Source organism: Schistocerca cancellata, chromosome 2, assembly GCF_023864275.1.
Source record: "Schistocerca cancellata isolate TAMUIC-IGC-003103 chromosome 2, iqSchCanc2.1, whole genome shotgun sequence".
Lineage (NCBI taxonomy): Eukaryota > Metazoa > Arthropoda > Insecta > Orthoptera > Acrididae > Schistocerca > Schistocerca cancellata.
Genome location: NC_064627.1, coordinates 125906309 through 125978397, shown reverse-complemented (window position 1 = coordinate 125978397; position 72089 = coordinate 125906309). Strand labels below are relative to the sequence as shown.

The window sequence follows — 72089 nt, the reverse complement described above, 5'->3', positions numbered from 1 at the left end:
TGCTCGAGCAAAAAGCACCAGATTTTGCTGTACCTATGATTTGGAGGGAAGCAAGAGATCATACTACAGACTGTTATTTCTGCGTGACAGATGTACAGGGTAAGTTATGGCATTAATTCTGATGAACTGAATGTGTCTCTTGATTAATGCTTCATAAATTATTTAGACTAAGCATCTCAGTCGAATTAATTAATGAATGTATTAGCCTTTACGTGAAACAAGTGATATGAAAAAAAAGAGACCGTAAAATGTCCAGATGTGCCATCTGCCGTAACACTAGCGCGTCATGGATCAGAAATTACGATTTCAGCATTTCCTGAGAAGCGGAGTGTCTTTTCTGACCCAGATGATGAAATGCGTTAAGGCGATATTGGAGAGATGGTACATCAAGTCCACTCAGATTCATGCCAGCCAAAACCCCTAACCCAAGCTGAACTGAATGATTTGACACGAGATTTGTGTTTCTCCAAAGAATTTGCCCAGTTAATAGGACCCTATCTTCGTGAAAATAGATTGTTAGCTCCTGGAACAACCTTCTATTGGTACCGTCGTCACGGAGAAGGCTTTTGACAGTACTTCAGAAAGGATGAAGAAGCTTCTCTGGTTTCTGTCATGGCACTGGCGGTCTCGTTGAACCGTTCAGTATAACGTATATCTCTACTGAATGGCGGCTTTTCATAGATTAATCAAGTTGGAGTTTGTACTACTACACATTCGTAACGTGATTGCTCCTGTTCCAGTGGGTCATTCAGTACAAGTGAGTGAGAGCTACACCAGTATAGAAGGATTGTTAACTGCCTTGAAATATCAACATCACAACTGGAAGATATGTAGAGGTATGTTTTTCAGCTTAACACACTGTATATTTAATGTGTCAATTTTGTAATACACAGATTCACATTAACACTATTTGTTAGAGATTGTGGCCATACTAATGGGTCTAAAAGGTGGCTACATCAAATATCCATGCTTCCTATGCCAAAAAGAGAGTCAGGCAAATAAGAAACATTACGTACAACGCATCTGGAAAGCGAGACCAGTCCTGACACCGTGTTCGCTCAACATTTCGTCACAGGCTGTCGTCGTTCCTCAGAAAATTCTACTTATAATACTGCACATGAAACTTGGCTTCATTTGTTCCTTTATAAAGGCAGTGAACAAAGAAAGAACGGCTTTTACTTCATTAAAACAGCAATGATGGTCCTCAAATCAGGCACCTTATGAAAGATCCACAATGTGATGACAGTATGCCTGGTTAGCATTGAAATCAATAATAAGAAACTTTTCTTGGCAACTATAGGAGCCCACAACATGAAAATGCTGCCGTGCAACTTCTGCAAAACCTCAAGGTTTTTGGTGTTCGTTTGCCAATGGGGCTGCACTTTCTCGGCAAGTTAGAGTATTTCCCTGACAACTGGGGAGTTTATAGCGAAGAGCAGGTTGAGCAATTTTGGTGGAGATATTGGAGAGACGGACGAGAGGTACCAGCGTTGGTAGGATGTGAACACGCTTGCGGACTGGCCTTCGTGCCTAAAGAGAGCTATTCCAGATGTAGAACACGTACTAACCCTTCAAAAGAGCCTCTCTTCCATAAAAGGATGTTCATGTGTGAGCTTATAGATATAATTTAGACGTCCTCCAAGTGCAAGACTGTTTCGAAACCATAATCAGCATATATATTCTATTAAAGAAGGGCTACATAACACGGAACCAAATAATTTTAATACTAGATCGTCTGTACAAAAAGTATCAGCATTCATCAGTTCAGTTTATTAAAATTTCCCTCCGTGTGGGCATGAAACCACGTGGGTTTGGTTATTCACGACCAGTACTGTCTTTCTCACGAATCTTTGTCTCATTTAACGACTATTTTGTCACTAGTAATGTACAAGCATTGTACCGTGGTACACTATATCTTACGTTACGTCATATTTTCAGCACTACGCTAATTACTCATGTTACAGCTTGAGACTGAATGGAGTTATTAAAAATATTAGTAGTCTGTATCGTACGGGATTAACCGTATTAGTTTTCCATCCACGTATCGTTAATGTTTTATACCACTTGGTGATTTAAGCCGTAATTCATTTCATGTACGGCACCTACCCCTCTTTCACACTTCGCCGGCCGGCCGCGGTGGTCGTGCGGTTCTAGGCGCTCCAGTCCGGAGCCGTGCTGTTGCTACGGTCGCAGGTTCGAATCCTGCCTCGGGCATGGGTGTATGTGATGTCCTTAGGTTAGTTAGGTTTAAGTAGTTCTATGTTCTAGGGGACTGATGACCACAGCACTTGAATCCCATAGTGCTCAGAGCCATTTGCACCATTTGAACACTTCGCCGTTCGGTGCACTTGACCAATTTTCTCTAGTGCCATCTCGCTGGGTTTTAGGATACCACTGCCAATGCAGTTTTCTTCGTGGCTGCTTGCAGAGGGCACTAGCTAGTTCAAAGTTCCTTACGGCCGATCCCGCATCGGTTGCAGCTGATATGGTATGTTACCATTGGTGCTTATACATAAGTTTGCAAGCTTTAATGGACTTACCATACACTCTCTGTGTGGTGTCACCGCCAGACACCACACTTGCTAGGTGGTAGCCTTTAAATCGGCCGCGGTCCATTAGTATACGTCGGACCCGCGTGTCGCCACTGTCAGTGATTGCAGACCGAGCGCCGCCACACGGCAGGTCTAGAGAGACGTCCTAGCACTCGCCCCAGTTGTACAGCCGACTTTGCTAGCGATGCTACACTGACAAATATGCTCTCATTTGCCGAGACGATAGTTAGCATAGCCTTCAGCTACGTCATTTGCTACGACCTAGCAAGGCGCCATTACCCGTTTATATTTATATTGTAATTACTGTATCATCAAGAGCGATGTTCTCCAATTATGGATTAAACTTAAGTATTCCAGCAACTACGTTCTTTTCTTACTAGACTCAACTACTTTACCTTGTTCCAGACCTCACGCCAGTCTGCGTGAGCTTAAATGCGTGCATTTCGGCCTCCTTTAGCAACACGGTGTTGGCTCTTCTGCCAACACATCACTCTGCACCAAACACTCGTTTTATTTAGTTTTATAGACAACCCGGTTTTTCTACTTGACAAACGCTTCTAGCAGGTTTTAACTATATAATTGACGTGAAGGACGGGGAAAGGCTTACAGAAAGCGTTAAATAAAGTTGTAAACACAGTTATGTAAGTACCTGCTCCATGTAACAGTAGTCATTAAGCCTGTGTAAAATGAAAAATTATAAAATACTTCCTTTGTAATCCGTGTTTAGATCTTCTGAGGATGGGATTGTGAATCCGGTCTTGCTTTTCATAAATTTTGTATAGCCAGAGTGGTGTTTGTCTCGTAAATGTAGGTGCCAGTAATGGGCGTGTGTAGCGTAATTTTCGTATCGTATGATGATCATGATGATGAGAGAAGACGGTGAAATCTGGTGCCAGCACGTAGCGTATTCCTCTGGAATAGCACCAAAGGGACGCTGAGCTTAGCGACCCCATCCGATGGGTAGATCACCAATAACTGTGTCACACGCCCTCAACTTCATGAGATGCTGTGGAGAGGTTTCGAATTTAATCCACGACATTGTTGAAATGTCTGGTGAGCAAGAACTCTAGGTCGCAACTCTTACTTCCCTTTTTCCGTGAGGCAAAGAGAAAGCAACCAACAGCACCTGGCGTATCCAGTCGGCTACCAGTCCAAGTAGTGCCCACGCCCGACGTTGCTTAATTTCGGTGACCCGAGGAGAACCTAAATATTCACCGAAGTAAACCCCTTGGCATCTCGAGTCAAAAGTGTTACCATAGGGTTATACCATGACCATGAATCGGTTTAAAAGTTGTTTCAGAATTTCTGTTGGGCATTTAAGTAAAGCTACAAGACAACGGTTAGCTTCCGTACTGATCCGTCTGTCAAGTGGAGATGTTATACTTGTTACATACCGGGGACAATTTGAGAGGTGCACCAGCATCGGATTTAACGCTATGCGATCATTAACGTCGTGGTCATCATCATCAAGAAGTACTACTACTGCCGCTACTTTTACCATACGGCACTACACAAGAGCTGACCCTCGTCGCCAATGTGATGGACATGCGCGACAGACACTTGCGAACGCGGCAGGATTACGGTACGACAGACCACCGTCTCTAGCAGCTCGCTGCGGATAGCGGTGTGAGATTCCTGCAGCATCGCGAACGCTCAACAGACCGAGAATCCATGTTGGTTGGACTACTGAAACAGTATTGGACATACGGTACTATTACATCCAGTCTTATGAAATCAAGAATAATCATCCACATACATGTTCAGTATTTCGTGACACGGTATATTGTTGAGAAATAGGGGATCGTCACTGCAGACCAGCATAAAAGTACATACTTTCTGCAGAATATAGCACTTCGTTCGGAAGTGATTTAAATGTTAATATCATTGAAGCTCCTATATATGTTGTACGCAGAACGGTATTAATCATATGACTCTTAGTGCTTAGAACAGCTCACTCCCTTTTACAGCTTTCGTTTGTTTATATACCGACTAATGAAGTCAGAGACAACTAGCAACAGATCACTACATTGTCTGCCGGGGCAGTGCCTTCACCCTTGTGTTGAAACTGCATGTCGCAGTTTGACATCCAACTCAAGTGTACGCAAGTTTTCCATCATTACTCTGCTCTTCTACGTGAAACTTGTCTGTACCAATGTAGATAATATTTTCTGGGATATACACAGTTCCTGAACCATTGTCAAATCTATTACTAACTTGTTACTTGCGTCCTGAATATTGAAGAGCCAAAGAAACTGATACACCTGCCCAATAACGTGTAGGGCACCCCACGAGCACGCAGAAGTGCAGCAACACGACGTGGCATGGACTCGACTAATGTCTGAAGTAGTGCTGGAGGGATCTGGCACCATGAATCCTGCAGAGCTGTTCATAATCCGTAAGACTACGTGGGGGTGGAGATCTCTTCTGGACAGCACATTGCAAGGCATCACAGATACGCTCCACAAAGTTTATGTCGGGGGAGATTGCTGGCCAGCGGAAGTGTTTAAACTCGGGAGTGTGCTCCTGGAGCTACTCTGTAGCAATTCTGGACTTGTGGGGTGCCGCATTGTTCTGCTGGAATTGCTAAGTCCGTCGGAATGCACAATGGACATGAATGGATGCAGGTGATCAGACAGAGTGCTTACGTACGTGTCACCTGCCAGAGTCGTATCTAGACGTATCTGGGGTCCCACATCACTGCAACTCCACACGTCCCACACCATTAAGAGCCTGAACAGTTCCGTGCTGACATGTAGGGTCCATGGATTCATGAAGTTATATCGATACCCGTACACGTCTCTCCGAGACTTGTTCGACCAGGCAACATGTTTCCAGTCAATAACAGTCCATTGTCAGGATTCACGTTCCTAGGCGAGGCGTAAAGCTATGTGTTGTGCAATCATCAAGGGTACACCAATGTGCCTTCTGTACCGAAAGCCCATATCGATGATGTCTGGTCACCTGCATCCATTCATGTCCATTGTGCATTCCGACGGACTTGGGCAATTGCAGCAGGACATGCGACACTCCACACGTCCAGAATTATTACAGAGTGGCACCAGGAACACTCTTCTGAGTTTAAACTCTTCCAGTGGCCACCAAACACCCCAGACGTGAACATTATTGACCACGTTTGGCATGCCTTGCAGCGTGCTTTAGTATAGATCATTACCCCTCGTACTCTTTCGGATTTATGGACAGCCCTGCGGGATTCATGGTGTCAGTTCCCTTCAGCACCTCTTCAGACATTAGTGCCACGTCATGTTGCGGCATTTTGGCGTGCTCCCGGGTGCCTTGCACTATATTAGGCAGGTGTACCAGCTTCTTTGGCTCTTCAGTGTATAATAGTGTGACAAAGAGTGATATGACGTGATAATTGACGGGAGAACATGAAATATTATTTTGGCAACATATGACTCGTGCCTTTTCTCAGATGTGGACACATTTGTGGCTGGAAAGTATTTCCAGTTAAATAAAGGGGTTTGTGGCAGTGGCAGACGTTTGTTTCTCAGCCCTTGCAGGACTATACTAAAGATTCGAATCTCCTTAATGGAAGAACCTAAAACAGGACGTCAAGATAGAGTGCGTTTAAAACGTAAATATTGATTTCCGATGTCAAACAGACAACTCGTTAAGTTGCTCTTGTGATAAAAGGGGCAAGGCTGTGAGTTGCAAATGGTCCCTGTTATTGCGGATATCTTCCACAGTGTCAGAATATAATGATAGAATACTATTAATTGTAGTACTTTGAAATCATCGTACATGTAAAATCCTGAGAGGACATATGTGAATATCAACATAAAACAAAACTTTGGGAATGGTTATATAGTTTGTTGCAAAATACTAAATTAAACACAAACACAAAACAAATACCTATAAAATGTCTTTCTCCTTTACTTTTAAATACTGAAATATTTTTCAAACTACTTTGTTGTAGAGAACAATTCATACATGCATTGTTAGGTGACGCAGTTATTCTCACATAAAATAAAACAGACACAAATGGTAGGCCAGTAAGAAGAAAATACCACCTACAAGGCAGTTCAGGTTGACTACTCAGTGTATGAAAATTTATGAAGAACTCTAATGTTGCCGGATTTAAGGATGGACTCATCTCTCAGCAGGACAGTCTTACAACCAATAAGATACGTTTTATTACAATGCTGAAAAGATAACGTTTTCCATTTAAGACAATATCAGAAATTTAACAAGGCAGTCGTTTACAGCTGTATAATATTTGAAGAAATGCATCAGCTGTATAAATACACCTTTATTCTCTACTGTTATCAGTTCATTAATAATACGGAAACAGGAGAAACATAATTATGTGTTACGCATAGTCAAGCACATGTGTGAAGAACAATTAGGAAGTACTTACAAGGCAGTACGATGATGAGTCACGAATACATTATCTTGAAATCAGCTTCAATCATATGCCCATATATATTTCTCCATAAACTCTGATGAACTAAATTTTATTTTGTCATATACAAACACAATACTGCATAAAACATAACCATCAGCAGTTTCAACTGTTTATTTCAGTCTCAAAGAGGTATATATTACACGGTGAATGTCAGATACAGAATTGTCAAAGGTCACGGAAAACTACAATAATCTACAGTTCAAAAAGTACAGATTTTATTTTCCAGTCAAGGTTGGAAGACATCAGTATCTTTATCAACAGAGATAGTGCCCAAAACATCGATGTATTTTTGGAAGCCGGTAGTGACATTACATCTAAGCCCAAATATCTGATGAAAACAAGATTACTAGATGTGTTTGCACATACATTACGTGAATAATCTCTACGAAGCATATATTAACCTTTAGAGCTGCGATATGGTTAATACCTGCTTCATAGATAATATTCCCGTAATGTACGTCTAAACACATGCAGTAATGTTATTTTCGTGTGATATTTATGATCAGATGTAATGCCACTATGGGCTTGAAAAAATACGTTGATGTTTTGGGCACCATCTATGTTCACAAATATACTGAAGTCTGCCAATCTTGACTAGAACATACGACATGAACTCCTTGAATTGCAGGTGATTGCTGGTTTCCATAACCTTTGACAATTGTGAATTTCACACTCAGCTTGTAATATATACCTCTTTGAGTCTGAAATAATCAGTTCTAACAGCATATAGCTACATTTCATGAGGTATTGTATTTGTCTGAGACAAAACAATTTTAGTTCATCTGAGTTTATGGAACAGTTATAAGGACATATGACTGGAGTTGATTTGAAGGTAATGTATTTGTCACTCATCACTGTACACATTTATAGCAACAGGTACTATCTAATTGACTGTTCTTCACACATGTGCTTCTTTTGTCCATGTATACTACATAATTATGTTTCTTCTGATTCCATATTTTATAATTAACGGAAACCGGTCGAGAATAAAGGTGTATTTGTAAAGCTTATGGCTCAGAAATGCATTTCCTTAACTCAGTATTATATGGAAGACCTACAGTACGATAGCTGATGTTGCCATATCATTAGTATGGGAACAAAAGCTATCCATAAATCTCCACGAACTGTAAAAGGAGTTTTATTTCTGCTAGGGTTCCGTTTCAGTAAGAACTGTTTTAATACGAATTAACTCATAGTAGATCATAGGTAACATCTAGTTACGAAATAACTTACGCAGAGTGATTATACAACTTCTACTAGCGCAATTCATATTCATTGGTGTATTACGTGTCTACGCTACTCGCCATATGGAGATACGTTCAGAACTGTCGAAAGTGACCGTTCTGTTGGTCCAGATATTATATCTTACTGACATCCAAATCTTTGAACATGGTCAGTGTTATTGCAACACTGTACTCTTTCTCCATGTACACTTGACAGCAAAAAAAGTGGCTCACGCCTGAAGTCCAACATATAGGCTGCACCTGAATGTATGCAACCAACATAGCATATCTGTGTTGCACATCGTCGCAACCCTCCACAGTACAGTCGCAGTAAGATACATAATGGATACCGCTAGAGACTACTAGAGAACACTGGTGTTTATGACAGTCCATCCAGATGTAAAGCAACACCATGATAGTACAGAAGAGATCAGACAGCCCTTAACGATTGTAAACTAAACTTATTTACAATAAGTAACATTTCAAATGTTATGGGACAACTAATTTGTCACATAAATCATTCAGTAATCCTTAGGCACAATTAAATATTTGAGACAGTATATGGATTTATAAAGTTGTTTGGCAATTAGAAACAAGTTCTTTGCTGTCTAAAAGGTATACCCAACACATGGTGAACGTCGTTCAACCTTCAACGGGTAGTGGTTTCGCATCAGCTTTATGTAATACTAAGCAGTTAAAAGAAAACGTGATTAACGGCGGCAAGCATTCTACGGAAATCCCAAAATTAACAGCGAATCACAAGTAATATCATTGTTCACATTACTCATCAATAGTTACTTGTACACAAAGTTGTACTCTAAATGACATGACCAACGTCTTCGTTCTGGATCCGGATGCAAACCGAGAACGTAAAGCCATTGTAGACCAAGCAAAGTTTTGTGCCTTATCGATACTCGATCACTAGGCAGAAAGAGACGTCAAATATTGATGCTTGCACCAGTATCAGTTATCAATTCTCAACTTGAACGTAAATGACGATAATGTTTGTACGAAACCAGGAACCCTAACATGACAATTACCTTCTTGATAATTAACCCCGAAAGACGTTGTATATTGTTGCATTGTCAAGGAACAAAGGATGCACATGTTTCAAATTGAAATGCCATCATATAATTCTGGTGACAAGGATGCGAACTCAGCACCTAATCGGATTGTTGAATGAGTACGTAAAATCAGAATGTAGATATCACAGTTTGTCACCAGTAGTGAGGTTGGAACCTTAAATGACGACTGAAGTTGTATTGCCTGACCGGGATTCGAACCCGTCGCCTACCGCAGTCGTTGTCTACCCAGGAACAGGCGAGAAATGTCCAATGTTGGTCCACCGTTAGCAAGATGTTCGCACGTTTAACTAGAAATTAGGCGACGAAAACGTCTATGCTGACCGTGAGTCGAACGCCGTACACATGGCTATGAAGACACGTTAATAATCAGATTCTTATTCAATAGTAGCTAGGAGTAGCATGTTTAGTTACAAACCTTAAGGCCTTTCTCATCCCTAGTAACGTATTGCCTAATATCTGCGATATCATGGTGTTAATTTACAAATGGATTGACTGCCGTAAAGAGCAATGTTCTCTAGTAGTCGTGTACCATTGAGATATAAATGAAGTGACTCAGCAAAAAGTAATTCCCGTCGTGCAGTACGTATTGTTTCAGAGACACTGAGTACATGTTATAAGTGAACAAAATTTGTATTGTATACTACATGAATACTATTATTTGGAGAATCTGCCGCCAAACCTGTTTACTCTTACATTCCGCATAGTTGTGGTTGAATACACGTTTTCTTAAGGCTACATCTAATGCAGAGCGCTTACAAGAAAGAATAGTTTCCTGCGTCATGCTATCGCTAGTTAGGTGAAATATTTTGTGGTAGCTATGTTCAAAATGAATGTATTTTTGAACGTATTGTTCGTCAAATATTTGAATGAATCGTCAACTGTAGGTGCGCCTGCACATGTTATAGCATAACAGCTGTAGCTGCGTTAGTTTATACTACAGACTTGGCTAGGTTAGGTGTAACTTTTGATCCTTCAAGGGGTGATCGTGGCCTTGCGGCCCGGGTCTGCACTAGCCGCGGCTCGCGAGCTACGGGCCAGCCACGATGGCCGAGGCGAGACGGAAGTGAGCGAGCTGGCGGTGGCGCTGGTGGGCCAACAGCCCAGGACAAGCCAGCACGGCTGCGCCGCATGCCTCTGTCGCTCCGTTTGACGTAAATATGTTTACCTCCTTTCCTGGCATCAGTATAAGAGCGGCAAGCAGAAATACACATCAGGTTGTCTGCCATAATGGTCTATTCGAGACAGAGTCGTCGCTCTCATTGAAGAAGGAGGATGTTCCGTCAGAGAACCCGGAAGACGGTATGGCGTACCATATACAACTGCAAAGAGATGGTGGAGGATCTGCCTTGAAAGAGGCACCACTAACAGGGCTCCTGGCTCAGGCAGGAAGAGTGTGAGCTCACAGCAGGAAGACAGGGACCTAGTGTCTAGGAGCAGAGAAAATCCCTTTCTGAACGCGAAGCAGTTGCGGCGGGAGCCCAACTTCCCCGGCTCCAGTGACACGATTCGCCGAAGGCTGAGGGATGCTGGACTGCATGTACGACGATACGCCGTGAAACAAGAGCGCAGCGAAGACAACGTTTTATACCGGCTACCATTTGCGGAGCTCCATCTGAGGGCGTCGTGGGGCAATGTCATTTTCACTGATGAGAAGGTGTTTTCCACCACTAACGACAGTCCACGAATCGTTTACAGGCCGCAAGGTACTCGTCATCGACGCGAATACGTAACCACGACGAGAAGAAGTGGCCGGCTATCTGTTACCTGCTGGGGTTGCATTTCTGCGAGAGGGGCGGGAATTCTTCACAGGACAGAAGGAACTCTGGACAGCGTGCAGTATGCCCACATATTGGAAAATGTGATGCTTCCGTCAGTGCGAAAGCTGTACGCAGAAGGAGACGTCACATTGCAAGAGAACCATTCTCCCATTCACAAGTCTGCATTTGTTCAGCAGCGGTTCCCCACGATTGGCGTCAACGTCATGGACTGGCCGCCACGGGCGGCTGATATGAACCCCATGGAAAACATGTGGGCTGAGGTCACCAGAACACTAACCGAGAACTGGTCACGAAACCAAACAACTACTGAGGACGCTTATTGGGACTGTGTCATGGAAGCCTGGGAGGAAGTTGCTTCTTCAGGCTGTTACGTCCGACGGGATATACATTCTATGCCAAGACGCATGATAGAAGTACAAAGTAATGAAGGATTCTGGATAAATTATTAGAGCCCTTAAAATCTTTTGTTATGTCTTCTTTTTCGTCATTTTTTCTCATTGGGTGCTAGTGGCAGATCTCGTGGCAACAGAAAAGATACGATATGGGTTAGTTTTCCTTTGAGTTACCTTTTTAATTCAAGTGGGTTTCTTTTGAATGTACAGTTTGTTAAATATTCTATTGTGATTTAATTTATACCCTGTCTAGATACTTACAAATTAATCAGCGTAGATGGACTCTGTCACAGTAGTTTCTGTTATTTCAAATACATCTCTCTCTTCCCCTCCATCCATGAATAGACCCTCCGTCCTCCATACATATTATGTTAACTCGTTGTTAATATCTCCTCTATTCTCTCTCACGCACTCTCTCTCTCTCTCTCTCTCTGACACTATTGCCGCAAGTGCCCTTCTATTCCATTCCCCCGAAACTTTATAAACAAATCTAGCGGTTTCCATTGACGCTACATTTTCTCTTTTAATTGCTGCTGTCTTAACTCTCTATCATTCCTCTCAACACCTATGAAACCGTATTCTTTGTGCTCCCCTTCTTTGTTCTGAAAGCAGTCCTTCCTTATCTCTCGGTCCTAAGATAAAACGAACTGTGGCACACATCTAAGTAAGCAATACTTTGCCAGCATTTCACGCTTATATTTTGCACTTCTGCAATTCTATCCATTCCCAGATACCGCCCTCCTTCCTCTTACCGGTCCCTTGACATCTGCATCTACATCTAAATGAATACTCTGCAGTTCATAATTATATGCTTGGCAGCGGGTGCTGTGGTGTGGTGGATTAATCTTGTATTGATGTGTAAAACGTGTAGGTTCACATCTCACGTCAGGCGTAGATTTTTAACACAAACAAGTAACTCTCCTTCACCCCTAGTAACGCCAAGTGCAGAACGCCAGTAAGCTCCGTAGTTCAATATCCACAGTAAAGGTAACATCCCTTCGCTGCGACTGGGGCAGAGCGGCATTAGTTTGAGCTGTGACAGATGAAGAAACACCTGAAGGCAGACACTCTGTCACCAGCAAGCCATCGTAAACTAGAAAACGTATTTCATTTAATGAACCAATGGCCATGCAATTTCACAAGGCTCTTACTTTATTTGAAACTGAGACGTTGAAAATTGTGGTGCTGGCCTGGGATTCGAATTCGATTTCACTGTGTTCCCCAAGATTTCTCTCTTCTAAGTCTCCTCGAAAGGCACCTATCTGGTTTAGAATCCTGATCAGCACAAAATATTCATTATTTGATTTCAAGCGCTAACATGTGCACTCCGAACTACTAGCGAAATATGGTTGCATTTTCAACGTCTCTTCGTGCGTTGTCAGCTGTAACGTGTTTGTTTCAACTCACAGCCACATGATGAGCTTTTTATCACAACTTTACAAGATCAAACGTTTCCTTACATCTTTTCGAGTTCAAACATTCCTCTCCATCCTACTGGCGAAAGCGGATTTGGGTTTGACGTTGTGTTCGTTGTGATCACCAACGACGATATGTTGTGGATTCAACTTCTAGCCAGCAGAGTATTTTCCATCACATCATTGAAAGTACAAACATACCACTCCTAGCTATTATTGGAAAAGAATTTGACAGTTAAAGTGTCTTCATGACCACGTGTGCAGGGTTTGATTTCCATTCAGCACAGAACTTTTCGTCGCCTGATGTCTAGCTAAACATGCGCACATCTCGCTACTGGTGAACCAACAATTGCTATTTATCGTCTGTTCCTGGCTAGAAAACGACGGCGCTAGATGCTGCGTCATTTACGGTTCCAACATCTTCCTATTGGTGAAAACAATTGATATTTAACTTCTGATTTTACGTACTTCGTTAAAAATCCGATAATGATAATGTCGTTTGACTAGGGCCTCCCGTCGGGTAGACCGTTCCCCGGGTGCAAGTCTTTCGATTTGACGCCACTTCGACGACTTGCTCGTCGATGGGGATGAAATGAGGGTGATTAGGAAAATACAACACCCAGTCCCTGAGCGGAGAAAATCTCCGACCCAGCCAGGAGTCGAACCTGGGCCCTTGGGATTGATATTCCGTCGCGCTGACCACTCAGCTACCGGGGGCGGACAACAATCCGATTAGGTGCTGGGTTCGCATCCCCATCACAAGCTTTACGTGATAGCATTTCAATTTTAAACGTGAGCGTACCTTGTTCCTTGTGAATAACATCATATTAAACGCCGTTGGGAGTCCAGGGAGTCATCATAAGTCGCAGTGATTTCAGTGTAATTACTGTCCTTGAATAAAAGTGCTATTTCTGTTCGTCTCATTGCGTATTTTTTTGAGATAGCCTCTGTACTGTATTGCAGCAATTCTTTCTACCTACGCTCAAGGTTTGATCGAGCTACAGGGTATGTTACTTTCCAGTGATATGCCATACGACAGATACTTTTCCAAGTTTTACTCTCCAGCGTAGTTGTCAGCCAACATGATAAGGGCAAAATCTGGGAATCAATTACCGGTTTGTTCATGGAATCTTGCTGACGTATGGATACGACCTACCGTGAACAGCTCAAGAAATAGTTTTCCTACTGTTATATAGTGTTAAACGAATTCTGAATTTTATGCTACAATAAAGTGCTTAGTCTTTGCTAAAAAAAATTGAGAGCCAAGAAATTAACGTATTCAACAGAAGAGAATGTGTTCTGTAGATCCTCACTAGAATGTACCATTAGGTTGTTAGATCAACGTTGTATTGTTTATTTGCACTTATATAGATTCTTTCCAATGGCTCTAAGCACTACGGGACTTAACATCTGAGGTCATCAGTCCCCTAGACTTAGAACTACTTAAACCTAACTAACGTAAAGACATCACACACTTCCATGCCCGAAGCAGTATTCGAACCTGCGACCGTAGCAGCAACGCGGTTCTGACTGAAGCGCCTAGAACCGCTCGGTCACCGCGGCCAGCTAAACAAGTAAACCGTAATGTGATTTGGTTTTTTGACGACAGTGTTTTGTGAATGAAGCGTTGATTATGGCGAGAGAGTATGACTTGGTGGAACGGGTAAAATGCGATAATGGCAAGTAGTCCGCTCCTCTCTAAGGATGACAAGCAGATGGCGAGTTTCATAATCCGAGGACGATTGTTTCACCAAAAAAAAATTCAAGAGGCTATCTTTAGGCTGAGTGCCCTCTTATCATCGCTAAACAGAGATGTAGATCACAAAGTCAGGCACATCGGATTGGTTGACCCAAGGCTGAAGCAAAGCAATCAAATGTTACTAAACATATTTGTTAGTGAGGCTGTGATAAGAGATAATATCTGTTAGAGGTAATTGTAACTTCAAGGCCTGCCCTATCGTGTTTTCAGACTGCCTAATGGCAATGTACCAATAGCTCTTGCTGCTTCGGTATTGCGATTAATGTAACATAAGGCAATAAAATAATACTTTCGTAATATGGTTGTATGGGGAGATTCTACTAGTCTCTCAACAGCCTGCGTGTAAGGATACAGTTTACACTCAAAACAGAAAAGCGCGGCATGTTGCCATTTCCCACCATAGAAGTGTATTGATCGTTAGATGCTACAAGTATCGACAGATATCTTCAAGGTACGTTCCACCACCACCAAGAATAACAACAACAGAATTCGGCTTTATACAGGGTGGTCCATTGATCGTTACCGGGCCAAATATCTCACGGAATAAGCGTCAAACGAAGAAACTACAAAGAACGAAACTTGTCTAGCTTGAAGGGGGAAACCAGATGGCGCTATGCTTGGCCCGCTAGATGGCACTGCCATAGGTCAAACGGATATCAACTGCGTTTCTTTAAATAGGAACCCCCATTACTTATTACATATTCGTGTAGTACGAAAAGAAATATTAATGTTTTGGTCGGACCACTTTTTTCGCATTCCTCTCAACAGCGAGTAGTTCACCTTCCGTAATGTTTGTGTTGTGACTTGGCAAGACAGCCAAGCCACTATGACCGGTAGCCGAAAGGCACGCGTTTAAGCTCAAGCAGGCTGGCGTGAGGTCTGGAACAGGACAATGTAATTAATATAGCCAATAAGGTACGTTGCTGCTGGAATACTTAACTTTAATCCATAATTGGTGTACATCTGTCTGACGATACAGGCATAACAAGATAAATAGCAAATGATAATGGCCGCTTGCTAGGTCGTAGCAAATGACGTAGCTGAAGGCTATGCTAACTATCGTCTCGGCAAATGAGAGCGTAATTTGTCAGTGAACCATTGCTAGCAACGTCGGCTGTACAACTCGGGCGAGTGCTAGGACGTCTGTCTAGACCTGCCGTGTGGCGGCGCTCGGTCTGCAATCACTGATAGTGGCGACACGCGGGTCCGTCGTATACTAGCGGACCGCGGCCGATTTAAAGGCTACCACCTAGCACCTGGCGGTGACACCACAGTTCGCACTTGCATTGACAATGAGCTGGCGCATATTGTCAGGCGTTGTCGGTGGATCACGTAAGCAAATATCCTTCAACTTTCTCCACAAAAAGAAATCCGGGGACGTCAGATCCGGTGTACGTGCGGGTCATGGTATGGTGCTTCAGCGATCAATCAAATGGTTCAAATGGCTCTGAGCATTATGGGACTTAACATCTATGGTCATCAGTCCCCTAGAACTTAGAACTACTTAAACCTAACTAACCTAAGGACAGCACACAACACCCAGCCATCACGAGGCAGAGAAAATCCCTGACCCCGCCGGGAATCGAACCCGGGAACCCGGGCGTGGGAAGCGAGAACGCTACCCCACGACCACGAGAACGGCGACCAATCCACCTGTCATGAAATATGCTATTCAATACCGCTTCAACTGCATGCGAGCTATGTGCCGGATATCCATAACGTTGGAAGTACATCACCATTCTGTCATGCAGTGAAACATCTTTTAGTAACATCGGTAGAAGATTACTTAGGAAATCAGCAAACATTGCACCATTTAGATTGCCCTCGATAAAATGGGGGCCAATTATCTTTCCTGCCATAATGCTGCATCATACATTAAACCGCCAAGGTCTCTGATGTTCCACCTGTCGCAGCCATCTTGGATTTTCCGTTGCCCAATAGTGCATATGATGCCGGTTTACGTTACCGCTGTTGGTGAATGACGCTTCGTCGCTAAATACAGCGCGTGCAAAAAATCTGTCATTATCCCGTAATTTCTCTTTTGTTCCCAGTGGCAGAACTGTACACGACGTTCAAAGTCGTCGCCATGCAATTCCTGGTGCATAGAAATATGGTGCGGGTACAGTCGATGTTGATGTAGCATTCCCAACACCGACGTTTTTGAGATTCCTGATTCTCGCACAATTTGTCTGCTACTGATGTGCAGATTAGCCGCGACAGCAGCTAAAACACCTACTTGGCCATCATCATTTGTTGCAGGTCGTGTTTGACGTTTCACATGTAGCTGAACACTTCCTGTTTCCTTAAATAACGAAACTCTCCGGCGAACGGTCCGGACACTTCGATGATGTCGTCCAAGATACCGAGCACCATACATGGCACACGCCCGTTGGGCATTTTGATCACAATAGCAATGCATCAACACGATATCGACCTTTTCCGCAATTGGTAAAGGTCCATCTTAACACGGGTAATGTATCACGAAGCACATACTGGTCGCACTGGCGGAATGTTACGTGATACCACGTACTTATACGTTTGTAACTATTACAGCGCCATCTATCACAAAGCGAAGGAAGTGGTCCAACTAAAACATTCATATTTCATTACGTACTACACCAATATGTAATAAAAATGGGGGTTCCTGTTTTTAAAAAATCGCATTTGATATCCGTGTGACCTATGGCAGCGCCATCTATCGGGCCTACCATAGCGCCATCTGGTTTCCCCCTTCAAGCTAGAAGAGTTGCGTCCTTTGTATTTTTTCGTTTGATGCTTATTTCATGATATTTGCCCCGGTCACTATCAATGGACCACCCTGTATACACTGACCAAGAGGGCCCACTGAATTTATGATGCAGACAACATACTTTCCTGTCAGATAGGCCGACAGTAACTGACGGGAAGTGATCTAGTAAAACAGAAGTGAAATCTGGAGTCCCCCAAGGATGTGTTACGAGACCCTGTGCTGTACTTAATCTACATACCCTTTATAAATAAGTCATGCGACAGGAAACTTTACTTTTGAAAATCATAAACAACTTACAGAAAAGTTTAATACAACACTGAATACAGTACATGTTTAAATTTTATTTCCGCCTAACATTATTAGTTTCCGTCGATCGCGCTTGGTGGTATGCGTGAATGAGTTATTCCAACAGTCATCATAGACTCGTATAACGGCGCAGGGCGTGTACAGTGTTTTTATGGTTTCATGAATCCAAATCCGCTACTGCTGTTCGGAGAAAATTCAAGATTAAATATCGTAAGCCACTACCTCAAAACCAAGCTATTATTAATTATGTAAGTAGCCTGTTTGTATGTTGGCAGCGCTACAGACTGTTTTAATATCACTGACAGCGCTCTGCGCCTTCGGCAAGAGATTCTGTGGTTGGACGGACTAGAAGTTAGCGAGTGGATGGGGAAGTGCATGGACATGATATTCCTAGGTGAGACTCTGTGTTGGTGGGACATACATTGTAAAGTGAGATGAAATTATATGTTTATAATAAAATACTCAAGGAAATGTATGATGGCGCATGTTTGATTGGTAATGTTTGGGCAGTGGAATTATTGGCAAATGGTTCAAACCTGACTAAGGACATCACACATATCCATGACCGAGGCAGGATTCGAACCTGAGACCGTAGCGGTCGTGCGGTTCCAGACTGAAGCTCCTAGAACCGCTCGGCCACTGCGGCCGGCTAATCATTGACAACTTCATAATTTTTTGGAACTCAATGTCACATGAATAAGGTAAATTTTTCTAAATACACTGTTTGCTCTTCAACAAAATCTTTCTTTTTGCTAACCATATGCCTCGTAGTAGTTCGAGTCTATCGTAGTTAGAATCTTTTTATTTAACTGGCCGTTGTTGCTACTTGCTGTAATTGCTGTAGTTCGTGTTATGAAGATTTTGTGTTAGGTAAGTGACTTATGAAAAAACAGTGGAGCTTCCACTATCGGAATTCATGACTGAAATGAGTTTAGGAGATTAAAAGAGTTGGAGGTAGTTTTATATTTCCTTAAATTTAAAATTTTTTTGGATTTGTATCAGTGTTAGGATTTCTTGAAATTCAGGGCCATTTTTTGTGTTAATTATTGGAAGTCATGTTGTCAATGAGTAGCAGTTATATTGCGTTGGGCTTGTATATTGTAGGCAATAAATGAATAGGTTGAATTGTCTTTCTCAGGGAAAATTCCGTAAGTCAGTGTTTAATATAAAAAAATAATGAAAGAGGTAGATTTAGTTGGTACAACCGTGTCACCGAAACTGGCTTCGCATCCTTAGGACGCCGGCTCAGGGTCGACCGGCATTCTCTAACATAGCAAATGAACAAGTTCGGCAGTCTGCATTTGTAGTCTGGGTAAATCAACGAGACGTGCCAGCTTGGAATTGAATACACTTCGTGTCACGGTGTGGAAGGTATTACGCAAACACCTGTCATAGTAATCCTACAAACTGCAACTGCTACAAGCTTTATGAGAAAGTCACAAAGAAAAACGAGCTGAATTTTATGCATAAATGTTTATGAAACTGCAGATGATTTTGATGTAAAACTGCGCGCAGTGATGAAGCCACCTTTCATATCTGCGGTAATGTGAATTGTCATTATGTTCGCATATGGGGTGAGCAAAAATCTCGTCACGCAATCTAACATCTACAGGATTCGCCTAAGGTGAATGTTTATTGCACTGTTAGCTGTAACAAGATTTACGGTCCTTTCAGTTTTGCCGAGTTAACTGTAATCGGCCTATCGTACCTGGACATGTTTGAACATTACGTAATGCCTCAATTACCACAGGATATGGGCACAAAATTTATTTTCCAGCAAAGACTGCGCGATACATTGTAATTGCGAAATTTTCGCATATCTCCTTCGGAATGTGCCGACTTGGAATGGACGTCTAAGAATAATATCCTGGCCACCACTATCACCACACTAACCTCAGTGGACTTTTGTGTACGGGGTTCCGTTAAAGACAGAGTTTTCTGGGAAACGTTGACGAGCTGCGACGAAGGATAATAGGAGCAGCTGCCACCATACATCAAGACTTGCTTCATAGGATTCGGCAGGAAACTGATTACATTCAGGACATCTGTCTTGGCACAAAAGGTAGCCTCACTGTGCATTTGGAAATGAAACTTCAATGTAAACTGCATTCAGTTCCGGATCAAACGGATCTGTGGGTTATTTACCTTTTTCACAATTAGAAGGTACATTCGGATAACTAGTTTACAAACATCCTGTAGAGAAATGATTTAGGAGACATTTGGAACATCAGAAGATCAATACGAATTACAAAGGACTTGGACAAGGTATCTGTATGGTGCGAAAGCGCCAATTTACACTAAATAATAACAAGTGTGAGCACCTCCCTCCCCCCCGACCCCACACTCACACAGACACACGTAAGTATTAAAACAATCCGTGAAATTTCGGTTACACGATAAATCACACGTTTTAAAGATGGTCGATTCAATAAAACGTCTAGGGATTACAGTTACGATTTACTTAAATTGGTACTATGGCATAGAAAATGTAGGCAGAGAGCGTAAAAGTCGCAAGATCTACTAATAATACCATCCCCTATCCTCTGATCTACAATATTTCCGAACCGGGCTAAAACTTTTATAGTGAGACCGTCCCCTCCCACTCGAGAGTTGAGATAGGACGTAAAAAGTTAAAAAACGATTTTTCAAAAATATGCTCATTTTGATTGCAGATCTTTATGAAGAGTTTCATATATAAAACATATATGTTCCATATATGTAAGACATGTTATTTGGGTTTAAGCGTGCCAAAGTGCAGTGCAACGTCTCTTCTCAGAGCATTCTTCTATCGCACGTCAATGTATTTCGCTTTGTGGATTTTAAACGTGTATATTTTGTAATGGAAGCCATCAAACCTGTATTCAGAACAGTGGAAATTAAAATGTCATGTAGTGCCTCTCCTGCTCCCAGTCGGCCAGTCTGACATTCTACCCCCTTTACAAAAAAAAAAACAAAAAAAAAAAAAAAAAAAAAAAAAAAAAAAAAAAAAAAAACTCACAATTAAAACTGGGTGGGACTATTTGTGACCAGGAGAATAAGAACTCTTCAGAAAGTTTGCATTCTTTATTGTATATTAACTAATAACTTTCTCTCTAGCGTGACATGAAATTAAATAAAGGAAACATCAGACAAGTAAGACAAGAGGCAAGCAAGACAGTACACATTTCTTCAATCCTTAGGTCGCAGCATTTTTTTTTCTCTCTAATCTTGCCACAGCTTTACACGGCGTGCTTTCATTTATGCGAAAGAATCTATTAGCTGTGGATGTACCTCAGCCTGAATGTGGCTTATTTCTGACAGAAACTGGTACAAGAAATTTCGAAATTTGTAAAAAAATAAATTTGTGTCATGTTAGTAGGCAAAAACGAAAGAAAATTTATTTTTCCCCTTTTATCAATTAGTGTCGCCAGCAGTCTGATGTATCATATGTAATACATGGCTTGCAACAATGTGTAAGAAGACAAAAAAGTTGTGAGCTTATTGCCTGTCACTGTAGACATATCTTTCTAATAGTATTTGTTATGTTAAAATTGTTATTTATTAGGTTACTGGGATGTAAAAATGGTACTGTAGGTGTGTGAAATACTTGTCTGACGTAACATAGGGCCAGATGGCTCTTACCATACCTGGCTGAATAAGAAATAAATAAAAATGAAATAAATAAATTAAAAATCATAAAATTATGGCCTAATACAGAAAATAAAATTTCATAAATTCTGAAATCAGTGCAAGGCCGAGTACACGTTTTCCGGAAGATGAGGTGAAAAATTTATATTTTCCTCCCAACACAAACCCAAACAATTACACGACCGGCTTCTGCGATAGAAATTTCTCCTAATGTGAGAGTAACTTGTATCTCTAGAGACAATGTAATTTCCAGCAGTTGAAGCAAGGGGAGCTACTGCTGGTTGTGTACCATTTTGTCATTGACCACTCCTCGAGTTGTCTAAGCCGATTACGGGAGTGCTGTCTGCTTATGCAAAGACTCCATCTATATCAGCCCCGCCTCCTTGATAGCTAGCAGTGGTGTGGCTATAATATCCGAAAAGATTAGATCACAGATGTAACCTGGCCTTTCGTAATGCATATGACTATGCATAAGTACGCAGTTCGTCCGCTACATTAGTCCGACAAGCTATTGTACACGTATTTTGATGTTTGGAGATCTCTTAATAGGGAGTACATTGTAGGCCACCAGTGACTGTAAATACGTCTGTGAGACACACCGTTAAAGTCGCTATGAACCTTGCAAACCCTTGTATTCTGTCCGCCACACTTGATTGATATTATCGCCAATAGATTTTTAATTGTGAATCCAAACAGACTACGGTGGAGACCTTGTAGACTCTTGTGTGCATCCAGGTGACCATCCACAAGTCTATCCTAGACGTGGTCAGTCTGGGATGCTTTTGGCTCTATAGATATTTGAAACTGAAGCATTTTGGTCTCATCTATTTTTAGTGTATAAGGCTGTTACTGTTTTCCAGATTTCGAGAATGATCCATAGTATGAGTAATTCGCTAAGAGATATCATCTACAGACCTATGTGTCGGCAGACCTCTGAATAAACGTTGACAGGACTTGTGTCTTTCTTCATTTTAGAGATGAATTCGGCAAACTGTTCCTCCAGAAAAGAAATATAATCGCACTTTTATCATATTCAATATGTGACAATTCTGGAAGACAAGTTTAACCGTCAATAGTTGGAAACTGTTCGGAGAAAGGATTCCCCTGGCACCCTACAACCTCTAGTCGTTCCCTAGTTGTCTGTTCATAAAGCTGATATAACTGAAAGAGTTTCTCTTTCCTCACACGCCCTTTAGTATAGCTGCTTCTTGATATTGAACGATAAAGCACTACGCTGGTAGAACCCGTTTGAGGTTAATAATTCTTTCTTTGATATCCGACTTCAACCAATAGTTATTCTCTAAGCTTAGCTGACGTTATTATCGTCTCAATGATGGTTAGCTAACTCCCGCATGCTACATACGGTTCCTCTAAAATTGAACACTTTTTCATTCCATAAACGTTATGATATGTTTGATGAATACATGATAGGTATGTTTTTCGGGTATTATACAATTTCTGTTGTAGAGACTGTGATCATTACATTGCAATGGAAATGGCTACATTACTCGATCTACAAGGTACCGTCCTGTACCTTACAAGTCTACAGCGGCTGCAGCGGAAGTCTGTTCAGTCCGGTCACACTTTCTAAGTATAGTTGTTTACGTTGATTAACCAATATTCTGTGAATTTGCGGTATTCTAATCAGCAAAGTTTAATCTTGAGATTCGTTAAGCGATGACATCCTGAGCACGATAAAGCAGCAACATTGCATCACTGAGACGATCTTGATACCAGCGTGGACGTAGCGCGCAGTACATAAAAGTCCCAGAATACACCACGCACACATCCGCGGCCAGAAGATGCTACGACACACGCTGCTAGTTCTTGCCCTTGTCGGTTGCGTGCTGGGTGAGTGTGTATCGTGTACTGTTCGTAGTTTGCCGTAGTTGTTCCTATGTTACTTAACGACTGATGGAACACACATATGTACATCCATTATACCTTACATGCTGCATCGGCACAAAAAAAATGAGCGTTAATAAGGAACTGCGTGTCGTGACGCGTTGGTGAACGATAATTTTTGGAATGTGCCCCTAGGATACGATAAATTTAATCAAAGTGCATCAAGACAGGTGACCAATTTACTTCAGACATTATCTCGCGCACATCCGGAATTCAAAAACGGCGTTTCTCCAAGAAAACTAAAAGAAAAAAGTCCGAAAAACATTATCAGGTATTAACAGAAGTACCACATAAAGGATGCCAGTTAGTCAAAAAGCCATGCTTCAAAAATAGAATGACTTTATTTCTCGTAACGCAACGTAGCCATCTTCACCTAAGTCCAAAATGCGTCACATTACGAGAAATATAGTCATCTACTTTTGAAGCATGACTTTTTCACTAGCGACGAGCAACAGATCTACGCATTATGCAATACTACTGTTAATTATCAACATAGTCACCTGCCTCATACCCGACTTTACGTTGTAACTGTTTATAAACAGGAATATTGGGACAGCGTTCGAAAACGTGTCAACTCAAACCACCTTCAAGTTTACACATAACAATTCATGGTAGGTATACAAGGTTGCTCCGAGAGTCCTCTTTTGTCTTCGTCGTCTTACATGCACGACGTTTTCCGGTCGGTACAAAAATACGTCTGCAGTAAACAACATGTAAAATACCGCGGAGTTGGTCGATTTTGATTGAAGTTGTGTAGGTTAAGAGGTTACATAAAGGCTGAAGTCCACTTGTTCAGCGATAAATAACGATAAATAGATGCACAGTAACGCGAACAAATTTGCTTTCTTCGTACAGTGACAACGTTTCTAAACTAAATTAATTTCTCAAAAACTTCATTATTAAAGTACTTTTGGAGAAGTGTTTATCGACCATTTCACTTGCTTACATTGGCATCCATTTTACACACACACACACACAAACACACACTCACATGAGTCACCTAACGTTACCGCTGGATATATTTCGTAAACAACATCAAATACTGACGAACCGATTCCACAGACCGAACGTGAGGAGAGGGGCTAGTGTAATTGTTTAATACAAACCATACAAAAATGCGCGCAAGTATGTTTTTAACACAAACCTACGTTTTTTTAAGTGGAACTACGTTAGTTTTGTTAGCACATCTGAACATGTAAGCAAATACGTAATCAGTGCCGTTTGTTGCATTGTAAAATGGTAATTACATCCGGAGATATTGTAACCCTAAGTTGACGCTTGAAACTTCCGACGTTCAGTTGTGTGTTGTAACAAACATGGGCCACGGTCGGTGAGCAGCATCTGCAGGGACATATTTACGATGACGACCGTGTTTACGAGTGTGGCTGTAGTGCACTGTTGTGGTTTGGTCTAGCTGTCGCAGTGTCCGCATGTAGCGCTTGCTGCTATTGTTATTCTGCATTCGTCTCCGCACGCAGACCAACTGTAGTACACCGTGTTACCAGACGTCTGTGATAGTGTAGTGTTGTAGGAACTGTGACCATGGTGTATTCGAACTCTGAAAAGGCGAAGATGATACTCATCTATGGCGAGTGTCGACGAAATGCAGCTGAAGCCTGCAGGGTGTATGCAGAACGGTACCCGGACAGAGAGCATCCAACGTGCCGCACAATGCAAAACATCTACCGCCAACTGTATGCAACAGGTATGGTCGTCGCACGCAAATGGGTCCGTAACAGCCCCGTCACAGGAGAAGCGAGTGCAGTTGGTGTGTTAGCTGCTGTTGCCATGAACCCACACATGAGTACACGGGACATTGCGAGGTCCGGTGGACTGAGTGAAAGTAGTGTCATGCACATACTGCATCGTCACCGATTTCACCCGTTTCATGTGTCGCTACATCAGCAATTACATGGTGATGACTTTAATCATCGAGTGCAATTCTGTCAATGGGCATTAACAGAGAATGCGTTGCAGTTCTACCTGTTTACCGATGAAGCGGCTTTCACAAACCACGGGGCAGTGAATCTACGGAACATGCATTACTGGTCCGTGGACAATCCTCGCTGGCTCAGACAGGTAGAGTGACAGCGACCGTGGACTGTAAATGTATGATGCGGAATCATTGGCGACCACCTCATTGGTCCTCACTTCATTGCAGGGGCCCAAACAGCTGCAACATACATCGCGTTTCTACAGAATGATCTGCCAACGTTGCTTGAAAATGTCCCACTGGAAACGCATCGACGTATGTGGTATCAGCATGATGGTGCATCTGCACATTCCGCAATTAACACTAGGCTGACCCTTGACAGGATGTTCGACGGGCGTTTCATAGGACGTGGAGGACGCATGAATTGGCCAGCCCGTTCTCCTGATCTTACACCTCTGGACTTCTTTCTGTGGGGTACGTTAAAGGAGAATGTGTACCGTGATGTGCCTACAACCCCAGAGGATATGAAACAACGTATTGTGGCAGCCTGCGGCGAAATTACACCAGATGTACTGCGGCGTGTACGACATTCATTACGCCAGAGATTGCAATTGTCCGCCGCTCGTGGTCTCGCGGTAGCGTTCTCGCTTCCCGAGCACGGGGTCCCGGGTTCGATTCCCGGCGGGGTCAGGGATTTTCACCTGCCTCGAGATGACTGGGTGTTTGTGTTGTCCTCATCATTTCATCATCATCCAGGAAAGTGGCGAAATTGGACTGAGCAAAGATTGGATAATTGTACGGGCGCTGATAACCACGCAGTTGAGCGCCCCACAAACCAAAACATCATCATCACAGATTGCAATTGTGTGCAGCAAATGATGGCCACCACATTGAACATCTATTGGCCTGACATGTCAGGACACACTCTATTCCACCCCGTAATTGAAAACGGAAACCACGTGTGTACGTGTACCTCACCCCTCACGGTAATGTACATGTGTGTCAGTGAAAAAGACCAACAAAAAGGTGTTAGCATGTGGACGTAATGTGCTGTTCCAGTCTCTTCTGTACCTAAGGTCCATCACCGTTCCCTTTGGATCCCTACGTAATTCGGTGCTCTCCGATACACACGATCGAACAGCGGAGGAGTGGTACTCATACGTCAACTTTAGGTTACAATATCTCCGGATGTAATTAACATTTTACAATGCAACAAACGGCACTGATTACGTATTTGTTTATATGTTCAGATGTGCTAACAAAACTAACGGGGTTCCATTTAAAAAAACACAGGTTTGTGTTAAAAAACATACTTCCGCGCATTTTTTTATGGTTTGTATTAACCAATTACACTAGCCCCTCTCCTCACGTTCGGTCTGTGGAATCGATTCGATTCGTCAGTATTTGATGTGGTTTACGAAATATATCCAGCGGTAATGTTAGGTGACTCACCCTATATATATATATATATATATATATATATATATATATATATATATATATATATATATATATATATATGAAAGTCTTATTTCAATAGTGGTACAAGTCCATTTTTGTTCATATTCAGATGTTGTTGTTGTTGTGGTCTTCGGTCCTGAGACTGGTTTGATGCAGCTCTCCATGCTACCCTATCCTGTGCAAGCTTCTTCATCTCCCAGTACTTACTGCAACCTACATCCATCTAAATCTGCTTAGTGTATTCATCTCTTGGCCTCCCTCTACGATTTTTACCCTCCACACTGCCCTCCAATGCTAAATTGTTGATCCCTTGATGCCTCAGAACATGCCCTACTAACCGGTCCCTTCTTTTTGTCAAGTTGTGTCACAAACGCCTGTTCTCCCCAATTCTATTCAATACTTCAACATTAGTTATATGATCTACCCATCTAATCTTCAGCAGTCTTCTGTAGCACCACATTTCGAAAGCTTCTATTCTCTTCTTGTCCAAGCTATTTATCGTCAACGTTTCACTTCCATACATGGCCACACTCCATACAAATACTTTCAGAAACGACTTCCTGATACTTAAATCTATACTCGACGTTAACAAATTTCTCTTCTTTACAAACGCTTTCCTTGTCATTGCAAGTCTACATTTTATATCTTCTCTACTTCGACCATCATCAGTTATTTTGATCCCCAAACAGCAAAACTCCTTTACTACTTTAAGTGTCTCATTTCCTAATCTAATTCCCTCAGCATCACCCGACTTAATTCGACTACATTCCATTATCCTCGTTTTGCTTTTGTTGATGTACATCTTATATCCTCCTTTCAAGATACTGTCCATTCCGTTCAACTGCTCTTCCAAGTCCTTTGCTGTCTCTGATAGAATTACAGTGCTTAATTCATAAATATTATAGTATAAATAGTATAAATATTATAGTATTTGAGAGTTTAGAACCTGAATAGTGTAAAATCGCGTAGTCTCCTTCTGCCGCCGAGCAGTGTGTCAGCAGTGCGCAAGTAGCAGCATTACTGCATTTGCTAGGCAACCTTGTATTTTAATAACTGTTTAAATTTTGTGTCGAATTGTTTGTGCTCTGTAGATTAGTTCAGACGTTCTTTGCACAACAGTTTTTAGCATTGATAGGGACTGTGACTGCTGTGTTCGGATGCGGGCTGAGTTGGTATCCCTTCGCTCCCAGCTTCAGGCAGTGTTGGCTTCGGTCACGCAGCTTGAAGCTGTTGCCAATGGGCATCACTGTGGGGATCCGGATGGGGGTTTGTCGGGGAAGGCCAGCTCGTCCCACGCATCCCCCGATCGGACTACGTCTGTGGTTGCCCGGGATACTGCCCACATTGAGGCTGATCCCTCACCTGTGGTAGAGTGGGAGGTCGTCTCGAGGTGTGGCAGGGGGCGAAAGACATTCCGGAGGGCAGAACGGAAGGCCTCTCCAGTTCGTCTGACGGACCGGTTTCAGGCTCTGTCTCCAGCTGATACGGATCTTCGGCCGGACATGTCTGCTTGTCCTGTTTCAGAGGTTGCCCCTCAGTCTGCAAGATCTGGGCGGTCGCAGAGGGTGGGCTTACTGGTAGTTGGGAGCTCCAATGTCAGGCGCGTAATGGGGCCCCTTAGGGATATGGCAGCAAGAGAGGGGAAGAAAACCAATGTGCACTACGTGTGCATACCGGGAGGAGTCATTCCTGATGTGGAAAGGGTCCTTCCGGATGCCATGAGGGGTACAGGGTGCACCGATCTGCAGGTGGTCGCTCATGACGGCACCAATGATGGGTGTCGCTATGGATTGGAGGAAATCCTCTCTGGCTTCCGGCGGCTATCTGATTTGGTGAAGACTGCCAGTCTCGCTAGCGGGATGAAAGCAGAGCTCACCATCTGCAGCATCGTCGACAGGACTGACTGCGGACCTTTGGTACAGAGCCGAGTGAAGGGTCCGAATCAGAGGCTGAGACGGTTCTGCGACCGTGTGGGCTGCAGGTTTCTCGACTTGCGCCATAGGGTGGTGGGGTTTCGGGTTCCGCTGGATAGGTCAGGAGTCCACTACACGCAGCAAGCGGCTACACGGGTAGCAGGGGTTGTGTGGTGTGGACTGGGTGGACTGGGTGGTATTTTAGGTTAGATGGCCTCGGACAAGTACAGAAAGGGCAACAGCCTCAAAGGGTGCAGGGCAAAGTCAAGACATGCGGGGACCAAGCAGCAATCGGTATTGTAATTGTAAACTGTCGAAGCTGCATCGGTAAAGTACCGGAACTTCAAGCGTTGATAGAAAGCACCGAAGCTGAAATCGTTATAGGTACGGAAAGCTGGCTTAAGCCAGAGATAAATTCTGCCGAAATTTTTACTAAGGCACAGACGGTGTTTAGAAAGGTTAGATTGCATGCAACCGGTGGTGGCGTGTTTGTCGCTCTTAGTAGTAGTTTATCCTGTAGTGAAATAGAAGTGGATAGTCCCTGTGAATTATTATGGGTGGAGGTTACACTCAACAACCGATCTAGGTTAATAATTGGCTCCTTTTACCGACTCAGCAGCATTAGTGGCAGAACAACTGAGCGAAAATCAGGAATACATTTCACATAAATTTTCTCAGCATGTCATAGTCTTAGGTGGAGATTTCAATTTATCAGATATAGACTGGGACACTTAGATGTTTAGGACGGGTGGTAGGGACAGAGAATCGAGTGACATTATACTGAGTGCACTATCCGAACATTACTCCGAGCAATTAAACAGAGAACCGACTCGTGGAGATAAAATCTTGGACCTACTGATAACAAACAGACCCGAACTTTTCGACTCTGTAAGCGCAGAACAGGGAATCAGTGATCATAAGGCCGTTGCAGCATCCCTGAATATGGAAGTAAATAGGAATATAAAGAAAGGGAGGAAGATTTATCTGTTTAGCAAGAGTAATAGAAGGCAGATTTCAGATTACCTAACAGTACAAAACGAAAATTTGTGTTCCGACACTGACAATGATGAGTGTTTATGGAAAAAGTTCAAGGCAATGATAAAATGCGTTTTAGACAGATACGTGCCGAGTAAAACTGTGAGGGACGGGAAAAACCTACCGTGGTTCAACAACAAAGTTAGGAAACTACTGTGAAAGCAAAGAGAGCTTCACTGCAAATTTAAACGCAGCCAAAATCTCTCAGACAAACAGAAGCTAAACGATGTCAAAGTTAGCGTAAGGAGGGCTATGCGTGAAGCGTTCAGTGAATTCGAAAGTAAAATTCTATTTACCGACTTGACAGAAAATACTAGGAAGTTCTGGTCTTACGTTAAATCAGTAACTGGCTCGAAACAGCATATCCAGACAATCCGGGATGATGATGGCATTGAAACAGAGGATGACACGCGTAAAGCTGAAATACTGAACACCTTTTTCCAAAGCTGTTTCACATAGAAAGATCGCACTGTAGTTCCTTCTCTAAATCCTCGCACAAACGAAAAAATGGCTGAAATCGAAGGAATAGAAAAGCAACTGGAATCACTCAACAGAGGAAAGTCCGCTGGACCTGACGGGATACCCATTCGATTCTACACAGAGTACGCGAAAGGGGTTGCCCCCATTCTAACAGCCGCGTACCGCAAGTCTCTAGAGGAACGGAAGGTTCCAAATGATTGGAAAAGAGTACAGGTAATCCCAGTCTTCTAGAAGGATCGTCGAGCAGAAGCGTAAAACTATAGAGCTATATCTCTGACGTCGATCTGTTGTAGAATTTTAGATGTTTTTTGCTGGCGTATCATGTCGTTTCTGGAAACCCAAAATCTACTCTGTAGGAATCAACAAGGATTCCGGAAACAAGGATCGTGTGAGACCCAACTCGCTTTATTTGTTCATGAGACCCAGAAAATATTAGATAGCATCTCCCAGGTAGATGCTATTTTTCTTGACTTCCGGAAGGCGTTCGATACAGTTCCGAACTGTCGCCTGATAAACAAAGTAAGAGCCTACGGAATATCAGACCAGCTGTGTGGCTGGATTGAAGAGTTTTTAGCAAACAGAACACAGCATGTTGTTATCAATGGAGAGACGTCTACAGACGTTAAAGTAACCTCTGGCGTGCCACAGGGGAGTGTTATGGGACCATTGATTTTCACAATATATATAAATGACCTAGTAGATAGTGTCGGAAGTTCCATACGGCTTTTCGCGGATGATGCTGTAGTACACAGAGAAGTTGCAGCATTAGAAAATTGCAGCGAAATGCAGGAAGATCTGCAGCGGATAGGTACTTGGTGCAGGGAGTGGCAACTGACCCTTAACATAGACAAATGTAATGTACTGCGAATACATAGAAAGAAGGATCCTTTATTGTATGATTATACGATAGCGGAAGAAACACTGGTGGCAGTTGCTTCTGTAAAATATCTGGGAGTATGCATGCGGAACGATTTGAAGTGGAATGATCATATAAAATTAATTGTTGGTAAGGCGGGTACCAGGTTGAGATTCATTGGGAGAGTCCTAAGAAAATGTAGTCCATCAACAAAGGAGGTGGCTTACAAAACACTCGTTCGACCTGTACTTGAGTATTGCTTATCAGTGTGGGATCTGTACCAGGTCGGGTTGACGGAGGAGGTAGAGTAGATCCAAAGAAGAGCGGCGCGTTTCGTCACAGGGTTATTTGGTAACCGCGATAGCGTTACGGTGATGTTTAGCAAACTCAAGTGGCAGACTCTGCAAGAAAGGCGCTCTGCATCGCGGTGTAGCTTGCTGTCCAGGTTTCGAGAGGGTGCGTTTCTGGAAGAGGTATCGAATGCATTGCTTCCCACTACTTATACCTCCTGAGGAGATCACGAATGTAAAATTAGAGAGATTCGAGCGAGCACGGAGGCTTTCCGGCAGTCGTCCTTCCCGCGAACCATACGCGACTGGAACAGGAAAGGGTGGTAATGGCAGTGGCATGTAAAGTGCCCTCCGCCACACACCGTTTGTGGCTTGCGGAGTATAAATGTAGATGTAGAGCCTCAAAGTTTTTATTTCTTCTCCGTGGATTTTAATACCTACTCCGATTTTTTCTTTTGTTTCCTTTACTGCTTGCTCAGTATACAGATTGAATAACATCGGGGAGAGGCTACAACACTGTCTCATTCCCTTCCCAACGACTGCTTCCCTTTCATACCCCTCGACTCTTATAACTGTTATAACTGCCATCTGGTTTCTGTACAAATTGTAAATAGCCTTTTGCTCCCTGTATTTTACCCCTGCCACCTTTAGAATTTGAAATAGAGTATTCCAGTCATCATTGTCAAAAGCTTTCTCTAAGTCTACAAATTGAGACGCAGAGTCCTAAAGTTAAATGAGCGCTGAAAAATCTGCAATTGAGATACCAGAAACATTCAAGCATATGGCTTCTTGCTAGAGATGAATCTTTCTTTCTATTTGTTTGTCTCATTAATTATATTTATATCCAAGTGAAAATTAGAACTTTACTACTACTCCTCATACACGCGCTGAAGTTTCCCCTTGGGACTACTTAAATAGACTCTATACTGAGGTGACGGAAGTCATGGGATACCTCATAATATCGTGATGGGCCTCCGTCCGCCTTGGCTTGGACCATGGACTCAAAAAGTCGTCGGAGGTCCCTCGCAGAAATATTGAGCCATGCAATGCTGCTCTACAGCCACTCATAATTGCGAAAATGTTGCCGGTGTAGCATTTTGTGCATGAACTGACCTCTCGATTATGTCCCGAAAATGTTCCATGGGATTCATTTAAGGCGATTTGTGTGGTTAAATCATTTGTACGCATTGTTGAGAATGTTCTGACATGGCACATTTGTCATCCATAAAAGTTCCGACTTTGTTTGGGAACATGAATTCTATGAGTGGCTGCAGATGGTCCTCTAGTAACGCAACATAATAATTTCAAGTCAATGATCGGTTCAGTTGGACCAGAAGACCCTGTCCATTCCATGTAAATACAGCCCGCACCATTATGGAGCAACCACCAGTTTGCAGAGTGCCTTGTTGACAACATGGGTCCACGACCTCGTTTGGTCCGCGTTATATACGAACCTTACCAACAGCTCCTAGCAGTTAGAATTGGGACTCATCTGGCCAGGCTACGGTTCTCCAGTCGTCTAGGGTCCAGTCGATGTGGTCATGAGCCCAGAAAGGCGGTGCAGGCGATTTCGTGCTGTCTGCAAACGCACTCGCGTCGGTTGTCTTCTGCCATGGCTCAATAACGCCAAATTTCGCTGCACTGTCCCAACGGATACATTCGTTATAGGTCCGACATTGTTTTCTACGTTTACTTCACGCAGTATTGCTTGTCTATTAGCACTGACATTTTTACGCAGGCGCCCCTGCTGTCGGTCGTTAAGCGAAGGCCGTGGGCCACTGCGTTGTCCGCGGTGATGGATAACCACTGAAATTTGGTGTACTCATCATACTCCTGACGCTGTCGATCTCAGAATACTTAATTCCCTAACGATATCCGAAATGAAATGTTCCATGCGTCTAGCTACAACTACCATCCTGCGTTGAAAAGTCTGTTAATATCCGTCGTGTAGCCAGAATCAAGTCAGAAACATTTTCACATTAATCACCTAAGTACAAATAACGATTCCGTCAATGCAATGGCCTTGTGTACCTTGCGTACGCGATATTTTCGCCATTTGTACGTATATGTGCATGTTGCTATTCCATGGCTTTTGTCACCTCAGTGTGGTATCGGCTGCTCGATTTAGGAAATTTCAGGGGAGTGATAATGGAAGTATCGGCCTGCTTTAGGCCCGAAATGACTTGCAAACTTACAGAAAATGCCAATAACAACACGAAGAATGGAAACAACTCCCTAATCAAATAACTACCGTAACAACAACATACTGAAGTACCCAGTAAGAAGATGTGTGTTTTTTGGTGTGGTTGCTATTTAGACTTATGTAAACCAGCGTATAATTCCGTAGTTGTAAGCAGTTGATGTTCCACCACTTGACAGGAGCGAGACTGCCCGTGCGTCGCCTGGTGAACAGCGGACATCGGAGTAGGGTGGGCGCCGCAGCTGGCCGCATCGTGGGGGGCCAGGAAGCCACCAGCGGTGAGTACTGCAGCAGATGATGATGGTCGTCATCGCCAGGGACTAAACTACCACTAGATAGTGTGAGCCTCAAGTATGCTTCGTCCATTTTTTTCTGTGGCAGACCAATTTTCCTTCTTTCGGCTTCTAGCTCAATACTGGCTTCGGTGTTCTACTTTCTTTCTTTCTTGTTAATTGCCCTATCTCATTCGTCCCTGTAATCCACTACATCAAAATTCAGATGAAACACTTTTTTTTTCTTTGCTGACATCTGCTTTTGTCATCCCACCAGGTAATGTGTCGCTAGATAACTCTCACAGGAAACTTAACTCAAACTTTTTATCTATCACTTAGTGAAGTGTCGTAACGTTCTCGCTCAATTGTTTTCTTCCTTGCGTCACAGCTGGAGTCACAGTTATTATGAAATTTCTGTATCTGTTCTAATCAGTATGAACTGAAGGTGACGATTGTGCGCAAGACTATTAAAGGTTACTAGTTGAATGGTGAATGTGATTTTATCATCGAAAAGACGCTTTATTACATAAAAAACTTTAGTAACATGAGAGTAATATGTGTCATATTACAATTGAATGTATTCTCAGACTAATATACTGCATGAAATCATACTTTAATTAGTTTAAAAAAATGCTTCCCTCAGTACGGGGTGTTCCTAAGCTAGAGACTATCTTTCACCTCGAACTCTGTTAGTGCCCATCCCACGCAGGCAACATAGTTAGTACAAAGATAGGTTGTATTGTTACCACTGGTTACTGGTTTCACTCGTTCGCTGATTTTGTGGCATCATTCTCATTGTGCAACAGTGACAGACGTGCATTAATAGTTAAACGAAAAAATATACAAAAAATGCAGTTCTTATCATGATATGCATACCAGTGCAACATACTCGTCCGTAGAACAATGATGGTGCTACCATGACCGTATAATTTACGGAGTGTGTCTATTGTGCCAGCTCTGAAATGAGATACCACCCAAACGTTGGAATTTCTGTAGCTTTCTACTCTCATCAACATTTGATATGTAATATCACACCCAAGGTAAAGAAACCTAGGCAACCTTTGGTTGGTAATGTCTGTTTTCGCACTCACTATTTCGCATTCTCTTAATACGATTATTTTGCTTTAGATGTGGAGATATTTAAGTTATTTTCATTTGCAGCTTTCACAGGCAAGTACAGCGCACGTGGCAGAACATCTTCCGTTACGTATAAAATCACATGGTCGTTGTGACCAGTGCAGCGTTATCAATTTTGTAGTATTTTATATATAATTTTGCAGTTCACTTCTGACATTGTCAACGTATTAATTAACGAAGCTAGGGGAGAGCACGTTTGTATAAGTCTTTTTTGTATAAGCTTACACAGTTCTTTTTAAAATATTATACACTCCTGGAAATGGAAAAAAGAACACATTGACACCGGTGTGTCAGACCCACCATACTTGCTCCAGACACTGCGAGAGGGCTGTACAAGCAATGATCACACGCACGGCACAGCGGACACACCAGGAAACGCGGTGTTGGCCGTCGAATGGCGCTAGCTGCGCAGCATTTGTGCACCGCCGCCGTCAGTGTCAGCCAGTTTGCCGTGGCATACGGAGCTCCATCGCAGTCTTTAACACTGGTAGCATGCCGCGACAGCGTGGACGTGAACCGTATGTGCAGTTGACGGACTTTGAGCGAGGGCGTATAGTGGGCATGCGGGAGGCCGGGTGGACGTACCGCCGAGTTGCTCAACACGTGGGGCGTGAGGTCTCCACAGTACATCGACGTTGTCGCCAGTGGTCGGCGGAAGGTGCACGTGGCCGTCGACCTGGGACCGGACCGCAGCGACGCACGGATGCACGCCAAGACCGTAGGATCCTACGCAGTGCCGTAGGGGACCGCACCGCCACTTCCCAGCAAATTAGGGACACTGTTGCTCCTGGGGTATCGGCGAGGACCATTCGCAACCGTCTCCATGAAGCTGGGCTACGGTCCCGCACACCGTTAGGCCGTCTTCCGCTTACGCCCCAACATCGTGCAGCCCGCCTCCAGTGGTGTCGCGACAGGCGTGAATGGAGGGACGAATGGAGACGTGTCGTCTTCAGCGATAAGAGTCGCTTCTGCCTTGGTGCCAATGATGGTCGTATGCGTGTTTGGCGCCGTGCAAGTGAGCGCCACAATCAGGACTGCATACGACCGAGGCACACAGGCCCAACACCCGGCATCATGGTGTAGGGAGCGATCTCCTACACTGGCCGTACACCACTGGTGATCGTCGAGGGGACACTGAATAGTGCACGGTACATCCAAACCGTCATCGAACCCATCGTTCTACCATTCCTAGACCGGCAAGGGAACTTGCTGTTCCAACAGGACAATGCACGTCCGCATGTATCCCGTGCCACCCAACGTGCTCTAGATGGTGTAAGTCAACTACCCTGGCCAGCAAGATCTCCGGATCTGTCCCCCATTGAGCATGTTTGGGACTGGATGAAGCGTCGTCTCACGCGGTCTGCACGTCCAGCACGAACGCTGGTCCAACTGAGGCGCCAGGTGGAAATGGCATGGCAAGCCGTTCCACAGGACTACATCCAGCATCTCTACGATCGTCTCCATGGGAGAATAGCAGCCTGCATTGCTGCGAAAGGTGGATATACACTGTACTAGTGCCGACATTGTGCATGCTCTGTTGCCTGTGTCTATGTGCCTGTGGTTCTGTCAGTGTGATCATGTGATGTATCTGACCCCAGGAATGTGTCAATAAAGTTTCCCCTTCCTGGGACAATGAATTCACGGTGTTCTTATTTCAATTTCCAGGAGTGTACACGCTGATGGAAAAAAATTACAACAGCAGGAAGGAGTTGCGCGACGTACATGAAAGCGGTAAGAGTGTCTCCACATCTCATACATGGTATCGATTCAGATTTTACGCCAGTCGCATAAGGCTAAGGCTAGTTGTGCCACTATGAGTAAATACGCGCTGTAACGGTCGTGACCGTTAGTTACGTTTGAGATTGGACATGGTGAGTTGATCTTCGTCAAGAACACTCTAAAGGAAACGAAGAGGCTGTGGTCAACACCTCACTGAACTAGGTCGCGTAATAGGACTTCGAGATGGTGGAAGTTCCTTCTGCAATACTGCAAAAAGACTTGACAGGAACATAGCCACTGTACATGACTGCTGCCAGTGGTGGTCAAGAGATTGCTCGGTCTCGAGAAGAGCGGGCTGCGGACGGCCACGTGGCACTAGGAAGATCGTTTTCGGTGTATGGCCCTGACGCAGAGTGCTGCATCGGCAGCAGCACTTTGAGCAGCAGTGGGCACCACAGTGACACAATGTAATTTTACAAATCTGTTCATTTGAGGAAAAACTCCGAGCCAGAGGCCTTGTAGCGTGAATTCCACTGTTCTCAAACCACCGCCATTTGCTTCTTCAGTGGTGTCAAGCAAGACCTCATTACATTCACTACAGGGCAAGCGGAAATCGACCACGGCCACGCAACACGAGGGGCGTTGCAGTACTCCGCCGTTGGTGGAGACTGGTGCGGTACAACCCGTCACATCGCCGCATCGTCTCCGATATGTGAACCAATGTCGGATACAGAAAGGGACGCGTGAAAAAATGGGATTTACTTTATTCCGGTTAGACACAATAACGACCTAAAATAGCATATACACAATGCTTATCCAAGCGTAAGAGTTTTTCTGGCAGGTGTGACAGTGCTGCCAAGCGTTCTAGTCATGGTGGACACTTCGAAAATGTCTCGTGATGTTGCAGCATCAGCTTACCAACAATTCTTTTTACAAATTCTTCCGTAAGCTTTTCACGTTGACATACGCACAGTATCCGTACGGTTACTAGAGGTGGCAGTTGTGGACGACATCAACAAGAAATGGTAAAACCTGCATTAATTACCTGAAATGTTTTTAATGTTCATCTTTGGTGGATGACCAGTAACCATTTCAACCAAGACTCATTATAGACTCGAACTGCAATACATAAAACAGTTTCAAACATGTCACATTTTTGACAATAAGTGTGTAACACTTTTATGGCTGAAGGCACAAATCTCTAAGTATGTCGGAATTGTTAGGTTCGCATTGGTAAACGAAAAATGTGATCACCCCTTTGCACGTTATGTAAGCTTGTTAGGAGTCGCTAAGTGTTCTTATCTACAAATACTGTATCAGTACACTCTGGGTAATTTGAGTGTCGTGAGAAAGTCTGCCTAGAGGCACCTGCAAAGTTTCTAACGGTAATACTTGACCTATTATATTAAGGAGTACGTTATGACGTCATTTTAAATTTTTGTTGATGTAGGTGGGCTTTAGGTAGGCCACAGGCAGTTACGATCAAAAGTATCTGGAGACCCCTACGTAACAGGGAGTTATCATCAGAGGTCACGAGAGGAGCATACACCTGTATAAAACGAGGCGGGGAGTATTGATTTGTCACCAGACGAATAGCAACAGCAGAATGGCTAGGTCAGAAGAGACCAGTGATTTAGAACGTGGACTATTTATTAGATTTCATTTTCTTAACGTATCCACAGTTCCATCGGCGGCATTTCAACGCTTATAAAGGAGTTGCTGACGGGAATGTGGAAATACGGAGGAACAACCAAAGCTAACCCAAATCCGGGTAGAGCTCATGTACTGCCGGACAGAAAGCGTCGAGCGCTGTTGACGATGGCTGTAAGAAACCGCACGAAATCAGCGGAAAGAATCAGTCAGGTGTACCAAAGAGCTACCAGCAGTCTACCTATCGCAATGACTGTGCATAATGAATTAAAAAGAATGTGCAACAACGCTCGAGCAGCTCCTTATATGCCAACGAGTCATTTGGAGTGACGAATAGACCTATACTTCGTGGAAATACAGTCGAAGAGATTAGGTTTGGTGAATGCCTGGAGAAAATTACCCGCCTACATGTGCCAACATTGAGCTTCTAAAATTTTCAGTAGTGAATCACGCTGCACCCTGTGGCAATGCGATGTAACGGTCTGGGCTTGGGCAAATTACCTCCCATAATGTGTAGTGCCAACAGTCAAGTACAGAGGAAAATTTGTTCATATGTTGGTCCAGAGCCTTTAAACTTTAGAGTAATGACTCACGCTACACCCTCTAACGATCTCATGGAAGGTTTTTGGGTTTAGGGAATTCCTGAAGAAGGTTACCTGTCATAATGTGTACAGAAGAAATTTTGTTCATTTTTGGGTCCATGACCTCTAAAATTTTGAGTGACGAATCATCCTATACCCTGTGGAAACCCAATAGAAAGGTCTGGGTTTAGGGAATTCCTGGAGAAAGTTACCTGCCTTTGTGTAGTGCCAACAGTGATGTATGGACGAATTTTTGTCCATATGTGGGTCCACAGCCTCTAAAATTTTGAACAATGACTCACGCTGCACCCTTTGGCAATCTGATGGATGGCTTTGGGTTTGTGCAATCCCTGGAGAAAAATACCTGCCATAAAGTGTAGTGCCACCAGTCAAGTGCGGAATAAGTTTTGTCCATATGTGGGTCCACGGCCTCTTAAAACATTGTGAAAGGAAACACTCTACGTAGTAGGCTGTGCAAGTATAACCTTTATCCTTTATAAAAAGTAAAGCGTAGAACTGTGTAGCCTACACAGTTTCTTTCACAAGAAAAAAGCGCAGAGTATGTGGTGTTAAGGTATGGAGGTATTTTTTGGGGTTACGTTACGGTCCTCTTATTTTGCTTAGTAGACGCTAAATACGGAAGGATTTGACCACATTTTACAGCATTGTGTAGTGCGTACAGTAGATGAACAGTCTGGAGACTATGACCGCTTCTGTCACCATGAGAATGCACCCTGCCACAAATAAGCACCTGCCAGGCAATGGTTTATGAAGAGTAACATTCCTGAAATGAGTACAGAGAATATTGCTCACCAGCTATTTAAAATGTTCGATTTATTTACCACAACATGTTTCAGAGCTCCTGTGTTCCATTATCAAGCTCTTCGGCTTACAAAGTGAAAAGTAGAAAGTTCCGATCGCAACACAAAGGAACGCCCATAGAAAGTCGACTTCGCTCCGCACCCCAGAGTCCACCGTAACTGCCTTCTCTGGTATCGGATCTTCATGAAGAACGAGCTGCCGTTCCTCCACAGAGATTCAGACGACTCACTGAATGCGGCACCAGCAGAGGTGAAGCCGTCACAAAGGTGGTGGGTGCGGACGCCCCATATTAATAGCCACTAGTAAATATCTGGAATAATTTGATCAGAGAGCGCAGATTAAAGAGTAATGGTAGGGAATGGTGTTCCCTCCCCAGAACGGATGGAGCTGCTGTCGTCGTACAGTATCTGTGGTGGTATATACATTTCAGCGACGTCGGAAAACTTTCGATTAAGGAAGTTTCAGTATTCATTTCAACAGCATCCACAACTCAATAAGCATAGGAGGATTTCATTATATCACACCTTGTCATTTATCCAGTAGGACGCTACGAGTCAATTATTTGTGTGTATAGGCAGTGATAAGTAACTTGATACTGGACTTGCAGGGCAGTTCCCGTACCAAGTGTCACTGCAGTATACTAAACTGTTCACCCGATCACATACGTGTGGAGGCTCCATCATATCCACCACGAGGGTGCTCACCGCTGCTCACTGTATCATGGACACCGGCACCTACTATGTAAGTACAGGAAAAAACAGCTTCGTAGTAAGTATCTTTCTCTAAAAGAAACTCAGTATTCTCGACTGTAAAATATTAACTATTTCCTACACAACATGAGAATTCAATTCTCTATTGCTCTCGATGAAAAAGAACAAAAATATATTTTTTCCTTGTAGTGAAAATATGAAATTTCATGACGCATAAAAAAGAGCGTTCCTCCAGTATGTGGATAGGATGTATGAGAAAGTGGACACTGTAAGACTAGGAAACACGTTAACTGCCACTCCAGAAAACAATAATGATTTTTAGAGTAAAATTCAGTCGCCTATTGCAAATGTATTTTTATTATGCTTTACCGGTTTCGACAAAGTAATACGTCATCAAGTTTAGTACTGGTTTAGCAGATGTCAACATCTTCCTCATAGAAGGGTAATGCCGTGAAATGTCCATAAATGTATATATTGTAAGTGGTTCAAATGGCTCTGAGCACTATGGGACTCAACATCTTAGGTCATAAGTCCCCTAGAACTTAGAACTACTTAAACTTAACTAATCGAAGGACATCACACACACCCATGCCCGAGGCAGGATTCGAACCTGCGACCGTAGCAGTCCCGCGGTTCCGGACTGCAGCGCCAGAACCGCTAGACCACCGCGGCCGGCTATTGTAAGTGGTTATTGTAAGTACAGCCTGACAGTTAAAACAATGAAAATTGCCAATCTGTGTTTACATTGACCACAAACAACATGTACATTTCTGGATACATCGTGGCAGTATGCTTCTATGGAGAAGATATTGACATCTGCTAAGCCAATAGTAAGCTTCTGAAGATGACACACTAATTTGTCGAAACTGGTAAAACACAATAAAAATATATTTGCAATTGACAACTGAATTTTATTCTGAAAAATACAGACTACAGTTGCTGTAGATTACAGCTATCAAAAAAATAGTTATGAGTATTGATGCAATCAAGCAGTTGAAGTTATAGGTATTCTAAAGTAAAGGCAAATACTACATCGTGGCATGTAACTTACATATGTATGTACTTTCATAGATTACAGTAAGCAACGACCTTATGTCTAAGGTATTATGTGGGTTATCACTAGGTAAAATACGATAATAACAATTGTTTCACAATCATTTCTTTTACAGACATTAATAAGCATTTACATTCAAGGCATTCAAAAATAAAATCCATTAACCGTCTTTAATAAACAATAATTAAAATTAACTTTTATGCAGGTCAGTGACATTCTCTGTAGAAGTCACTCTGTTAAATCAGTCATTATAAGGGGTGTTTGGAGGAATAGAAACTATTTTATGTCTTAGTTGGGTAGATTAACTCGAATAACACGGGGAGGGTACATAAAGTAGTTCAACACTTTCTTTCTGAAACCAGGTTGGCTTTATTCAGGATTCCAACACACCATATTATTCTCCACCGTTGTGGTTGCAAAATCCTATTTTTCAACATAATCTCCCTTGAATGCGACGTCCTTACGCCAACTTACTGCCTGAATGGCCCCATGGTACCACGCTACTCGTCGACGTCGAAGCCAACGTCTTGCTGCATCAGTAACCTCCACATCAACTACAAACTGCTTCACACAGAGCGCGTCCTTCACTGGACCAAACATATGGAAGGTACAGATCCAAGTTGTGTGGCGTATGATGAAGAACAGTCCAATGAAGTTTTGTCAGCTCCTGTTGTGAGAGGCTTAGCGTTCTCTTGGAGAAGGTGAAAGTCGTTGACAGTTTTGTGGCGATGAACACGCCGAAGTCGGTTATTCAGTTTGCTGGCGGTACCCACAATACACTTCAAAGTTTATCGTTGCGCCATGACGGAGGACATCAAATCGACTAACTCCTTCAGAGCCACAGACGACCGTCGCCATGGCTTTGACAGCTGAGTGTGCGGCTTCGAACTTTTTCTTCGGAGGAGAGGTGATTTGGTGCCACTCCATAGCTTGCCGTTTTGTTTCCAGTTCGAAGTGATGAACCCATGTTTCATCGTCTGTGAAGGTGTTCAGCAAAGGTTGTCTCTATCAGCCTCGTAACGCGCAAAGAATTCCGTCTAGAAGGTCCTTCGTTAATCTTTATGCTCTCCTATTAGGCGACGAGGAACACAGCGGAAAAACCGCAACTGGTGAATGACTGTGTGAGCACTACCAACAGAGAGGTCCAGCTAAAGAGCAATATCTGTGAGTGTGATCCGTCGATCACCTCAAATGAATGTTCACACTTCCCAACATTGCAGGAGTCACGGCTGTGTGCAGACGGCCGCCACGCGGGACATCGGACAGCTTTGGTTGACCTTGATACGACTCACCGTGCTTCTTTTCATTATCAGGTCTTTATAGACTCTCTGGAAGCGCCTATGAATAGCTGCAATGCTTTACGTTTATCGTCAAAATAAATTCAATGACAGCTCTCTGCTTGGAACGCTGGTCCGTAATAGACACCACTTTGAAGGCTACGTGTACTGGAATTTGACGAAACTGTAGAGGCTGAAGCGCGAATATTTCACAATGTCTCACTACAAATACCGAATTATTTACATGGAAACTGGCCGAGGAAAAGACTGTGTTGCATTACATATTGAACGCCCCCCCCCCTCCGTAATTTTTATTGATTACAGAGATACTGGTAGCTCCAGAGGAAAGGTACACTTCGCGTGTTGGTACTCCGGTTGCCATGAGTTTATTTATCGACTGTCATTTTTGTTTTGAGGTTGAAGTTCTGTAGTTGAGCTTGAGGTCCAAACCAGAATTTCTCGATTGCGACTGCGATTTGTTGGCAATTGTATTTATCACTCATGAATGCCGCACGCGTTTAGAAAAGCACTGAATGCCGGTATGGTATCTTGTGTACGGAGTTCATAATGGAAATTCCTCGTAGAGAATGTCGTAGACGTATTTTATCCGCAGAATATCCTCGTTTTGTCACCAAACTGGATGACAGTGGTGCAGTATCCAGCAGTCAAACTTGTAACATTATGTGATTGCCTTATCATTTTAAATCATTCACTAATCGAGCAGTCGCTCGGCAACAGCTACAGTTAGCAAATAATGTTGCGAGAATGTAAAAGGCGAACGACCTGTGACGTAACTGTTTATTGTCGAAGCGCCGTCAGAGATGCAGTGAGTTATTGACTTTGAAAACCGCGGCGCGAAAAACGGACAGAAGAAGAACACTTTTACACATTTTTTTTGAGGTACGAGATATTCTCGATGAACAGTTACTCATTCTTCTCTTGTCTCCTGTAACTTGTGTCGGACGCGCATGTCTTGCCGCCGTATTATTATTGTTAAAAATAATATTGTTCTAGTGTAAAGTAAATGTGTAATACTAAAAGTGCCTAGCAGTAGATTTATTGTGCGACGTGTATGTGAAAACGTCAAAGGAATTGTTTTCATTAAGAGAAGTGCCAGTCAAAACGGCATCCATGTTAAATCCTTTATTGCAGTGTAAGTTCGTCTATTAATTGCCATAAATTCAGAGTTAAATGGAACTGGTGTATGGACTATTCATTTACTATAGAATCTATGTCTCACTTCTTCATGAAATTATTTAATTTTCTATATGTTTCTGCCAAATAGAGAGTTCACAGTCACGAATTCTTTCGTCGAGTTCGGACGGAAGTTGCATGCGGCGAAATATTTTCTCCGCGTCATATTCCACTGGTAAATGCATGATAAACTACGGTATATTTTGAATAGGCATTTACTCTCCTATGCAATGCAACTTCCGATTGATCAGACGATCCAACAAGAAACAGCCGCACACAGTCGGCGTTCGCAAATATGTTTCCACCGCTGATTATAGCTATATGTTACAGCACAAAAGTAACATATTGTTATAATTAGAGACTACGAACGGGGACATTTATAACTGTATGTTTATGTATACACATTACGTAAACATATCGTTATAAACTTCAAACTTCAAACTTCTTCAGGAGAAGACATCATTCAGTTCCTAGAAGAAAGTCATTCAACAATCGCACACTTCGGCTAAAATATGGAAACACCACTAGAAATGCATGGTTCAAATAAATGCATATGCTAGCCAAGCCTCCAGATCGCACTGTTTTATTTGAGCAAGAACGGACCTGTGCAAAGTTCTCAATACGTTTCAGTGCTAGTGGTGGTCACAATAGCGTTCTGTGTACATTGTGCATATGGGAATGAAGTGAACTTGAAGTTGGGCCGATTGTAGGTCCTCATATTGTGGGTGCTTCCGTAACCAATGGAAGCGAGGTGTTTGGTGCTTTAAGAGCGCCATATTGAAGATTTACACCGCAGGCGGGGTGAGCGGGAAAACATCATCCGCTAAGCATATCTTCAATGACCGTGACGGGGGGAGGGGGGGGGGGGGTGACTGAAGAAGATTGTGACGAGATATAAGAGGATGGCATCTGCAAAAGTCACTGCAGAGTTGAACGTCGCACATGCGAATCCGGTTATCACCAAAACATCGCGAAGGGAGCTCCATAAGCAGGGAATTCTGTTGTGAGCTGGAATAGCAAAACCTTCAATCAGCGATGCAAAAGTCCGTAACAAGAAAAAGTGGTGCAAGAGCCGTAAAACTGGACTACGGAGCAATGGAAGGAGGTCATTTGGAGGAGTATACAAAAGTGAAACAAGGCGTGGGTCCAGTGACGATCTGACCAGCCTTACTGTGGCTTTCCATGGGCCCCACGGCTACTCTGCAAGGTCGTGTTAGAGCCAAGGATTATGTGACAATTTTGGCTGATCAGGTACAATGTGCGTTCGCCAATGGCTATGGTGTGTTCCAAGGCGACAGGGGGTTTTCACACAGCCCTCATCGTCCAGCACAAGTTTTGTGAACACGAGAATCAGTTGTCACATCTGCCCTCGTCATCACTAGATCTCAGTATTACTGGGCTTTTGTGGCTTACTTTGCACAGAACGTCACGTGAGCGCTATCCAACTCCATCATTGTTAGCTAAACTTGTCACTATTTTTTTAGGAAGAATGGTACAAGATTCCTTTGGAAACCACATAGCCGGCCGCTGTGGCCGGGCGGTTCTAGACGCCTCAATCCGGAACCGCACTGCTGCTACGGTCGCATGTTCGAATCCTGCCTCGCGTATGGATGTGTGTGATCTCCTTAGGTTAGTTAGGTTTAAGTAGTTCCAAGTTCTAGGGGACTGATGACCTCAGATGTTAAGTCCCAAAGTGCTCAGAGCCATGTGAACCAAAACCACAAAGGGCCTGCTTTTATCCATTCCGAGACGACTGGAAGCTGTTCTGAATGCCAGCGGGTTTCCTACGCTGTATTAGGCATGGTAATGTGTGTACAGAATATTCATATTCCCTTTTCAAAACTCTGTACAACGATGTGACGGATTTTACAAATGCAAACACCTGTCCTTACCATTTGCTGCGCGTAGACATGAAGGTAAGCTTTTGGAATTTTGTCATTGGCTATTAGCAAATCACCGCGGAATCTCATTAATATTGGTCATTGATGAAACCACTTGCGTCTGAGACGAAATCAATATCACTCTAACTGTCGTTGGCGGGACGACAGAAATACCACGTGCCTTAGTGGAGATAGGTTTCAAAAACATTTCTCTGTCAATGTGTGGTGTGCTACTACATCGTCTTGCTGAGCTCCGTTATCCAGACTTCACTGAAAACGAGCTCCAGAATTTTTTGTAGAGGCTCGTTTGGCTACAAGAATAGGTTATGTTCTTCGAAAGAAGAATTCTAGTCGTCATATGATATATCATCTAAATCTAAAAGTGTCCGGAAGACGGATTGGGAGAACTGATGACCTTTCTTAGCCATCAAGCTTTCCACATTTTAGCTGTGAACTTGGCTGAAGGTTGCACTCTACAAAGAGAAAGTAAAAACGAGAGACATTCGGATTACGAATAGCGCTGCGAGCATAGAACAACTCCAAGATGACGTCAGAAGAGCTTCACGTATTGTTTCTAAGAGAATTAGAAAGTGCGTTGAATGCGTAGGTCAAATTTACGAAAGTCGACTTTTAACCTGTGTTTGCTTAGCACATTCTGTGACTACTTGTGTGGGTTACATTCTAGCCTCTGTATCTCTGTAGCCAAATCAAGCTGGCACACTTTATATTCGATGTTCTATTCGCATTTGTCTGTCCTATACTCTCCTGAAGCATTTACTATTTTTTGTAAAACATCTAGTGTTATACAGATTTATATTCGACAATACTCTTTCTAATGTTTGGCTCCACTGCCCCATTGAACGTTTGGAAGGACATTACTTACTTGCAGAAGGATGCTTTTTGTGTGAAACGTTCATTTCATTAGCGATTAGCATCAGTGATGAGCTAATTCCATCTCTTGAGCACTACCAAGTCTCAATTGGGGTATCTATTTTATTATTTTATGTTTATTTGAAATGGCTGTACAATATGTCGTTATTTCAACAGTCAGGCTACTGCTAAACGTCAAGGAGGGCAAAGAAATCTTATTGACAGTTAAATAAGGGATTTGTCTTAAACAAAAATGTATCCTCTTGTAGGAAAACGACTTCTTTCAAGGAATCTGACACTTCTATACATTTGTGGTTTTTTGAGCTTGAACGTTTCAAATGTGTAAGAATAGAGAAATAATTGATTTGTGTTCAGTTTAACTAAGACGGGAAGATACGAAATTTGCGCATACCATATCTTTTAAGGATTTACTTCTAAAGCCCAATTCATATTACCATTATCACTGAAGCGTTTTGACACTGCTGAACTGAAGGATAGTTGTAACTATTGCATTTCTAGCAGTAGTGTAATTGGAACCTTAGTTCTAGTCAAATTATTTTAGGTCACAATGCGTCTCCTTCAAGAACTACTTTTGAAAGTATCCAACATGAATGCCAGAAAGCATTTCATTAGAGAAGGATGAGAAAAGTTAAGCACTTATAATTTGTCATTTTTGTCACTCTTCACTTGCAATCAAATGTCTGCCAAGAAACAGCACTTAGCAGTGTTTTAAAAACTAGTATCACATTGTAGATACACACTATATTACGTTGTTCCCAAAATCACAGTCAATGATGTTACACCATTTGCGTACAAAACAATTTATTATCATACTCGCTTCGTGTAAAACTCCAAACGTAATAATAAAACTGTACGTCTTGCCAGGCATTAGCAAATAGTTACACTTTTAATAATCGTAGTGAATGACTGACCAAATGAATATATGAATAGTAGTAAATATAAAATTTACTTCTTCCTAAATATGTTTATAAACATAAAGCTGTTGAAGGTTTCACAGACATCCGTGAGCACTGAGGTTTGTAGAACAGGTTTCCGTTGTTTAGTGGAGCTCAGGTATTATTGTAAGATGATAGCTTTATCATTTACAACAACTATTTATTGTTTTATTTGAAAGATGGAGAATAACAAGTGTCTCTTACATTGTTTGCTAAACGAACTGTCGTACTGACTACTTTCTGTCCACGAAAAGGTGACGTATGATTGCAAATCGGAAGAGAAAATAATACTGCACTTTAAAAAGCTTACTCCTAAAATACCTACAAATGAGTAACATGATTAACCATATTTTTTTAAGTACTGAATACATGTAGAGAACCAAACACTATATAACAATATTACTCGTGTTGTATAAAATGAAACAAGTTTCAGTTTAAAATCTGATGACTTGCAAGCAAGATTATCGGAAATACGTAATATTTTCCGCAGAATCTGATCGTATTGCACAGGAAATTCTGTTACAGTAAGGATGTCTCAGGGATACCACTCATTGGTCTGAGGCAACTATGTCAATGCTGAAATGTCGTCTACGAGTACTGGAGTTGGAAAAAATGCTCTTTTGCCGTCAGGCGGTGGCTGGAGAAGTGGACTTCTCCTCTGAAGACGGCACCGAGCAGGAGTCGCAGGTTCTTCAGCAGATCCCGCACCCCGACTTCCCAGGGTGAGTAGCACCAGTCAGTAAGATCTTGTTTGTAGACCGCACCAAGGGCTACATTTTCGTCTTAAGCTGTCGATTCGTCGTTGGTCGGATAATTGAGTCAGGTGTAGAAGACTTCGTTACAGCTAACATAATGTTAAGTCTACATCCCTACCTTCCGAGACGCGATTTGGATCTCATGCAGTAGGTAGTGCAGAAACGTTTTATAGGTGGTTGCCAACGCCCTTCTAGCTGAAAATTCGTTCATTCATTCTGAGATCGTGTTCCACAAATACCTTTAAGGAAATTTCTCAACACGTGATAAGAACCAAATTATGCGTCAATTGCCACAATCTGCAAGTGAAAATTATTTCTGTAAATTATACAATTATACTAACCACCAGTTGTCACTAGTTACTCATCTACTTACATTGCAGTTCACTTTTAGTTTACTTCGTTATTTACTAGGTGAACTCTAAATCCAGCAACAAATTCTTGGTGGTTGAGACCTTTCTCAAACATCTGTGGACTAGGCTGATGCACTGCCCAGTTGGCCACCCTGACACAGTGGGTTTGCACAACAGCACGGACTACCCTAGCACGCTTCCCTCGTCGATCAAAATTCTTATTCATGGTCAGCCCACTTGGTATTCTCCCTGAATTCGAACCGCATTGCAGAGGCTCTCCAACTATATTAGAATAGCACCGAATGAAACGTGGGATCCTGCCTGAAACACAGGCTGAGGTGCTTTAATCAGATGAAACTATATGGTTCCAGGGACCCTTTCAAGTCTCAAGCATCTATTATGTCTATGCGCATACTGAATCGATGAATCAAAATTTGTGCCATGGCTAGGATTCGAGCGTGGGTCTCCTGCTCGCTTGGCAGATGCGCTTACCACTACATCACCCTGGCACAGGGTATACAAACCGGCTTGAGTCATGAATGGGAATTTGGACTGGGGAGTGAGGCATGCTAGGGCAGTCTGTGCAGTTGTACAAATCCGGTGTGCCAGGGTGGCGTAGTGGTTTGCATATCTACCTAGTGAGCGGGAGACCAGAGTTCAAATGCCAGCCATTTCATTAGGTGCTTCGGTCTGCATGTATACATCATATTTCTGAGGCAGTTCAATAGTGTATTCTATTTAGATATGTGGCATCCATGATGTCCGATGGTTCGTTGCCAAATAATAAAGTAATTATTATCATACTGGTCAGGTGTGGTTCATAACCATACGAGGTGCATTGAAGTTCTAAGGCCTCCGATTTTTTTTCTCCGGACTGTTAAGAGATAGAAACATGCGCATTGTTTTAAAATGAGGCCGCGTTCATTGTCAATACGTCCCAAAGATGGCAGCACCATACGGCAGATGGAATTTTACCGCCAGCGGCGAGAATGAGAACTGTGTTAAATACTTAAAATGACGACGTTTTCCTTACTTGAACAGCGTGCAAACATTCGTTTTCTGAATTTGCGTGGTGTGAAATTCATCGACTGTTGAAGGAGACATATGGTGATGGTGTTATGGATGTGTCGAAAGTGCGTTCGTGGGTGCGATAGTATAATGAAGGCAGAACATCGTGTGACAACAAACCGAAACAACCTCGGGCTCGCACAAGCCGGTCTGACGACATGATCGAGAAAGTGGAGAGAATTGTTTTGGGGGATCGCCGAATGACTGTTGAACAGATCGCCTCCAGAGTTGGCATTTCTGTGGGTTCTGTGCACACAATCCTGCATCACGACCTGAAAATGCGAAAAGTGTCATCCAGGTGGGTGCCACGAATGCTGACGGACGACCACATGGCTGCCCGTGTGGCATGTTGCAAAGGAATGTTGACTCGCAACGACAGCATGAATGGGACTTTCTTTTCGTCGGTTGTGACAATGGATGAGACGTGGATGCCATTTTTCAATCCAGAAACAATGCGCCAGTCAGCTCAATGGAAGCACACAGATTCACCGCCACCAAAAAAATTTCGGGTAACCGCCAGTGCTGAAAAAATGATGGTGTCCTTGTTCTGGGACAGCGAGGGCGTAATCCTTACCCATTGCATTCTAAAGGGCACTACGGTAACAGGTGCATCCTACGAAAATGTTTTGAAGAACAAATTCCTTCCTGCACTGCAACAAAAACGTCCGGGAAGGGCTGCGCGTGTGCTGTTTCACCAAGACAACGCACCCGCACATCGAGCTAACGTTACGCAACAGTTTCTTCGTGATAACAACTTTGAAGTGATTCCTCATGCTCCCTACTCACCTAACCTGGCTCCTAGTGACTTTTGGCTTTTTCCAACAATGAAAGACACTCTCCGTGGCCGCACATTCACCAGCCGTGCTGCTATTGCCTCAGCGATTTTCCAGTGGTCAAAACAGACTCCTAAAGAAGCCTTCGCCGCTGCCATGGAATCATGGCGTCAGCGTTGTGAAAAATGTGAACGTCTGCAGGGCGATTACGTCGAGAAGTAACGCCAGTTTCATCGATTTCGGGTGAGCAGTTAATTAGAAAAAAAATCGGAGGCCTTAGAACTTGAATGCACCTCGTAGATTCGCAATTATTTCACAGACGACTCATTTCAGATCCACGTTTACTGTAATGTTCCAGCATCTGTTACTATACACTTTCGTGCACGTATTTTAGGACGACTGGTAGGCGTGTGTATAGCTTTTTCACCAAGTGAAAGTCGGGCTGCGACAGCGCCTGGATGACCCAGCCAAGGGAATGTTGCAATTCGTTACTGGAAATGGTCCATACTCAGTCCACCTACACAAAACAGGGGTAAGGCAAGAGCTCACAGCACGTTAAAAAAAATGACACCAGAACATGTGGTACTTCATTGTAATTTTTGGTCAGTTTGGTCAAGTTATCGAAGGATGGGAGTTATTTAACACTGATGTCAATAGAATTTCACGGCCACTGTAGTATGATTTTCACAACAGAGAACATACGACTCGAATACTGGATTGTATATCTGGTAACCAAATGGGTCAGGATCAAAGAGGTTTGGAGCGTATGTGTACAAAGAGAACAGTTGCACAACTACCTCGAGAAGCAGTAACGATAAGCAGGGAAGTTCACCAAATAGAGATGGAGATGAGTCGAAACGGGACATTTATGAGTAGGCCTATTATTGATGTAATGTGTTCATCAAGAATACATAAAAAAGGTCCGTCCGAACAGGCCATGAAGGCCCAATGGTACCGACCGGCCGCCGTATCATCCCCAGACCACAGGCGTCACGGGATGCGGATACGAAGGGGCATGTGGTCAGTACACCGCTCTCCCAGCGGTATGTCTGTTTACGAGACCGGAGCAGCTATTTCTCAACCAAATAGCTCTTCAGTTTTCCTCACAAGGGCTGAGCGAAGCCTGCTTGCCAACAGCGCTCGTCAGAGCCGATGGTCACCCATCCATGCGCTAGTCCAGCCCGGCAACGCTTAACTAGTGTTACTACTGCGGCAAGACCGACTCAGAATACACAGTTGCTTCAATTTCACGCCATACAAGAACGGGCACAGAAACACAAATGCTAATGCGAAGACCCAGTTATTGTTGGGCCACGCAGGATTAGCTGACGGTAGTTTAGTGCAGGTGAAAAGATAGCTATAAAGGACTACATAGTCAGCGGTCTTCAGTAGATTCAAGACAGGTACAGAGAGTACCGTGACAGTAGGCTTTTCTTTCACTTCTGCTTCATTCTTCTAGCTTTCTGTCACTTCTAAATTTTTCTGTTAACGAAGCTGTAACATTAGGTTCTAGAGACTTCAAGTTATGTCACCATCAGTTTTCTGCTATTTTAGCATGTACTTTGCTATCCATCGCTTCCTTCTTAATACTGCTGTATGTGCTGCCGTTCGTCACACCACCCGGTATATGAATTCTCTTCCTCCCTCGCCTCCTCTTTCCTTCCTCATACGCTTCTGTTTCCATAAACTCCTCAGTCTTTCCTAATCTAATTCCAATGCATTCTCGTTTTCTTCCTTTTACTACACCGAGTAATTTTCTTTGCTCTGCCACTTATTCTCATTTTTTCATTTTATTCAATCAACTCCCCATCCTCTGCCATATCCCCATTTCAAACGCTTCGAGCCTTGCTCTACTTTTCTTCCTCAGTGTCCACGTTTCAGCACTGCATGGTTGGTTGGTTTCTTGATTCGGGGGAGGTTAGCAAACAGGGAGGTCATCGATCCCACCGGATTAGGGAAGGTTGGGGAAGGAAGTCGGCCGTGCCCTTCCAAAGGAACCATCCCGGCGGTTGCCGGAAGCGATTTAAGGAAATCACGGAAAACCTAAATCAGGATGGCCGGACGCGAGTCAAGTGTTCTAACCACTGCGCGATCCCGCTCTGTACCACGGAGGGCGCTCCACGCAAAATATTTTATTAGCCTTTTCCTCAAACCATATTACTGCAGAAAATTCTGTTTCCCTTATAAAATGCCTCTTCCGCCACCTCTATTCTGATTTAAATTCCTGTGCTGCTGTTCCAGTCATTTACTACCCTGCTTCCGCAGTATTTAAAGCCTTACTCCTATATTCAAAATTATCTTTAGCTTTTTATTTACTTCTAGTATCATTACTTTTGCTTTCTATATGTTGATTTTCTTTCCACAAATATTTCCTCTAGCTTTGGTGATATCCACTATGTACTATAATTCTTTTTCAACTGTTGCTAGAAGGAAGACGTCGAATGCAAACCTCAAACACCATATTATCCTCCCTCCAATTCTTACCCACTTGTCACCCAGTGGGAAACGGTCAATCGTATTTTCTAAGTATAGATTGAAAAGAGTAGGAGACAGACAGCAGCTGTGTCTTACTTCTTTTTCCAAGATCTGTCCAGTCGGTACTTGTTCCATAAGATTTCAGGCAACTGCCGGATGTCTGTAACCTGCTGCCACCATATTTCGGCGCAGAGTCTTCTGGTCATCTTCAGGTGAATACTGACAGGAAAGACAAAGCGCTTACTTATTTGAGACCCCGCCGGCACATGTTTGGGGTGCCCAGTTGGCGTTGTGCCTGCGCTGTTTGTCTGTGCGCTGTCTCGCGAGCCCTCCTTGGTGAAAACTGGTGCGATGGATATCAGATCAATTGTCTACGAAAGGCTAACGACACCGGCTACGCTGAACACGAAGTTTTGATATGACAGGATTCCATGCAGAATTTAACTGGACACTCCAGTCTCGATTAATAAGGGACTAAGGCAGTCGTATTTCCACTAATTCAGTGGTTATGGAGCTCCAAAAGCTTAATGTATGAGCCGCAATTTTCGTTTGATCGGGTACTTTCTCCTGCCACTTTCACTGACGCTTTTTTTATTTAAATTTAATGAATTTGTAAGTCATCTGGCTTTTCACTCACTTTATTTTGCCTCATTATAGCTCAACGGCGGTGTCAATGATAGTAACAATAAATGAATAAACACACCATGTTACCCCTCTCACGTGTGTGTGTGTGTGTGTGTGTGTGTGTTTGTGTGTGTGTGTGTGTGTGTGTGTGTACGAGAGAGAGAGAGAGAGAGAGAGAGAGAGAGAGAGAGCGAGAGAGAAAACAAGTTTGTACATGTAAAGTATGATGTGTATGTGCCTTTAGAACTGCCTGTAATCATACAAGTAAAGTATGTTTACTCTTACTTTTCAGGGGTCTTCAGATACACCCAAACGACATCGCTGTCTTCACGCTGAGCTCCGCTTTCTCCCTCAACTCTTACGTGCAGACTATTCCTCTGGCCAGCGCTGGATCCATTCCGACAGGTGAGTAACGAACATGACAACTCTCAAGCATGCTCCTGGCAGTCCAGAAGTATAAGACAATTTGGTCTCCTAAGTTATGCGATTACAGAAACTTGCGAAGAGCACGTAATATACATCTGTCACGGAGCAGAGGATGTTCCTTAATTTAGATTTCAGGTACGCTAATCTAACTGAACTAAATTAAGTGGAAGTAATTTTGACGTAACGTCAACACTTCCAGAGTGAATCTCGATATACAGATAGCTCCGGAATACAGCAAAGTAAGTTCGGTTAGGAATAAATGAGAAGTGCAGGTAATCCAAGGTGACAAGGCACAAAAAAAAAGTTAGGAAATCGGATAAGAAATCAAGATACTGTGAAATTAATGACACTGAGCTGGTAGTGGACATATATTTACAACTATGGGGAAAGTAAAAAAATTTCTGCTGTACCAGCATTTGAAACTGGATCTCCTGCGTGCTAGACAGGTGTTCTGATCACTAATGGCTGCAGGTTGAAAATGGTGTTTGTTCTTTCCGACATATCCAAAAGAACAGACACCACATATACGAAAAAGAAATGTTAGTTGAAAAGACTTATTCGGTAAAGTAGAGGGAAGTCAAAACGAACTGCAGTGAAATTGAAAGCAAGGTCTGCAACATAGTGAGTGCAATGTGAATTACACAGCTCAACGCAGAGGAGAGAGAAGATTGTAGGAAGGAGTACATTAAAGGCGTCTGCTTGAGAGAAGACTTGTCTGATGTCATGGCAGAACTAGAAATGGAGGTCGGTATAGAAGACATAAGTTTAGAAGTGAGCTCTGGTAAACGATGAAATAAGACAGAATGGATAGATAACATTCCTTCTGAATTTCTTCAGTTATTGGGCAGAAGCGGGAACGAAGCCACTGTCCAGCTTAGTGTCTAGAATCTATGAGACTGGAGACTTACTACAGACTTTCGGAAAAAACTCATCTGCAGAATCCCCCAGAGAGCAAGGGGAGATACGTAAGAGAACAACTGCACAATCAGCTAAGTAGCTCGTGCATCGTAGTTACTGACTAGTAGAATGTAGGGAATAAAATGGTTCAAATGGCTCTGAGCACTATGGGACTTAACTTCTAAGGTCATAAGTCCCTTAGAACTTGGAACTACTTAAACCTAACTAACCTAAGGACATCACACACATTCATGCCCGAGGCAGGATTCGAACCTGCGACAGTAGCGGTCGCGCGGTTCCAGACTGTAGCGCCTAGAGCCGCTCGGCCACCCCGGCCGGGAGTACGGAATAATTAAAAAAAATAATTGCTATCTGTTTCATTACAATCAGTTTGACCTTAGGTAACATAAATGGACCAGAGAGGCAGCTCTGATGTTACGATTGGTAATGGAAGCATGGCTTAGAAACAATCAAGACGCCTTCATAGTATCGGTCACCAAAGAAAAAGCGTTCGACATTGTAAAATGATGTTCGAAATTATATAATTTTGAGAAACAAGAAGTAATCTCTAGAAAAATACTGGTAATACACAATACGTAGAAGGAACAATTAAAGAGGGAGACCAAGAACGAAGTGCTCAGGTTAAAAAGGTTTGAGGCAAGGATGCAGTTTTTCGTTCCTAGGGTTCAACCTTTACATCGAAGAAACAATGACGGAAATGAAAGAAAGGTTCAAGAGTGGGATTAAAATTCAAGGTGAAGGGATATCAATCATAAGATTCGCTGATTGCTATGCTCAGGGACACTTAAGAACTATTATAGGACCTGTTGAACAGAATGAACAGTCTCATGAGTACAGAGTATGTATTTAGAGTAAACCGAAGATAGACGAAAGTAATGAGGAGCAGCAGAAATGAGAACAATGAGAAACTTAACATCACAACTGATGAGCACGGAGTAAACTGCCAAAGAACTCTGCTGTCTTGGAAGCAATACAACGCTTGACAGAACAAACAGAGTATCATACGCAAAGAGGGCGTTGTTGGTCAAACTAATTCTGGATAGTAACAAACAATTTGGGGAGGGAATATCTAGAATGTACGCTTGGAACACAGTATTGTATGGTAGTGAAACACCGGCTGTGGGAATACCGGAACAGAACCAAACTGGCGCGTTTGACGTTTGGTCCGTAGAATGCTGCTGGATATTAGGTGAACTGATAAATAAAGACATGGGGAAATTCTGTGCAGAATTGGAGAAGAAAGGATGATACGGGAAACACTGACAAGGAGAAAGCAAACGATAATAGTACAAGTGCTAAGACATCAGGTAATAACTCCCTTGGTTCTAAAGGGAGCTGTAGGTGGTAAAACTGTACGGGAAGACAGAAATTGGAATATACCCTAAAATCAGTTCCGGATGTTGATTTTAAATTCTACTCTGAGATGAAGAGGATGGCATCAGAGAGTTACTCGTGGCAGGCCGCATCGAACCAGTCAGACGACTGATGACTTAAAGAAAGAAAGAAAACGCGTGGTTTTATCTTGGTAGATACATGAATGCTGAAGACACAAATATTTTCTCACCCGAAATATGCACAGCTTTCATGAAACACCTAGCACTGAAATTGTGCTGTGCTGTATCGAGTGGAAGAATAATGAGATCTGTTTTCTTTGAAACTACAGTGAACAGTGGTGTGTACCAAGACATCATTCCACAGTTTATTAGTTGCTTGGGGCTGGTGTGCGCGACTTTTCTATCATTCTGCAATCAATTGTTTTTGTACTCCTTTTATATACACTCCTGGAAATGGAAAAAAGAACACATTGACACCGGTGTGTCAGACCCACCATACTTGCTCCGGACACTGCGAGATCAAGCAATGATCACACGCACGGCACAGCGGACACACCAGGAACCGCGGTGTTGGCCGTCGAATGGCGCTAGCTGCGCAGCATTTGTGCACCGCCGCCGTCAGTGTCAGCCAGTTTGCCGTGGCATACGGAGCTCCATCGCAGTCTTTAACACTGGTAGCATGCCGCGACAGCGTGGACGTGAACCGTATGTGCAGTTGACGGACTTTGAGCGAGGGCGTATAGTGGGCATGCGGGAGGCCGAGTGGACGTACCGCCGAATTGCTCAACACGTGGGGCGTGAGGTCTCCACAGTACATCGATGTTGTCGCCAGTGGTCGGCGGAAGGTGCACGTGCCCGTCGACCTGGGACGGAACGCAGCGACGCACGGATGCACGCCAAGACCGTAGGATCCTACGCACTGCCGTAGGGGACCGCACCGCCACTTCCCAGCAAATTAGGGACACTGTTGCTCCTGGGGTATCGGCGAGGACCATTCGCAACCGTCTCCATGAAGCTGGGCTACGGTCCCGCACACCGTTAGGCCGTCTTCCGCTCACGCCCCAACATCGTGCAGCCCGCCTCCAGTGGTGTCGCGACAGGCGTGAATGGAGGGACGAATGGAGACGTGTCGTCTTCAGCGATGAGAGTCGCTTCTGCCTTGGTGCCAATGATGGTCGTATGCGTGTTTGGCGCCGTGCAGGTGAGCGCCACAATCAGGACTGCATACGACCGAGGCACACAGGGCCAACACCCGGCATCATGGTGTGGGGAGCGATCTCCTACACTGGCCGTACACCACTGGTGATCGTCGAGGGGACACTGAATAGTGCACGGTACATCCAAACCGTCATCGAACCCATCGTTCTACCATTCCTAGACCGGCAAGGGAACTTGCTGTTCCAACAGGACAATGCACGTCCGCATGTATCCCGTGCCACCCAACGTGCTCTAGAAGGTGTAAGTCAATTAACCTGGCCAGCAAGATCTCCGGATCTGTCCCCCATTGAGCATGTTTGGGACTCGATGAAGCGTCGTCTCACGCGGTCTGCACGTCCAGCACGAACGCTGGTCCAACTGAGGCGCCAGGTGGAAATGGCATGGCAAGCCGTTCCACAGGACTACATCCAGCATCTCTACGATCGTCTCCATGGGAGAATAGCAGCCTGCATTGCTGCGAAAGGTGGATATACACTGTACTAGTGCCGACATTGTGCATGCTCTGTTGCCTGTGTCTATGTGCCTGTGGTTCTGTCAGTGTGATCATGTGATGTATCTGACCCCAGGAATGTGTCAATAAAGTTTCCCCTTCCTGGGACAATGAATTCACGGTGTTCTTATTTCAATTTCCAGGAGTGTATAACCTTGATCACAATAACGCTATTATCGGGTTAAAATGACTTAGGTAAACGTCACCATAGAAGCCCTTGGAGAAGTATCGATACACACTATTCATTCGTAGGTCGTTGTTCTTTGTTGTTGTATACAATTACGTTAACAGACCTCCATGGAATAAGCAATAATTTGAACTAAACCTAAGTGAAAAGTAGCGAACCCCTTCTATGAAAGCGTCAACGACCTGAAAGTTATTGTATTGATCACATTCCATTTAGTTTCTCCTTGAAAAGCTATCGAAATTTAGTCCTACTCTGTGATATGTCGTTACACGACGTGATGCTGTCGTGCACTGCATTTTCGACGGAATAATGTAGTAGTTCTCACGCTGTTCTAGCTGGTTCGACTGGGATTGCTTCCGGTTGGGGCGCCACCGCTTACACTGAGGCACCTGATATCCTGCAGTGGGTGGAGGTGACTATCGTCGACTTCCCGACTTGCCGCCAGCTGATCGACGACATGGGCATAGAGGACAACTTCGTGGTGGACACCATGGTGTGCACCGGCCCCGTCACCGGTGGCATCAGCCTTTGCGGCGTGAGTTGCTCTCCTCCTAAAACTCAATTTCTTTATCAGTAAATCTGGTTGAGTGTAATGACTAACCGCGACGCGCCTATTTTGATCATCAATGTTCTACTTTAAGGCGACCAGCCACAATTTCCTCTCTTGTGTAACTCCAGACATAATACTACGCAAACGTAACGTCCTCAATTTTTTAATATACAGTCTAATCTCTGTGTTCCGCTGCAGTTTTTGCCTATCTACTTCCTTTCATAGCATACACGTTGCTTTTTGATATCCAAAATATTCCTACCGTCCTGTTCAATCTTCTGTTTGGTATTTTCCGCTTATTACTTCCCATGCCAATTCTAGAGATAACCTCACTTCTTACGAGTCCAATTATGTGTTCTTCTGGAACGCCACATGTCGAACGCTTTGATTCTCTTCTTTTCCAACTTTCCCACAGCCCATGTCCATGTTTCACTATCATAACATGTCGCACTCCAGAACGAGATTTTCACTTTGCAGCGGAATGTGCGCTGATATGAAACTTCCTGATAAATTAAAACTGTGTGCCGGACCGAGACTCGAGCTCGGGACCTTCGCCTTTCGCAGGCAAACGCTCTACCATCTCAGCTACCCAAGTAGACTCTCGCCCCCTCTCGCAGCTTTACGTCAGCTAGTACGTCGTCTTCTACCTTCCAAACTTTACAGAAGCTCTCCTGCGAACCTTGCAGAAATAGCACTCCTGAAAGAAAGGATATTGCGGAGACATGGCTTAGCCACAACCTGGAGGATGTTTCCAGAGTGAGATTTTCACTCTGTAGCGGTCCGGCACACAGTTTTAACTTGCCAGGAAGTTTCATGTCGTACTCCAGACGTTTTCCCTCCTTGCCTGTGTAAGTCTGCTTCTTTTATTCACCTGCTTCGTCCGTCTTGCGTCATTTCACTTCAAAAGTAAAAGTTGTAGCATTCCTTCATCTAGTATATGGTACCCAATTTTTATATCGAGTTTCTTGCACATTTCATTTCTGCAACTCATCTGTCCGTTCGTCTGTCTGCCTTATGCGTTTTCAGTTCAGGTTCTGTGCTCAGTGGACGCATTCTCTAGTTGCCGTAAGTTTTCTTCACTAACACAGAGTTGAGTAATCTTATGGGCGATTCTAATCATTCATATTCCTTATGACTGAATTTAATTCCACTTCTTAATTTATCATTTTTTTTCCAAACTGCTTCTGCATTCAATCGTACATGTTGTACATCACAGAAAATATTCCTGCGTTATGCCCTTTTTAATCCGATTACTTTCTTCTTGATCTCTCTCCCCTCTTGGTTCTTGTACTCAATATTAGTTATCTGTATTTTCTAACGGGTTATATCCACTTCACTAAGAGTATCGAACATCTTGAACCATTTGTTTCCAACCTTTTAGAGTTCGTGGCTCACTTGATCAACTATGTCGTTGGTCCCCCTGTAAAATACCTTCTACAAAATGAAATACTTAATGAAAAAGTTGCGAATAAAAATACTACTCACCTCAGTGCGGTACCGCAGCTTGCTTCTTGTTACACAAGTCGTCAAAATTTGGCGCTAAATAAGATACAGCCACATAAATTTCTATCTCCTCACAAAGTCTTGATTTGTATTCGGTTTTAATGTCATCCACTGCTGAAAACCACTCTCCCAAAGATTGGACGTTGCTAAGGAAATCAATACCTTCAGGACTTTATTCCACAAGCTTGCGAACCTTTTCCTTATTGAATACCAAAATGGCGGCAATGTCATTGAAGAAAATAAAATCTTTAGTGTAGAATCTGATGAATGTGCTATTAACCCTTTCTCTTCCACAGTTTTGAACTCAGAAGGACAATCATTACTGAAGGGATTCTGAACCCACTGAAACCTGCCACATTCTCAGGAAAATATCTTTTTAAATGAACGCGAAATTCAGTTAAATGTGTTTCACTTATAGAAAAATATCTGCAGTTACACTTATTTCATTGCCACTTATAAAATGCTTCAAACATGGAAAGTAGTCCATTTCTCCTCCGTCGCTCATTTTTCTGTTCCAAAGCAGCAGCTTGTTTTGGAAGGCTGAAACTATGTCAGTATACCAAATGAAATTATTTTCACTTCCTTGCGCAGAATTATTCATTAACTTCACAAATGTGTGACATAAATATGCGATATTATGTAGAAAGTCATTGTCTAAAAAACACTTATTCCTGACAAGATTTTCTTCTTCCGGGTGAGAATAGCTTCATAGTTTTAGTTAAAAAATGCGTGATAATACATTTCCCCTGGAAAGCCAGTGAATGCTTGTATAAAATAAGAGAGATGTATGTTCTACCCCCGTATCGTGATAAATTTGACTCAAAAAATCTAGCTTTTTGAAGACGAGTTTTAATAAAGATCACCACATTCATTACAGTGTGCATTGTTCGATTCACATCAATACATATATGTTGCGAAGCAAGTGGATCTCCATAGATAATGCAATTACTACGCATAAAATGAGGAGCTCTGCTGCGGGTAGATGCTTGTATACAACCGTAAAGCCCGGACATGGATCGTGTACCGTCAATATACACTCCAACACAGTGAACTGAGTTAATTTGATTTTCTGTCATGAAAAAATTAAATGAGCATCTCTGTTGCTATCAATGGCCTCATCAAGCTGCAAACCAGATTCCCTTCATCTAATTTTTTTTATAACTTGTTCGTGAAGATCCTCTCCTAAGTCTTGAATTCGATAACTAATTGTAGTGTCAGACAAAGGAATGGGCAAAAGCTATTCTGCCATCTACTGGGCATTATGTGAACAGCACACGGTAGAACTAATTTATCTGCAATAGTTCGGGCTTTCTTACATTCTGCTGCTCAGTAAGCTATGTACATTGTAGAGCGCTAGAAGTGTTTTACTCGAGATTTTCGCCCGCTTAGGGAATGATGACTTTTGTTCTTTCCCTTGACTCAGTTTTCTAGAAAAATATTTTCTTGGTTTCACCACGTCATTCTTATGAACACTTTCGAAACGACTGCTTTATTTGCTAGGCAGCAGATATTCAATATAAAGTACTTTCAAACGCAAATCACACTCTGGACGCTCTTCATTGTTCACAACAGGTCACCTGAAACCAATATTTAAGTAACTATTTCCTACACTAGCGTTTACTATCTTCTTTACCACTTTCATTGTTGCCCTCAGCAGGCTATTGCGTTTAACATTCGCTTGGCAAATTAAAAAACTTTTCCTTAGTTTGTCGTCCTTATCAAGCTTGATCACAAAATTGCAATATGACAAAAACTGGATGAAAACTCAAACGTCACAAGTGCAACATGCGATACTTCAACATCGAGATTATGACGGTTTACACAGGCTGGCCAACACCTCCAGGGGACTTCTTCCGACGCCACACAAACTGGCCCTACAAACGTAATTCCCGCAACTGTCTTAATTTGACGTTTATACTACGTTCTTTTTTAGGTTGTAGATGTCCTTAGCCCTCATTACATTTTATCACAGATACTCGCACATTCGTGTGATAGAAGTTTTAAATACCTCGTAAATGTTGTGGATGGCTTTATCCGGTTTAAATAGAACCTTCAGTATTTTGACTGTGGGTAGACAGACCTTATCGCTTATGTCTCGTATTAGGGGCGTTCAAAAAGAAACGAGCCGAAGCCTGGAATGTGCTAATCGGTTACAGGAGGGTAATGGTTCAAATGGCTCTGAGCTCTATGAGACTTAACTTCTGAGGTCATCAGTCCCCTAGAACTTAGAACTGCTTAAACCTAACTAACCTAAGGACATCACACACATCCATGCCCGAGGCCGGATTCGAACCTGCGACCGTAGCGGTCGCGCGGTTCTAGACTGTAGCGTCTAGAACTGCTCGGCCAATCCGGCCTGCACAGGAGGGTAATATCGTGGTGTGTGTACCGAGTTGTGGTTCCGACCAGAGCGTGGAAGTTCACAGCCCATCGCTAGAGGGTGCCTGTGCACGTCACGTGACTTTACAGAGCTGGCAGCAGCATGTATCAATCGTCCAAAGCTGCCAGTGACATTGCAAACAGTGGCATGGAGGCGTCAACAGAAGAGCAAAGAGGTATTGTTTGTTTTCTAACAGCGGAAGGAGTAGGAGGCACGGACATTCATCGACGAATGTCACAAGTGTACGGCGATCACTGCATGTCCCTTGCAAGGGTCAACGCATGGCACTAGCACTTCACCGAAGAACGGGTGTCGTTAGCCGATGATGCACAGTCTGGAGCACCACACTGCATTACCTATGACTTCGTCCAGCTGGTGGATGCACTCATTACCAACGACCGCCGAGTGACAGTGAAAGCCAGAGCCGCAATGGTCAGATTGAGCGTCGAAAGTGGTCACACCATCATGCGCAAAGTGTGTGCCAATAGGTGCCCCACATCCACACCAGAAAGCATTTCGAAGGGCCCACTGTCTTTCGCATCTGCAGCGCTATGCTCAGGAAGGGAATGCGTTCCTGGCACGAGTAGTGGCTGGAGGCGAGTCGTGGTGTCATCACTTCGAACCAGAATCGAAACGAAAAATTCTCCATTGGAAGCATCCAGGACACGAGAACCATAAAATGCCAAGGCCATCCACACGAGTGCGGGAAAGGTTATGCTGACGTTCTACTTTGACGAAAAATTCTCCATTGGAAGCATCCAGGACACGAGAATCATAAAATGCCAAGGCCATCCACACGAGTGCGGGAAAGGTTATGCTGACGTTCTTCTTTGACCAAGATGGCCCCTTTCTGATTCACTTCCTGCAACACGGGACAACAGTGTATGTCCAGGGTTACTTGCAAACCTTGACCCCCCTTCTCCAAGCGATCAAATCAAAACGACGAAGCAATCTCAACCGTGGGGTTCTTCCTTTCCACGACAATGCAAAGCCTCCTACGGTCAAAACATTCGCGGACACTCCTGCAGAAATTCCAATGAAGGGTTCTCGGCCGCCCTCCATAGAGTCTGAAACTCTCTCCCTGTGATTACGCCATATATGGTCCCCTTAAAAAGGCTCTAATAGGCAAACGATTCACCTCGGACGACGACGTCCAGCTGTACGTGCGGAACTGGTTAACATCGCAGCCCCGGGAATTTGATGAGACAGCCATTCACCGCCTTGTTTCACAGTGAGACAAGTGTCTCAAAAGCTATCGTCAATACTTGTAACATACAGGTGAAAATGAAATGAAATGTCGTGTGACTAGGACGTCCCGTCGGGTAGACCGTTCGCCTGGTGCAGGTCTTTCGAGTTGACGCCACTTCGGCGACCTGCGCGTCGATGGGGATGAAATGATGATGATTAGGACAACACAACACCCAGCCCCTGAGCGGAGAAAATCTCCGACCCAGCCGGGAACAGAACCCGGGCCCTTAGGTTTGACATTCCGTCACGCTGACCACTCAGCTACCGGGGGCGGACAACATACATGTAATCGTTTTTGTAATTCTGTCTCCGGCCCGTTTCTTTTTGAACGCCCCTTGCACTTGGCCGTCCCATGGCATGGCTAAATTTCTGATAAGTTCTTTTATTCCTTTATGTTCAGTGAAGCACCTGAAGTCGGAAATTTACTTTCCTCAACCGCTCCTGTTTTCCGATAAAGAATTCCAATAGCCGCACCGGTCTTCTTCATTCAAATAATGGAATATTTCGGCTGTCGTTACCCTAAATACAAAGTAGTGTCCACAATTTTATCAAATGCTGCGCCAAACTTAAAAAAGACACAGATACATGCCATTGTTTTTCAACTTAATCAACAAGTCTCTCTAAACACCGGAAGGAACGTTCTGCCAATCGTTGAATTCCTCGGCGACGGAACGCTGCCCCTCCATCACGAAATATTTGAGAACTGCTGTGTGAACGTTCTCATCGTCTGAAAATACCAGACGTTGAAAATACTGCTGCAGTTGTAAGATTATCTTATTACCACACGGTCGGTTTCGGGCTCTTATGCTCCCTCTTCAGGTGTCGTAGCTTGGTGCTGTCACCGCCGAGCGCCGCGGTGGACGTGTACAAGTCGCGGTGCCCTACCAACGAGTGCAGAGCATGAGCCTTTCTTTCACACTTGTTACGTACATGTTAAACGCTTAGAACCATCCCTTCTGTCTTGTATGAACGCAATACTTCCATAGCTCTGTCAAACGCAGACTCTAGTACTGGATGTTTTCCCAATCGATACACACAGCATCTTTTATGTCAGCAGAAAGTTCTTCCTCCTCCTCATAGAGGCCACCTCTCCCCTCTCACCTTTGCGTTTTCGAAGAACTCATGTTTATGATTCCTCCGACAGTCTTGACTTTTTCGTAGGCTAAATCAGGTCTTGTTGCGGCGACTTCTTCGATTTCTTCATATTTACTGCCAAGTTATTTCTCTGTAACTTCACTGCACTTCCTATTGATTTAATTAACACATCACAAAAAGTTTTGCACTTGCATCACCCCGGTTCCCAAAACTCCTGGAAGTAGACGTTGACTATGGATATTGTATCACAGACAGCCCCTTTGACTGTTCAGAGATGGCACTAAACCCGCCCAAAGATATAAACAACCGTGTATGAGCAGCGCCTATTAGACGGAGGGGGTCCAGCAGCCGAACAGTTCCAGTCATTACACCAGGAAGGAGGTACACGGCTCTTGTTGTCTGTAGTTCAACCATGCCTAGACGATCAATACCGCGGTTCGATCGCGTCCGCATTGTTACGTTGTGCCAGGAATAGCTCTCTACAAGGGAAGTATCCACCCTTCTTGGAGTGATCCAAAGCGATGTTGTCCGAACATGGAGGAGATACAGAGAGACAGGAACTATCGATGACATGCCACTCTCAGGAGCCCAAGGGCAGTGGAAGACCGCTACCAACGGATTATGGCCAGGAGGAACCCTGACAGCAACGCCACCATGTTGAGAAATGCTTTTCGTGCAGCCACAGGACGTCATGTTACGACTCAAACTGTGCGCAACTTCACTCCCGACGTCCATGGCGAAGTCCATTTTTGCAACCACGACACTATGCAGCGCATTACAGATGGGCCCAACAACATGCCGAGTGGACCGCTCAGGATCGGCACCACGTTCCCTTCACCGATGAGTGCCGCATATGACTTTAGCCAGATGTGTTTGGAGGCAACCCGGTCAGGCTGAGCGCCTTAGACACACTGTCCAGCGAGTGTAGGCAGGTGGAGGTTGCCTGCTGTTTTGGGGTGGCATTATTTGGGGCCGACGTACGCCGCTGGTGGTCATGGAAGTCGCCGTAACGGCTGTACGATACGTGAATGCCGTCCTCCTACCGATAGTGCAATCAAATCGGCAGCATATTGGCGAGGCATTCGTCTCCATGGACGACAATTTGCACCCCCTTCGTGCAAATCTTGTGAATGGCTTCTTTCGGGATAATGACATAACTCGACTAGACTGGCCAGGATGTTCTCCAGACATAAACCCTATTGAACATGCCTGGGATAAATTGAAAAGGTCTGTTTATAGAAAAAGTGATCCACCAACCACTACGAGGGACCTACGCCGAATCGCCGTTGAGGAGAGGGACAATCTGGACCAACGGCGAATTGATGAACTTGTGGATAGTATGCCGCGACGATTACAGGCATGCATCAATGCAAGATGACGTGCTACTGGATATTAAGGGTGCCGGTGTTTACAGCAGTTTGGACCACCACCTCTGAAGGTCTCGCTGTATGGTGGTACACCATGCAATGTATGGCTTTCATGATCAACAAAAAGGGCAGAAATGATGTTTGTGTTGATCTCTATTCCAATTATCTGTACAGGTTCCGGAACTTTCGGAACCGAGGTGATATAAAACTTTTTTTGATGTTTGTATATTTGTGATCTCTTGGTATCTCAGAGCGTGTCATATCAACCGAGCATTTCTTTTAGTCAATATGCTCCACGAATTTCTTGCGTCACCAATTCTGCTCAGTACCTCCTCATTTGTCACGTGATCTACCCATCTAATCTTCTGCATTTTTTCATAGCACCACATTTCAAAAGCATACTTTTTCTTCTTGTCTAAACTGTTGGTCATCATTGATACAGTTCCCTACATGCATACACTCGAAAGGAATACCGTCAAAAAAGTTTTCTGAATACTTATATTTTTATTCAATATTAGCAAATCTCTTTTCTTTGGAAACTCCTCTCTTGCCATTGCCAGTGAACATTTTATATCATCTCTACCGCGGCCATCACCAGTTATTGTGATGCCCAAATAGCAAAAGTCATACACTACATCTAGAGTCTCGTTTCCCAACGTAATTTCTTCAGCATCACCTGGTTTCATTCGACTACATTCCATTGTACTTTTTTTTGCGTTTGCTGATATTCATCTTACATCCTCCTTTCAAGGCGCTTTCCATTCTGTTGAGCTGCTCTTGCTAGTTCTTTCCTGTCTCTGAGAGAATTACATTGTAGTCGGCAAACCTCAAAATTTTTATTTCTTCTCCCTGAGTTTTAATCCCTACTCCAAATATTTCTTTGGTTTCGTTTAGTACTTGCATAATGTAGAGATTGAATAACATAGGGATAAGCTGAAAACATGTCTGAATCCCTTCTCAACCGCTTGTTCGATTCCATGCCCCTTCCATCTTATAACAGGCTTATGGTTATGTCCATGTTTTAGAAAGTGTATCCCACTCAAGATTGTCAAAAGCTTTCTCTAAGTTTACAAACGCTGTAAAAGTGGGTTTGTCTTAAGTTAACTTAATCGTAGTGTCAGCATTGCCTCGCCTGTTCCTGCATCTTCCCCGAGATTGGCTTCTTCCAGTTTTTTCATTCTTCTGTAAATAATTAATATTAGTATAGTGTAAGCGTAACTTATTAAGCTATAGTTCGGTAATATTGACACCTGTCAGCACCTGCTCTCTTCGTAATTGTAATTATTACGTTGTTGTTGAAGTCTGATGATATTTCGCCTGTCTTATACACGTTGCACATCAGTAGTTTTGTCATGGCTGGCTCTCCCAAGGCTATCAGTAGATCTCACGGAATGTCGTCTACCCCCAGGGCCTTGTTCATCTTTCAGTGCTGCTATATGCGAATTAATTGTGTCACCTACAATTGAAGATCAGATCTTAGGACGACTGGTAAAAAGTAATTTAGATTGTTACCAGTACTTCTGTAATCGTTTATCGTCGATTTTCGTTGCCAGTCTGTCATTAATACTGAAAATTGTTTTCAGTATCATCACCGATTATTTCGAACACGATTTGCCGAGTTGTAATTCTCTTTACAGATTTTGTCAGTATATCACAAATGTAGTTGCACTGCCAAATAAAAAATCATGACTATTTTACGACTTCCGACATTTGTGAAGTACGTTCTGTAATTGAAGAGAGCACAGGACACATTATGTTCAATTTTCAACACTTGTCATGTGGATATTTTGTAAGCCTCAAACCAGACAGTGTCGTTATTTGAGTATTTTTCTCAAATATCTCACGTCTATTTATCTCATTTTTTTGTGTTTGATCCTGTGTCATGTACACGAGCTACTAAGGAGTGGAATGTGATTAGCCGAGTGTCATGAATTCACAACCAGTTTACCACAAATAAGGCATATGTTAGCCTGACTTCACGATTTGCGTGTACTCGTATGCACCGTATGTCTTGAATTTGTCGTGTAGACAAATTATAGACAGTAAGTAAATTTTGTTACAAAATACATTCAATCCTTTAACAAAATGAGAATCCTCTATTTTTATCCCACAAAGAAGAAGGTTACATGTGGAAAATTCCGTAATATCGTAAAAATCAGTATATGATAATAAGTACTGACTCATGTGCACCTGCTTTCATTTGCTGTTCAGTAGATAATCGACATACATTTATACCAACTTCTGGTATAAATAAAAATCTTTGTATATGTATCATACAGCTTGTAAAAGACAGTGATATTTGGAACAGCAGTTATACGTTACATGATGTTCTCATATTTTCATTCTGTGACGAAAAGAAGAATAGTAGTAATTTGATTAAACCGATGTAATGGAATATCTCTTAAAGTATGTTTAACAAAAAAGCTATTAAACAGACCTGCTATAGATGTGAGTAATTTCACGGTTTTCTACGACTCTGTGATTAGTTTCTCCTGGCAGGAAGTTAATCACTGAAGCCAGATATTTCACTAGTTGTAGCGTACATGAGATTTACGGGCAGCGCCAACTTTTAGCGCGTCTGTATTTTGTTATTGAATGTGGTACCATGTGCTGCTGACTTGCAGGGTGACTCTGGTGGACCTTTGGTGCAAGACGGGGTGTTGATAGGCGTGGCCCAGTGGGCTTACGGCATGTGCGGCTTCGAGGGCGCTCCATCCGGTTGCACCAGGGTCTCCGCCTTCATCGATTTCATCAACGACAACCTGTAATCTCGCTTTTAATTTTGGCAATAAAGTAAGGTGAAAGTGATGACGGTTTCCGAATATATGACAATCACGCAAAAGATTGCCTATACCTTTTCACAACGCTCAAATATTTTCAACTGCAACTGTGCTTATCTTCACAGTCGATGCAACAGTAAACCGGATTCGAAAGGTTTTTGACATTTTACGCCAAATACGATGGCCTACTGCAATTTTTCAGCGTCAGTAAAGGACACTAGTCCAAGCTCCCATTTTTCCCTCTCCAATCACAAGAAAAATTCACTTTAGTCAAAATATCACACTGATAGTGCAGTTAAAATGGTAAATTACGAAATAAAATGGGGATTCTATTGTGATTGATACCACGTTAAAGCAATGCTGGGTATTGTTTACCATTTCCCTTTCACCATTCGAGATTTAGATTTTGTTTACAATAAAGTTTTCAATGTGTGTGTGTGTGTGTGTGTGTGTGTGTGTGTGCGTGTGTGTGTGTGTGTGTGTGTGTACACGCCTTCGTTCCGATGGTAGATGTACATTTGATGCTCATCGTCGAAAGGCACTTGTAAACGTACAGAAATTTTTTTAAATTATTTAAGTGAGAGATATTTCTACTTTCTAATCTTTACAAAAGTTTCACAAAGATGATATCAAAGTCTGTTTGTTGTCTTTAAAGACCTTATGAGGATTTACTCTTGTAACAAAAATGACGAACATCAATGTACTATACCAAATTGTACGACTTGGACATGGGAAAGATGTTTCGAACATTCGAACATGAAAATTATTTGGTATTTTGAGGAGTATGATGGCTGCGTTTGAGCAGTGATGGAGTAAAAAGGATGGAGGGAAGACGATGATTATGTAGAGGCAAGAAAAGGTAAACATGGAAAAGGAGGAGGGAAACTGATATAAGGAAGAATAGAGTGTGTGAGTGGGCTACATCTTGCAGGAATGTCAGATGTCAGCATGCATTTCATTATTTTTTTTGGGGGGGGGGGGGGGGACAGAGTGCGTGAGTGGGTTATATCAAGCAGGCATGTCAGACGTCAGCATGCATTTCATTATTTTTTTGGGGGTGGGGGGCTGGGACTGTAGAAGTTTCGTTGGGAGAACAGATCAACTGTCTGGGAGAGCAAATTTTTTGTCTGTGGAATGCGCTGATATTTGTAATATAAGGAGAAATGACGGTGTGGTTGGAGGTAATTTCTGTGGCATGTATAGAATTTAAGGACATGTCAAAATAGGACGAGGAGGTAAGGGAATTTGCTGAGTACGGAAAGCATTCAGATGGGAGAAGTTAAGTGGTTGTATTTAAAGATATGCAGAAACTGACTGACAGCAAGCTTGATTAAGTGCATATCGAGGGAACACGGGTAGGAGTCGATGAGTTAGATCAAAGCATAGTACATATGGACTATAGTGGGCTCCATATTTTGTGAAAATCAAGGCCTACTCATACGATGCAGTAATGGTTTGTATATGTTTGAAATTTTGCAGTTTATCACTGTTAGTGCAAAACATTTTCTAAGGAATTTGCAATTATTTTGAACGCTATTGGACCTATTCTTTATAAAACAAACAATTGGAAATGATCTAAGACACTTCTTCTAATGCAGGTACCATTTAATCCAATGATACACCTGTGAAAGAGACTAAATTTTTACCAGACATTTATGCCATGTCAGGTAATATACTTTACACACTTAATTGAGTATATTAACCTGTAAAATATTATATTTTTTATTTTTAGTTTTAGAATATTTTTGCTAAATAAAAATTTTGTCTACAACTTAATCTAACCTGCAATAAAGTTTAGGTCAACTTGATAGGTGTGGACAATTGCAAGCTGGATAAAATGCCAGTGGAATCTCTGCAGTGGCCCGGCTGACTGACTCACTCACTGACTCATCACTGTGCAGCTCAAATCGCGAAGGACAGAAACTTTAAATTTGGAAAGATTGTTCTACTGTTGGTGTAGGTATCATTTTCCGAAATTCCATCCCCTAGGGGGTGAAACAGGGAAGGAAATGTTTCCTGAGTATAAGTCATTAAGGCAATTTTGAAGCTAGGCCTACGGAAATTGATATTTGGTTTCTCGCTCAAAAACTAAGAAACACGTGTTTCAGCATTTCTGAAAATTTAGCCCATATGGGATGAAATAGTGTCTGAAAGTTTTGTCATGAAAAATCTGCTAAAGTAGATTTTCAGCTACAGCTACGAAAATTGCTATTTGACTTCTCGGTTGAAAATTAAAAAATACGCTTTACAGAGTTTTTGGAAATTCATCCCCTAAGGGGACGAAATGTTTTGCAAATATTTCATTATGAAAGAATTTTTAAAGCTGCATCTACGAAAATATGTCTTCCACTTCTTGATTGGAAATAAAAAGCAGGTGTTTCAGTGTGTTTACACTCCTGGAAATTAAAATAAGAACACCGTGAATTCATTGTCCCAGGAAGGGAAAACTTTATTGACACATTCCTGGGGTCAGATACATCACATGATCACACTGACAGAACCACAGGCACATAGACACAGGCAACAGAGCATGCACAATGTCGGTACTAGTACAGTGTATATCCACCTTTCGCAGCAATGCAGGCTGCTATTCTCCCATGGAGACGATCGTAGAGATGCCGGATGTAGTCCTGCGGAACGGCTTGCCATGCCATTTCCACCTGGCGCCTCAGTTGGACCAGCGTTCGTGCTGGACGTGCAGACCGCGTGAGACGACGCTTCATCCAGTCCCAAACATGCTCAATGGGGGACAGATCCGGAGATCTTGCTGGCCAGGGTAGTTGACTTACACCTTCTAGAGCACGTTGGGTGGCACGGGATACATGCGGACGTGCATTGTCCTGTTGGAACAGCAAGTTCCCTTGCCGGTCTAGGAATGGTAGAACGATGGGTTCGATGACGGTTTGGATGTACCGTGCACTATTCAGTGTCCCCTCGACGATCAACAGTGGTGTACGGCCAGTGTAAGAGATCGCTCCCCACACCATGATGCCGGGTGTTGGCCCTGTGTGCCTCGGTCGTATGCAGCCCTGATTGTGGCG

General features: G+C 43.2%; 1 protein-coding gene across 1 annotated transcript; it reads left to right on the top strand.

The window, feature by feature from the left end:
* The first annotated feature begins 23085 nt into the window (after positions 1–23085).
* Positions 23086–69049, top strand: LOC126144045 (trypsin-1-like). Its single transcript, XM_049915466.1, has 7 exons — positions 23086–23163; positions 33565–33663; positions 40174–40307; positions 48138–48229; positions 53845–53957; positions 58461–58660; positions 68893–69049. Exons 1-7 carry the CDS (start codon positions 23115–23117, stop codon positions 69034–69036), a joined length of 831 nt encoding a protein of 276 aa, XP_049771423.1. The 5' UTR covers positions 23086–23114; the 3' UTR covers positions 69037–69049.
* The last annotated feature ends 3040 nt before the right edge of the window (positions 69050–72089 follow it).

What these genes read in the sequence shown, in the direction of transcription:
- LOC126144045 (XM_049915466.1), top strand. Translation starts at nt 23,115, where the DNA reads ATGCTACGACACACGCTGCTAGTTCTTGCCCTTGTCGGTTGCGTGCTG. An exon ending in TGGACACCGGCACCTACTAT is followed by an intron (nt 40,308 to 48,137) that starts GTAAGTACAGGA and finishes TTTTGCCGTCAG; the next exon opens with GCGGTGGCTGGAGAAGTGGA. An exon ending in GTGGCATCAGCCTTTGCGGC is followed by an intron (nt 58,661 to 68,892) that starts GTGAGTTGCTCT and finishes GCTGACTTGCAG; the next exon opens with GGTGACTCTGGTGGACCTTT.